This window comes from Crinia signifera, chromosome 7 (assembly GCF_055691185.1).
Source record: "Crinia signifera chromosome 7, ASM5569118v1, whole genome shotgun sequence".
NCBI lineage: Eukaryota > Metazoa > Chordata > Amphibia > Anura > Myobatrachidae > Crinia > Crinia signifera.
In genome coordinates this window covers 43,948,908-44,020,996 of record NC_139223.1, presented here as the reverse complement: position 1 = coordinate 44,020,996, position 72,089 = coordinate 43,948,908, and the positions used below count along the sequence as shown (strand labels likewise).

Sequence of the window (72,089 nt, the reverse complement as noted above, 5' to 3'; positions counted from 1 at the left end):
TCTGAAGATGGGGCCTTTGATTATCCACTCTGTATGGATCCAATTATTTGCGGTTTGGTGACTTGAGTTATGTAGAGGATTTTAGCAGAGTTTCGCTGATTGTTTTCAGCTTTTTTAAGGTGAAACTATGAGTCTCCATGTTTGGGTTTATATAGAAACATAGAATTTGACGGCAGATAAGATTTTGATAACCATTTGGCCCATCTAGTCAGCCCCTTTTTTATCCTTCAGGTAATATCAACCCTTTTTGATCCTTATTTCTTTGTAAGGATATTCATATGCCTATCCCAAGCATGTTTAAATTGTTCTACTGTCTTGGCCTCTACCACCTCTGGTGGGAGGCTATTCCACTTATCCACTACCCGTTCTGTGAAGTAATTTTTTCTAACATTTCCCCTGTTCTATTACTTCTTTTCCTTTGAAGAAAATTTCCCTCCTTTACTATGTTAAAACCCTTGATATATTTGAAGATTTCTATCATGTCCTTTCCCTTCTCTGTTCCAAACTATACATGTTGAGATCTTTTCGTTTTTCCTGGTATGTTTTGTGATGTAGGCCTTGCACCATTTTAGTTGCCCTTCTTTGTACAGTCTCTAATGTATTTATATCCTTCTGAAGATATGGTCTCCAGAAATGGACACAGTATTCCAGATGAGGCCGTACCAATGACCTATAAAGTGGCATTATTACTTCTTTTTTTCTGCTACCGATTCCTCTCCCAATGCCACCAAGCATCTGACTAGCCTTCCTCATTGCTTTGTTACATTGCTTTCCTGCCTTAAAGTCACTTGAAATAGTGACTCCTACTGTAGATCCTTTTCCTCCTCAGTAGTTTCCATTATAGTACCCACTTCATGTTTGTTAATTACATGCACATGCATCAAACAATCTCACTAATAAAATTTATATAAACAAATTGACTCATATTTGTATGGTAAGAGCCAAAAGACAAACCTTTATTGAACTAAATAAATTATTTTAAAAAACGAGGTTTAGAAATACCCAAATTTAGATGAAATACACCTATAAAATCGGAAGTTAAAATTTCCGGCTTATTTCCAGTTTCCGGGTCGATCTATGACGTGTTTCCGGCTATTGGCCCTCATTAACGATGGCCTGTTGCAGAGGGTGCACGGCCATTGCTCACCTCGGAGCCAGTATCGACAAGTTTGTATGCACTTGCCGGTCCCTGATGTCGCCAACATTGGCGACGGATGGCATCGGCAAGTGTGTATGGGGCTTAACTCAGTGCAAGAATATCATTGCCAAACTCTAAAGGGGGGATTAAATCTTGGATTAATGCGGGTAGACGCACTTCTATTACCCATGGAAACCAATTTTTTTCAGCATCCAAAAAAAATTTATATTGGAGGATACTTACCCCTCCGGTGGGTACTCTGTGACTCTCGGTAGTCTCCTATCTATTTTTCCATTGGAGAGATGGCTGATAGAAGATGGGGGGGGGTCACATCCACACATTTTTACACACAGAAGAACAAAGGTATAATAGAGAACCAATAAATGGTAAAAAAAAAAGCAAAACATAGTTTTGCTGTTGCATCGATGGAGGGAAACAATCTGGTTCTCCCCCATCGATGGCAAAATTATTCAACATCGGCCATTAACCATCGATGATTTTGAATCATCGATGGTCGATGGCCATCCCTATTCCTGCCTTTCTGGCAGCGCTGCTGCCTTCATCGCGGGATTCCTGATGGGTAAGTATTAAAAAATGCTGTGTGGGCCCCCTGGGACCCGTGTGCACCATGCACATTGCAACCTTCATAAATACGCCCCTACGCAGTAGAATTATACTTACACTACAGGTGGCCGACGCTGTAGGCAGAAATCACTGGGAGAATGGTGAGATGTCCCAGAGAATAAGGCACGGGTGCTATGTTCCCTGATACGTGCGCATGCCTATTAGACACAAAGCGTGCTGTGGCCGCTGCACAGGCACTGTATATAGATGCGTATTTTATCCATGGTCACCAGTTAGAAGGGAGATCATATTACCAGCCCATTGAAGGAGAGTCCATACAGTCCAGTCCTGCGCAGCTACTCAAACAGCAGTAACACTTGGACCCCCTTAAACTGCTCCGTCCAACACAGACCTGTGCAGCAGACGTCATCTTGTCCAGTCAAGGACTAACTACAGCCATCAAACTAACAGGAATCTCTTGCTAAACAGGACTGTATGCACTACCCAAGGGCTGACTCTACCAAAAGGCAGCTTTAGGCACCCGTGTAGGGCCCTGGGATCTGGGGTGGGGGTGCCCACCAAGTCTGCCTTGCGCAAAATGAAGGCCGTCTATGAGGAAGACTTCCAATGAAGATGGTTGTTGTGGAACTCCTAAGATTAGTACTAGATCTTCAAGCATTTATTATTGTTAAGGTGCCCATACACGCACCGATCCCGGCGTGCGTTCTGTGCATAACTAGCACACATAGCATCGCATCGTATGCCTTGTGCATGCGTTGTGCATGCAATGCGATGCGATAAAAAGCTAGTACCCCCTGACGACCAGAATCTTTTTTGGTGACTCCCCATCCACTTTCTCAATAAGGTGGATGGATTTAGTCAATAAGGTCGACATTGCAGTGGTCAATAATTCAAATGGTCGACATGATTTTTTTCAATTTATGGAGGTTTTTTTAGTTTTGGGGAATAATTGTTCGTTTTTTGGATGCATGACGCCTCCACCTCTATCTACAATGTGGATACTGCTAGGAGAACATCTGAATCAGTGCGGCCGTTGTAAATATATTTGTCTTTCTTGAGCATATACAAAGTCATTTTTGCACTGAAGCACAGCTACAAATGAGCAATTCAGATCCAGGGTGTCTACTTCAAGCCAGTTCAAAGACAGGAAATGTCTGATCCCGATTGATATGGATTTATTCATTGACAGTTAATGATTTACATACAATGTGCTTCTGGCATTCACTGTTTGTCTGTTGAGGCTGTCGTGCTTCTGAACAGTTGCCAACATGAGTAAATCATTGTTAGTGACACGCAGCTGCTGCGCGGTTATAAGCTCTTCATACACAGAGCATCCCAGACAGATATCACTGCCCTGCAATTCCCAGCTTTAACCAAATTTAATAAGCATTGAGCCCAGGGTTGCCTACTTTTTGGCTGCTCCCTCGTGGGAGAGGTCAGCCAGTTCAGTGAGGCAGGGAGGTGGGGCCGCTGATGGGGCGGGAAAGAGGAGGGATCGTGTCCTTGTGGCCACGCCCCCACCATACAATGCCCGTATTTCAGGCATTGCACAGCAGGGGTCAGGGATACAAAGACGCGATCATTTGCTCCCACGGACCGCCCCTGGGGTCGCGGGAGACTGGCCACATTCTAGGAGGATTGCCCACCTTTCCGGGGTGCTGGGAGGGGGACCCGATTTCTGGGACCCTCCCGGTTATTCCGGGAGGGTAGGCAACCCTGATTGAGCCTGAATCAGAGCCGATCACAGCCCGAGTGATTATCGTTCCGCAGTGTGCATGCATGAGACGTCCGTGCGATCACAGCCAGGCTGTTCGCAAGGTGAGTAACAGGCGTTTGGGGGCGACAGGCCAGCATTTTCTGGACATGCTCCAGAAAACACAGGCATTGCTGGGCCCTTGGGAGAAAGGTGCGCAGACATCAGCAGCTTCCTCCTTCTCCCCATAGGCATTGCAGCAAGTCTAGACTATGCGGGAAATCCATTAGATGGTGAGTAATTACCATACCTCCCAACTTCTGTGTTGGGGAAATAGGGACACTCGCACGGCGAAGCCGCCCGAGCACCCGAAAGGGGGGTGCGGCGTATGCAAATGAGGGTGCGGCTTATGCTAATTAGCCGCGACCTCATTTTCATACGAGAATAGACGCTGTGCGCATGCGCACAGCGTCTATTCTATTAGATTGGGGGGTCTCCCAACTGCCACCCCCCGCAGCGGGACAATGCCTGCCGCGGGTGGGACAGCGGGACAGGACCCGAAAATCGGGACTGTCCCGCTGTAATCGTGACAGTTGGGAGGTATGAATTACTATTGGATTTCTCCCTGCAAATGTATTCACAGCCCTGCACAGAGGCAGAGGGAGACCAGAGCAACGTTTACCAGACCGGTGGGCTGCTAACATTCGAAGCCCAGCATTCAGGTCTGAATCAGGCTCATTGTGACAAAGAAGCTGTGTAGTGCAGTGGTTCCCAGAGTGTGTGGCTACGCCCAGACAGTCTTTTATACCTTAGACTCCTGAGTCTGAGCAGTCCCAGACCGCTCACAGGCAAGCAACACACCTACCCTGCTTTCTAAGAAAGTTCCTCCCGGCTGTTCTGGTTGATCAGTTGCATGCTTTCAGCTACAGCAGGCTTCAGGAAATAGGTGCACTGCAGGTAACACGTTTTCTATCCATCAAACAGTGGCCGAACTTGTGGTTTTCCCAGGGGTGGACAAATTTCTACAGCAGGACGCTATGGAAAGCCGTCCACCCTGTTGCTCATCTGCTGGCAGCGGCGTAAGTTCATAAGATACGCCCGGGCACGGTGCCTCACTGCGCTTGGCACACTTACATCTTATCTCCCACCACGCCCTAGTGGATGGTAGGGCATGAAATACCGTCTGTCGGCACATGTTGGCTCAAAAAAAACAGTGAAAACCCCCACGTCAACCTTTTGACTGTCGACCTAGACACTGTCGAACTAATGACCTTTCGACCTAGAATCATGTTGACTTTTTCCCGGGTCGAGCTAGACCCATGTCGACCTAATGGTGTCGACCTAATGACTGTCAACCATCATGCTGTAGACCAAATGAATGCATCCCCCTCAATCTACCTCCCAACATACAGCTAGAAAAAGAAATACTGTCAGCATGCTGACTGGGTAATGGCTGGAGTTATCCACCAATCAGAGTGATTCTCAACTAACCTCCCAATCTGCAGACAGACCAACGAATTGCTGTCAGTATGCTTAATGGTGGATGGCAGATAATGGGTAGGATGTGTGGGAACAGATGGTGGGCAGGGAGTGTGGGGACAGATAATGGGCACAGTGAGGGGGACAGATCCTGGGAAGAGAGGGATATGGGGACAGATAATGGGTAGGGAGTGTGGGAACAGATGGTGGGCAGGGAGTGTGGGGACAGATAATGGGCACAGTGAGGGGGACAGATCCTGGGAAGAGAGGTATATGGGGACAGATATTGGGCAGCTGGAGGAGGAAATATACTGGGCAGAGAAAGGGGAAAAGATGATGGGCAGAGAAAGAGGGGAGAGGGTGGGGCATGGAGAGGGGGGGCAGATGGTGGGCAGGGAGAGGGGGGCAGGTACTGGGCAGGGAGATGGGGAGCAGATATTAGGCAGGGAGGGGCATACATCCTGGTATCAGATGAGCACTCCTGTGCTGTGTTGATGGGGGGAGGGGTTTGCACCGCAGAGAGGAAGATGCAAGGAGTCGGGACTTCCCCTGCTGCTCTCAGTAAAACTCAGTACCGACGGAAGGGAAGTTCTCTCTCCTCTGCTGCCTGTGCCATTGCTCTACACTGACAGCAGTCACAGCAGCAGCCGGAGAGCAATTCACAGCCCCCCACATTTATCCTCCCACAGGTCACTAAGCAGCATGACCCTGCACCCCCATCACCGTGTTGCCGGCTCCCCCCCCCCCCCCCCAGTCCTGACTCCCTGCTGCTCCCAGCTGTACACCGGGACTGCGCTGCAGCAGGACAGAGCTACAGTTAGCGCCAATCAGTGACTCAGTGACCTGTGGTGCCTCCCACCTCCCCCTTCTTCTCACCTTCCTCTGCCCCGCTCCCATGCTCACAGCCCGGCTCCTCTTTCCCTAATATGACTGCTCTCACTGCCCGGGGCATAGCGGTGGCTGCACAAAATCGTCCCACAAGGCCATCGGCCCTTCTGACATTTGCCAGAAGTGCCAAATGGCCAGTCTGGCCCTGCCAGCACCCCATGAATTATACGGCAGACTTGGCTCAACCCAGGAATTATTTGGCAGACTTGGCTCACCCCTGGACTTATATGGCACACTTAGCATCACCCCTGGACTAATACAGCACACTTGGCAGCACCCCATGAATTATACGGCAGACTTGGCTTACTCCAGGAATTATACGGCACAGATGGCGGAACCCCTGGACTGACACAGCACACATGGAATTATACGACATAGGCCCTTATTCAGATCTAAGCGGTAACGGCCGCATGCGGCCGTTCCGCCGATGTTTTCGCTCTGCGCATGTGCAGAGGGCACTCTGCGCATGTGCAGGCGAAATCGCCGCACAATATTTTTTAACGCCGCAAAGGGGGCGTAGAGGGGCGTGAGGGGCTACTAAGCCTCATTACCCTATGCATACGCCCCGCGTTTCATGGGTGTTCCCATGCAAACGCGGGGCGTATGCATGGTAATGAGGCTGTGACGCATGTGTTGGGGGCGGGCATCTGATATCGCCGGATGTCAGCTGCCCGGCCCCATACATGCTTTTACACGGACAAGTGTCCGTGAGGTCTATGGGTGCGGGAGCTGGTGGAGCGTGCGGCCCTGCCTTCGATGGTCGGTGACCATCGAATGCAGGGGGCTGCTCCAAGATGGTGGAGGCGTATCCCCCGCCATTTTCATGCGGACGGACGGCCGTGGCGATCCGTATTGAAGGCGGGGATTCGCCTGCACGGTCGCACCAAGCAGAATAAGGGCCATAGTGACACTCCTGCAGTAAAAACAGTTATTCTTTTAATAAAAAAAATGGCAGCACCCCTGGATTGATGCAGCAGACTTAGCAGCACCCCATAAATTATACTGCACACTTAGCATCACCCCTGGACTGATACAACACACTTAGCAGCACCCCATGAATTATACAGCACTTTTCAGCAACCCATGAATTATATGACACACATACGGGCACCCCTGACCTGATACAGCACACATGAAATTATAAGGCACAGATGGAGGCACCCCTGGACTGATACGGCACACATGGTATTATACGGCAGACATGGCAACATTCCTGCAGTAGAAAAAGAAAAACTTTTATTTTTTTAATAAAAAAAAAAGAGCAGCACCCCTGGAATTATATACGGCAGACTTAGCAACACCCCATGAATTATACGGCACTCTTGGCTCACCCCTGGACTGATACAGCACACTTAACAGTCCTTGCAGTAAAATTTGTAAAAAATTTTTTTAAAAAAATAACACTTTTTTTCTTTTCATTAAAAAAAGGGCAACTCCCCTGGTCTAATACGGGACACATGGGGGCACAGCAGGAATTATATGGCACACATGCAGGCACCGTGGACTGATAAGGAACATATGTGGGCACCCCTGGACAGATACAGCACATATGCGGGCACCCTGGACTTATCCTGATACACTGGCAGCAGACAAAAAAAACCCACAATTTTTTCTGTTTGAAAATGGCGCTGAACGCCGTGAAGTATATATCTTGCGGTCTCGCGAGAATCCGAAAGCGAGAATCCGACAGCGAGAATCCTCTTTTTGGACTCGGAAAATGGCGGGGACTCATCGAACTCCTCGGATCCGGCCTTGGATCAGGTAAGTTCGTGGGGGTTCGAATCTCTAGGATCAGAACCCGCTCATCCATACTTTAGACCAAAGAAAATTATTTTAGGTTTTTCTTTTTTATATTTATTCCTGTGAATGGATGGGGAGGGGTCCCAGTGCATTGCTTTTCCCAGGGTCTACAATTCTGTTAAGACAAAAACTTAAGTTTTTAAGCATACCTCCCAACAGTCCTGAAAACCGCGGGAATGTCCCGGTTTTCGGGAACATTCCTGCATCCCTCCCGCAGCCGGGGGTGTCCCGTGGCAAGGGGGTGGGCTGTTGGGAGTCCCCCCTGTCGGCTGGTGAGCAGCAGGGAATACACGCTGTGCGCACAGCGTGTATTCCCGCAGCCAGGGGGCTGGGGGCATGGCTAGAGGCTCACAGAGCCTCTGGGTCATGCCCCCGTAGCATCAAAACGGGGGCCACGCCCCCCAACATTTTCCGGCGTGCAGTCCTCTGTCCCTCCTCCGGCTCCCAAGAAGTTGGAAGGTATGTTTTAAGATACAATTTCTTCACACAGCCTCTCTCTCCAGCTCAGCACATGTTGCTCAGTGCTGTGTGCTGAGTTGGGGAGAGAGCCAGCTGCAGCCTGTCCTTTCTCTCCCTCTCATTTATTTTTGTCAAGGGGGTCCTCCCGGAGGTCCCGGCCCTGCCCGGTGACCATGCCCCCTCCACTTTACTCATATTACATTTGTATGGGACAATGAAATAATGAAAAACAGATGGAAAAATATAAGCATTCTATATCTAATAAATGCATAACAACTCCAAACACTAAGAGAAAATAAAAGTAGAAATACAGCAAGTATCGCACAGATCCAGAAAGGAGAAACCTGCTACAGGCCATTGCTGTTTCTGGCACAGAGCTGGAGCACGTTTTGGATGAATCACACATTGTGAAGAGAAGAACAGACAGGATTCCAATCCATTCACATAATAATACAACACTTCCAGGCACCACATGAGGAGATGGAGAGTGTGGACACGTCGTCATTCGTAATTCTAACTAAGAGAATTCTAAAGCTGTGTACACACGGGGCAATATGATCGCTGGCAATATATTGCTCAGTGTCCGATTTTCATCAATGACCAGAGATGGTCGCTGATGAAAATGACACTCTGCCGGGAGAAGAGGCAGGGGAAGCCGCTGGTCGGAGGAGCAAGCTTCTCCGACCAGCGACCATTAGGTGGCTGAAAACGAGAGCGCGCACCTGGCGATTTATCGCTCAGCGAGCATATTGCCAGCGATTTTTGCCCGTGTGCACAACTTTAGTTAGAGCTTAGAATTTATTAAAAGTCATTATGGGGTCTATTAATGTAGCAGTGAGAGCCAGTAATCAGGGGATACGGTCACTGGGTCTACAGTATGATGGTCGACAAGCATTAGGTCGACATGCATTTAGATTGACATGCATTAAGGTTGACATGCAGGAAGGTCAATATGACTGAAGGTCGACATGGGTTAGGTCGACAGGGTCATTAGGTCGACATGTGGAAGGTCGACAGTCAAAAGGTCAACATGGGGTTTTTCACATTTATATTTAACCGACACGTGCTTACAGACAGTATTTCATGCCCTACCATCTCCTGGGGCTTGGTGGGAGAATAAAATAGTGTGCCGAGCACAGCAAGGCCCCGGGTCTGAAGCATGGGTAATGCAGCGAGTGATGCCAGGGGACGCGGTGCTATCTTTCAGTGTCCATGTTGACTGTGTAGAAATCCGGGGAAAAAAAAGTGAAAAACCCCATGTTGACGTTTTGACTGTCGACATTCCCCATGTCGACCTAATGCCTGTGTCGACCTAATGACCCTGTTGACCAAGCCCATGTCAACCTAGTCATGTCGACCTTCCTGCATGTCGACCTAATGGTGTTGACATAACGCTTGTCGACCATCCTGCTGTCTACCCAATGATACATACCCGTAATCATTGATGGGATACAGTCACTTCGTCGCCACTATATAGGTCGAAATGCATTGGGTTAACCACTGAAGGTTGAAAGGCCTTAGGTCAACACCTGAAATATGTCAACATGGATAATAAGGTCGACAGGGTTGCAATCTCGACAGTCTAATGGTCGATGTGAGTTTTTCATGTTTTTAGAGCCGACGTGCTGACAGGTAATATTTCATACCCTACCATCCAATACGGCATGGTGGGAGAATAAATTGTGTGCAGCGCTCAGCCTGGCTCCTTGCCCAAAGCACGGCGAGCCATTCGAGAGAACACAGTACACTTTAACAGTGTCCATGTCGACGTGTGGGCAAAACCGTGAAAACTCATGTCGACCTTTTGAGTGTTATCCTTTTGACAGTCGACCATTCGACCATGTCGACCAATAGTTGGTGACTTTTTGATTGCCTACCTGTACACTGTAAATCTAAAGCCTGATATCCTGCATTAAAATGATGCAATATAAATAGTGATACATAACAGCTGACCTACACAAATACACCACTTTGCATGATAGATCCAACCTTAGAAGTAGACAAAAGGGCCTACATACGTGACAGCTAGGGGTGTGACAAGGGGTCGAACTATGTGACAGCTAGGGGTGTGACAAAGGGCCTACCTACGTGACAGCTAGGAGTGTGACAAGGGGTCCAACTATGGGACAGCTAGGGGTGTGACAAAGGGCCTACCTATGGGACAGCTAGGGGTGTGACAAAGGGCCTACCTATGGGACAGCTAGGGGTTGTGACAAAGGGCCTACATACGTGACAGCTAGGGGGGTGACAAGGTGTCGAACTATGTGACAGCTAGGGGGTGCGACAAAGGGCCTACATACGTGACAGCTAGGGGGGTGACAAGGTGTCGAACTATGTGACAGCTAGGGGGGTGCGACAAAGGGCCTACCTATGGGACAGCTAGGGGTGGGACAAAGGGTCTACCTATGGGACAGCTAGGGGTTGTGACAAAGGGCCTACCTACGTGACAGCTAGGGGATGTGACAAAGGGCCTACCTACGTGACAGCTAGGGGTTGTGACAAAGGGCCTACCTACGTGACAGCTAGGGGTTGTGACAAAGGACCTACCTACGTGACAGCTAGGGGTGTGACAAAGGGCCTACCTATGGGACAGCTAGGGGTTGTGACAAAGGGCCTACCTATGGGACAGCTAGGGGATGTGACAAAGGGCATACCTAGGGGACTGCTAGGGGTGTGACAAAGTGCCTACCTACGGGAGAGCTAGGGGTTGTGACAAAGGGCCTACATATGTGACAGCTAGGGGTGTGACAAGGTGTCGAACTATGTGACAGCTAGGGGTGCGACAAAGGGCCTACCTATGGGACAGCTAGGGGTGTGACAAAGGGTCTACCTATGGGACAGCTAGGGGTGTGACAAAGGGTCTACCTACATGACAGCTAGGGGTGGGACAAAGGGCCTACCTATGGGACAGCTAGGGGTTGTGACAATGGGCCTACCTACGTGACAGCTAGGGGTTGTGACAAAGGGCCTACCTACGTGACAGCTAGGGGATGTGACAAAGGGCCTACCTACGTGACAGCTAGGGGTTGTGACAAAGGGCCTACCTACGTGACAGCTAGGGGTTGTGACAAAGGGCCTACCTATGGGACAGCTAGGGGATGTGACAAAGGGCATACCTATGGGACAGCTAGGGGATGTGACAAAGGGCCTACCTATGGGACAGCTAGGGGATGTGACAAAGGGCATACCTAGGGGACAGCTAGGGGTGTGACAAAGGGTCTACCTACGGGACAGCTAGGGGTTGTGACAAAGGGTCTACCTACGGGACAGCTAGGGGATGTGACAAAGGGCATACCTAGGGGACAGCTAGGGGTGTGACAAAGGATCTACCTATGGGACAGCTAGGGGTTGTGACAAAGGGTCTACCTATGGGACAGCTAGGGGTTGTGACAAAGGACCTACCTACGTGACAGCTAGGGGTTGTGACAAAGGGCCTACCTATGGGACAGCTAGGGGTTGTGACAAAGGTCCTACCTATGGGACAGCTAGGGGATGTGACAAAGGGCATACCTAGGGGACAGCTAGGGGTGTGACAAAGGGCCTACCTATAAGACAGCTAGGGGTTGTGACAAAGGGCCTACCTACGTGACAGCTAGGGGTTGTGACAAAGGGCCTACCTATAAGACAGCTAGGGGTGTGACAAAGGGCCTACCTATGGGACAGCTAGGGGTTGTGACAAAGGACCTACCTACGTTACAGCTAGGGGTGTTACAAAGGGCCTACCTATGTGACAGCTAGAGGATGTGACAAAGGGCCTACCTACGTGACAGCTAGGGGTTGTGACAAAATGATAGTCACTTTATTGCACATCCAAACTGTACCTCATTTTGCATAAGAACGAGTGACTACTTTTAAGGGTTTGTTGTTATTTTGATCTGTTTAATTTGAAATATGAACTTGCTTTTGTTACCATGTGTTCAGTGTGTTATTGTTACTGAGAATCAATCTGTGCCAGAGGATTCCACAGACAAATTGCAGCTGAATTCACTTACATGTCACAAAAGCATTTCCGGAGTTAATTCTGGTAGTGACTGGACAATATCTGAAATTTGGAGAAGGCTAACTCCATTAGTATCTATTGTTCTCTCATGTCTACAGTTAGTGTTAGGCTCCACAGTCCAATTAGGCAGCGGGTTCCAGGGTTTAGGCACTAGCTCGGAGGGTTAAGGGTCAGACTGTATGTGTGTGGTGGGGGGAAGGGGGGTTAAGCTGCTGAAAAGGTGGGTTCGGGGAGGCCTCCCTGACCTCTGTCGGGATTCCCTCCTTTAGGAAGCCGATGTTGGTATTCTTACCACTGTCATCCTGACTGCCGGTCATCGGTATGTAGCCTGACCGTCCTCCTCCCTATCTTCAACCACTATTTCTCTGGAGCCAAAAAGCAGAGACCTCCCATCTTTGGACACCCCTGTGTGAATTTGAGACTTTGTAAAAAAAAAAAAAGGAGCAGCACATGTTGAGTAACACCGGGTGTATTAAGAATTTCAAATGTGGTCTGGTGTTGTTCCAGCACCTAGGATATATAGTACATGTGGGACATTATGATGGAAAGCCTACGAGGACAAGGCACAATTCCACCAGGAGTAGCTCAGTGGTTCTGACGTACTTGTCTGCTGGAGCAGGTTGACTGATACTCAGGGGCAGATGTATAAAGCAGTGATAAGGGAGGAGATGTGAGCCAGAGGAGAAGTGGCCCATGGCAGCCAATCAGCACTAAAGTAACATCTATAATTAGCATACTATGAAATTATACAGAGCAGCTGATTGGTCATTGGCCATTCTCCTCCCTGATCACTGCTTCATACATCTACCCCTCAGGGCCAGAGCCGGCCCTAGGCATTGGCAAGCTAGGCAAATGCCTAGGGCGTTTGGAATACCTAGGGGCACCAGCAGCTTCTGCTGATTAAAATATGTAAAGTGCCCGGTCAGGTTCAGATCTTTATCCGGGGTATTGAAGAGGCAACAGTCGGGGAGATTTAAAGAACAGATATAGATTTATTGCTTACTATTTAGCAAACGAAGAATTCACACTCTTGGCCTACCATATGCTGCTCTCACGAGACCCATCGTGCAAATCACTGTAATCAATATTAACACTTCGGCGTACTAGCATTCACATGACAACTATACCCTACCTAGTACACTTTGGCATGAATCAGACTTTTAACATACATTGGACAAAAACTTACACAGTCAACAGTAACATCATCGTTACTCTAGACATCTCCAGGTGAATAACTAACTTGCTCTCATAAATCACTTTATAGTTTACTTATTCTTGCTAAACAGGTATGTTGTACCTACACTATGAGAACCAATAGTACCGGTACCAATGATTGTCCTGAACTTGAGTCTAGGACTCGCCCTGTGCACTGGAATTAATGTACAATTCCCTGGGGAATGGTGTCTCTAATGGACAACCCGGCCTTCCAACGGATCAATAGCCGGAGTCACACGTCAGTCAGGCCTTCCTACGGATAACTAGCCTGGGTCACTGGGTCATAGTCAGGCCTTCCTACGGATAACTAGCCTGGGTCACTGGGTCATAGTCAGGCCTTCCTACGGATAAATAGCCTGGGTGCGCGGTAATGAGGCCTTCCTACGGATAACTAGCCTGGGTCACTCGTCAGTCAGGCCTTCCTACGGATAAATAGCCTGGGTGCGCGGTAATGAGGCCTTCCTACGGATAACTAGCCTGGGTCACTCGTCAGTCAGGCCTTCCTACGGATAAATAGCCTGGGTGCGCGGTAATGAGGCCTTCCTACGGATAACTAGCCTGGGTGGGAGATCCCCTCATAAACTGAACAGGGGCCGGCTTAGCCTGGTCCGTCCTTGACCCGTTGGTGACAGGGGGAACTTAAGGGCCAGGAGGCCCTACCTGTACAGGCACTATTGCTGGTGGACACTGGTCCTCTGCTGTGCATTATTGCATACCTCCCAACTGTCACGATTCCGTCGGGACAGTCCCGATTTTCGGGTCCTGTCCCGACGTCCCACCCGCGGCAGGCATTGTCCTGCTGTGGGGGGTGGCAGTTGGGAGACCCCCCAATCTAGTAGAATAGACGCTGTGCGCATGCGCACAGCGTCTATTCTCGTATGAAAATGAGGTTGCGGCTAATTAGCATAAGCCGCGCCCTCATTTGCATACGCCCCGCCCCCTTTTCGGACGCTGTTATTGTACATTTTAATACATGTACAATAATGTAGTGTTTATCGTAATGGGCCCAATTCAGCCTGGATCACACAGTCGCAAATTAGTTAGAGTGAAATCCGCCTTGCGAATCAATGTGTACAGCTGCATATCCATTCGCAGCCTTGTGAATATGTCCAAAACCCATGGTAACAGGCCACCATTGAATGATTTTTACACTTTCCACAACTCATTGCAGGTACCGTGCAGTCCTGGACTTATTCGGCAGTGTGTTGGAAAAAGGCATATCCGGGCTGCAGCTGAAGTCATACACCCTCCCTTAAACCGCTCAGGCACACCTGCGTTTCCCCGGATACTCCCAGCATTTTCCTAGGCACGCATGTGTTTTTCTTAGCACTCCCACTAAATGGCCGGTTTGCACCCCCAGACGCCTACTTCCTGTCAGTCACCTTGGGAACACCATGTGTGTACAAGCGGCCTAGGGTAGCGGCATACTTGCCTACCCTCCCGGAATGGCCGGGAGGGTCCCAAAAATCTGGTCCCCCTCCCGGCCCCCCGGAAAGGTGGGCAAGTCTCCCGAATTCTAGCCACAGCCCCTTCTCTCCCCCCCCCCCCCCCCCTGCCGTATAAATTTCCGAATTTCGCGGGTCCGCAGGGAGGGGGCGGGGATAACTGATGCAAATCGCGTCATTTCGCATTATTTTAGCCCCACCCACGGACCCGCGAATTAATGAGGCTGTCGGTCGTGGGGGTGGGGCTTAGTGACATCAGCCTCTCCCCACCCCCAAAACGAAGCCTGATCCAGTCTCCCTTCACTCCTTATCCCGGAGAGGTATTTTCAAATGTCGGCAGGTATGGGTAGCGGTGAGGAAAGCACAAGAGTATGTGGTATATTCTCTCCTATACCAGCTGACAAACAGACTTTTTGTGGTTGCAATGGGAACATCCACGTAAACAGGTGTATTTATGTCTCCGTACACATATGCACATTTGTAACTAACTTTGCCTGCATGAATTTGTCCCATTACATTCATTCATCTGCAAGTGGAGATGCGGTTGAGTGTTCCTGTCTGGTTTCATAGACACATGCGATACACCCGCAAACAGGAGTATGCCCAACTCAGCACCAGCCCCTTGTAGTTTGACTCAGTTACTTACATTCCTTACAGCAGAATACAGTACATACAGTAAACTGCTATGAAGTTGAATAAGTTGCTTTTGCAAACATTAAGTGAATGAAGCAGTTTTCTTTCCTCAGTTTTGGCAGCTTGGGGATGTCAGGTCCTGCCTTCACTAAAGCACATGAGCGTAGGCATGTGTGTGGAGCAGCTAGGGTGACCACACAAGCGGTGCTTTGTATGCTAAGCTGCGCACCCTGGAAAGCCAGTGTGAGAGGCCTGTGCTGTCCGGGCAACACTGAGAATCTTTTCCATCACTGCCTTTTTTTCTTGCCGTGCAGAAAATGGAAGAAAACAGTGACAACTCACAGCATGTTGAAGGCGGCCCTGCACGCCACTCAGGGAACCTGACTGTAGTTTTCCATGAATTCCTGAGCTCAATGCCAGACCAGGCTGCAGTGATAGAAACACTGGAGGCCATTCACAGAGGATTTTCTCACAAGTTGTAATGAAGAGAGACATCCTTCGTGAATATCCAAAGACGCTCATTGTGGGACCGTGCTCGCACAAACTGTCAGTGTGAGAAATGGAAATAACTTATTCCCTCAGCAGAGACACTGACAGAACGCACTCCGCCGCGTGGTCTGATGATAGTCAGAGCCGCCATTAATTAAGTGGCAGAAAAGGGGGAACCCACTCAGTCTCTTTTTTTTAATTTTGAGTGTGGCTTATTTTAATGGGGAATTACAACCAAACATATCATTTAGGCTTAATTAGGTACTTTCTATTTCTGAAAGCTCGTATCCATGCAAATAATTTTACAGCTTGGGGCTCAGAGATGGAATCCAACCAAGGGTGCAATCTGAGTAGAGTTTGTATGTTCTCCCATGGTCATGTGGGATTCATCCATGTGGGCCAGATTCTTTATTCTGTGCTTTAGTTTACAGGTACTGGCCTCCGCCTTACTAGGCCTGTGTGTGTGTCTAATTGGGTTGTAAGCTTCACTTGGACAGGAACTTTCCAGAAGACGTATAACATGTTGTCATTATATAAAAATAACTTATATGAGGGCATGAGACTATTTTTATTGGGTATTTATCAATAGTATTTTTTTAAGCATACAAATATTTTATGCATAATACCAATGAAGAAATATCCATTTTTACATGTAATAAATGAGGATGCGAATGGATGGTTCCATTCTCAACCGTGCAGGGAATCTGTGGCGTTGCGGGGTGGGGCATCCATCCCTCTGGGCGGCGTTTAGTCCACACGCAACACTGTGAAATTTACAGCGATGCATCTGGACCAGAATAAGGTCCTTAGGGTAGCCTGTGTCCTATGTCTTGTATGTCCCACAAGACTGGGCCTGATTCAAATCCAGTCACAACGTACAGATGTGCAGTACACAGCTTGTGTGCCGGGCCCAGGGAATTAGAGACTGGCCAGGCACTTTTCAAGGGGTGTGGCCCAATTTTAGAATAGGATAACATTTCTCAATATCCAGATCTCACATGGATGAAGTTAGGCTTCAACATCAGCCACTCCCTCAGACGGCACACGGGACTCCAGCTTGCAGTGCTTTGGACTCCATCCATTGGGACTATCGCATTGTGGACACTTCATCCACGTGAGATCTGGATATTGAGAAATTTTATCCATTTATATCCATGTTTTTTTTTATTTTTTTCCTAATTAATTCTCTAATTGAATACTTTTCAGTATTTTATATATATACTGAGTAGTGGAGCAACACACTCTATTTTCGCGCCCGATTGTTTTGTTGTTATGTTTTTATTTATTTATTTTTTCTTTATCTATATATTTATATATATTTCTTTGAAGTGTCCTATTATTAATAACAATTTTGGTACTTGTTTGCTAGCACGGCGCCCACTAAGCCAATCGCTTAGTGGGCTATTCTGCATAGGAAAATCGCATCCCGTTTATAGTGTTGTACGATGTGTGCGATGCGATGTCCATATTAAGTGCACAGGAGTGCTTATACAATTAAATATCGCAAAGGATCGCATGGCACCAAATGCGATGCGATGTTTCATTGTATAAGCACCCATGCCATGTGATGAGTGCTTACTATGCCATTGCGTCACCCCCAGTATCCACACCACCCCAAAGCGTGGCGAGGGCAGCGATCCCCGCGAGGGTACGCATTACGCGTCCTCCCGACCTTTTCATACCTCCACTATCCACGTCAGCATGGAGTTGATTTTATATAGTGTGGCAAGCGCGGTGAGCCCCGCGAGGAGACGCGGAATACATGTAATGTAATGCACATACCCTCGCGGGGCTCGCTGCGTTTGCCACGCTTCGGGCTCGGTGGCTCGCCACACTATATAAAATCAACTCCACACCGAAGTGGATAGTGGGGGAAAATCTCATTGCATCGCATGTCATGCAAAAAGCGCATGCGATGCGATTTCACTACGTTAGCGTACATAGAAAATCTGGACGCCGTGCTAGGAAACAAGTACTACAATTTTTATTAAAAACACTTTCAACTCTTTACAACTGATTCACCTATCATTAATTTAGAGCGCTGTTTTATGTTGTCTTTTTCTTTGTCGTCTAAAATAAAAACACAAAACTAGATTTTAAAATATTTTATTAAACTGCTTTTTTTCCCCCTTCACCCTGGGGTGTAGGTGAATACCCCTAAACATAAGGAGTAGGCCACAACTTACCTCATTTATGTTAACTTCGGATCACACTGAAAAAAACAGCCAGCTAGCCGTCCAGCTCTGGCAGAGTAAAATTAAACACCGCTATTAGCAGAAATATGGGAAGGGGGCGTTTTATAAACGATAAATGGCCTAAACAGCACATGGGAGATTGATGAGTTAATGTTGAACATTCTTAATATATTTCTCTAGTGTTCTCTTTACTCATCCCTTGGCTGCCCAGTAGGTTTTAGTGCAGCCTTTCCCTGATGCTTCACAGCTGCATTAAAATATGAATTTTGGCTCATGGTAATGTTGATCCTGGCTTTCATTAGATGTTTTTTTGCCTTTCTATTTGAGGGGGATACAATTATTTCTCTCTCTCTCTCTCTCACGTACACATTCCATTTTTTCCATAGGACAATCCAAAAATATCACCTCATTCCAAGCATGAGTTTCCTTTCGGCAGTAATAAGTGTATACGTAGCCAGGGTCGGCGCCACCACTAGGCAGCTTCAGGCATTTGCCTAGGGCGCCGGCCACTGGAGGACGGAAGCTGGAGCAAGTGTCGCCGCCACATTGCCCCCCGCCGAGTAAGTCGGCGGCAGCAGCAGGAGGTGAGCAGACACTCTCCTCTCTTGCCAGTTACTTAACATGTCCCCAATAGTGCCAGTTACATAACATGTCCCCAGAAGTGCCAGTTACATATCATGTCCCCAGAAGTGCCAGTTACATATCATGTCCCCAGAAGTGCCAGTTACATATCATGTCCCCAGAAGTGCCAGTTACATATCATGTCCCCAGAAGTGCCAGTTACATATCATGTCCCCAGAAGTGGCAGTTACATATCATGTCCCCAGAAGTGGCAGTTACACAACATGTCCCCAGAAGTGGCAGTTATACAACATTTCCCCAATAGTGCCAGTTACAGAACATGTCCCCAGTAGAGCCAGTTACAGAACATGTCCCCAGTGGTACAAGTTACAGAGGTCCCCAGTAGTGCCAGTTACATAACATGTCCCCAGTAGTGCCAGTTACATAACATGTCCCCAGTGGTACAAGTTACAGAGGTCTCCAGTAGTGCCAGTTACATAACATGTCCCCAGTAGTGCCAGTTACATAACATGTCCCCAGAAGTGCCAGTTACATATCATGTCCCCAGAAGTGCCAGTTACATATCATGTCCCCAGAAGTGCCAGTTACATATCATGTCCCCAGAAGTGCCAGTTACATATCATGTCCCCAGAAGTGCCAGTTACATATCATGTCCCCAGAAGTGCCAGTTACATTTCATGTCCCCAGAAGTGCCAGTTACATTTCATGTCCCCAGAAGTGCCAGTTACATTTCATGTCCCCAGAAGTGGCAGTTATACAACATGTCCCCAATAGTGCCAGTTACATAACATTTCCCCAGTAGAGCCAGTTACAGAACATGTCCCCAGTAGAGCCAGTTACAGAACATGTCCCCAGTGGTACAAGTTACAGAGGTCCCCAGTAGTGCCAGTTACATAACATGTCCCCAGTAGAGCCAGTTACAGAACATGTCCCCAGTAGCGCCAGTTACATTTCATGTCCCCAGAAGTGCCAGTTACATTTCATGTCCCCAGAAGTGGCAGTTATACAACATGTCCCCAATAGTGCCAGTTACATAACATTTCCCCAGTAGAGCCAGTTACAGAACATGTCCCCAGTAGAGCCAGTTACAGAACATGTCCCCAGTGGTACAAGATACAGAGGTCCCCAGTAGAGCCAGTTACAGAACATGTCCCCAGTAGAGCCAGTTACAGAACATGTCCCCAGTGGTACAAGTTACAGAGGTCCCCAGTAGTGGCATTTACAGAGGTCATCCAGTAGTGCTAGTTACAGATGTTCCAGTAGTAGGGTGCCTTGGGGACCCCATTTCGGGGAACCCTGGCTATACCCAGGCAGTGGCGGAACCAGGGAGGGCACATGACCCCCCACCCTCTGTCTTTTAGAATATTATTTTCACTTCAGTGCATGTAGCTACAACAGCAGGTCAATGGTGATCTACCGATTCTATGTGAGGTGATCCCCACGGCCGTAACCAGCACCAGGCTCAAAGAGCCTGTCCTGGTTGTAAAAAAATCAGGGAAACATTTGTGTAGTTTTCCACTGATTATTTACAACCAGCACCAGGCCCCAGGGCCGGTTCTGGTTCCCAAAATACGGGGGACAAAACGAGTAGGGGTCCCCCATATTTTGAGAACCAGCCCCAGGCCCAACCACCCAGCAGGATAATGCCACAGCCAGGGGGAGACTTTTTATACAAGTCCACCACGGGTCAAAGCATTCATCCCTACCAACCAGTCAGCCTGGGCAGGGGTCCTGGGGGAGTGGGGACCCCCCCAATTAAGGTGTTCTCCCTTCCAGAACTTACCTGCCCAGGATGAAGCCTGGTGCTCTTCCCAATACCCCTGGGCTGTGGGTACCGTGCTGATTGAAGTGTAAAAATACAATAAACCATTGGGTTTTGCTGTGGTACTATGAGTCAGTAACTCAACAAAAGGTCAAAATACATTGGGTTGACCACCAAAGGTTGACACCTTCAAAAGGTTGATATGGATTTATGTCGATAAGGTCGACAAATGCATTAGGACAACAATGGGAAGGTCGACAGTCAAAATGTCAACACAGGTTTTTCAAAAAAATTGTCCCAAATTGACACGGTCGACACGGACAGCGAAAAAGTGCACCGCGTCCCCTCGCTTGGCTCGCCATGCTTCGGGCTCAGTGCCTCGCTTCACTCGGAACACTATTATATTCTCCCTCCACACCCTAGTGAATGGTAGAGCATGAAATACAGCCTGTCGGCACATGTCGGTTCTAAAAAAATGTGAAAAACCTGTGTTAACGTTTTGGCTGTCGACCTTCCCATTATCGACCTAATGCATGTGTTGACCATATGACCCTGTCAACGTAAAGCCATGTCGACCTTTTGAAAGTGTTGACCTAAGGTCCTTTCAACCTTCAGTGCTCGACCCAATGTATGTCGACCTTGCAGTGACCGTACTGTATACGGTTTAGATTTTCAAAAAATACACAAATGAACATAATACAAAGGTGTGGCAGCCATTTTGGGTCAATTGCACGGATCATTGGTTATGGTATTTTAGATCTACAATGTCTAGGTCAACAGTCAAAAAGTCTGACTATATGTGTTCTTTATGTTATCAGGTTCAGCGTCCATCAAATGATTTCTCCCGCTGTGGGCACATGCGAGGCAATGTGTCTTCGTAACACATCGAGGAGAAACGGCGGGGGGGGGGGGCATGTATTTGCCGGGGCAGCGTCACAAGGACACGGTAAGCTGTGAGCTTTGCAGTTTACAGAGTCAACTAGAATCACCTCCAATATTCATTTCCATGTAGAACAGATAAGCAATAGAACGGGACAGACAGCAATATAATCCAGAACATCTGGGCTGTATACCAGGAAGTGATAACATATGAGATTTTATATTTTATTGGTCTATCCCTGAACCATGATCGTCCTCAATGAAGCCACAATAATTAAGTGCTTTCAGAACCTTAAAAGAATCTTCATGTGAAGAGCGTCACACAGAGGAAAGCGGTTTCTCCAAGCGGGTTGTATAGATACCATGTGCAGTTTCAGAGATCAAAGGAAAGACTTAGATAATTGATCATTCACTTATAACATTCCAAAGTCTCATCTGCTCAGCAGACAATAGGAAGCTTATTGCTTGTGTACATAACTCTATGGGCAGCTGGTTTCTAATACAAGTCATTAAGCTCTTGCACACTGACTATTAGAAATCTGGCGCCTCCCCGCCACTAATTTGGAACCTATAGCATTCCAAAAAGGGTGTGTGGCAATGCTTATTAGACCATATGCCACACGCTGTAATGTCTATTACATATTATACCACACACCATAATGACACTTACACATTATGCCCCTTACCATAAAGCCCATTACACATTATGCCACACAAAGTTATGCCAAATACACATTATGCCACACACCTTATTTCGCATTACAGAATATACCACACACCGTAATTTCCCATTACAGAATATACCACACACCGTAATGTCCATTACACATTATGCACACATCATGAAACCCAATACATGTTGAATGAGGTCAGCTTCCAGGTAATCAGGTTGCTGGTGTTCAGAATATCGACACTGGCATCCCCATTAGAACACTGAAACAGGAAATCTGGTATCCTGATTACATCACACTTGTGCAATGTAAAGGCTTTTAGAATAAACAATGATCTGCTCTCAACCATAAGAGAGAGAGACGGAGGATCACGATGTGCACACAATCCGTTGCATGACCCGTCGAGATTGGACATTGGGTCAGTGGCATAACCACACTAAGGCAGCCACCGCTGCCGCTTGAGGGAGCGTGTGGCAGCGTGGTCTGTGTGGGCGCCGGCGGCCAGCACACCCAGCACTTACATGCCTGCTGCTGCCCGCTCCGCTGGCTGAGGGGCAGAGTCAGAATAGGCGGCCGGATGGGCGGGGGCGGCCTGGGACGTTGGAGGGGGAAGCAGCAGTGTCTTCTAATCTGTGCTCTCTGCCTCTCTCCTGCTGCTTCCCCCTTATGCATGTGATGAGGAACCAGCAGCGACTGTGAGAAGGAGCAGATAGACAGCCCCACCACCCACCCACCCTGTCCTGTCCTCTTATTATAATAGAAGTGCGCATTTTTTTGTTTTACAAAAATAAAGCAATATATTTAAAATAAATATTTGTATATATGTGGGAGGGGGGGCGCCACAAACTTTTTGGGGTGGGGGGGGGTGTACGGACAAAATTTATAGTTACGCCACTGCTTTGGGTCTACTGTCATTCTGGTGTATGGGGGCCTTAAGTAATTAGCATTTTTATTTGCATGGTTACACTAAGCACTCACTATACCAGTGATGGCTAACCTTGACACTCCAGCTGTTGTTGTACTAGATATCCCAGCATGCCATGCTACAGTGTTAGCATAGCCAAATAGCAAAACATGCTGGGATGTGTAGTTCAACAATAACTGGAGTGTCAAGGTTAGCCATCACCGCACTACACAATAGATTAGCCAATATTGCAAATCTAGAACCATCGTATAGTGCAGGATTGGGGAACCTTTGGCCCTCCAGCTGTTGTTGAACTACACATCCCAGCATGCCCTGCAACAGTTTTAGCCTGGCCAAATAGCAAAACTGTAGCAGGGCATGCTGGGATAAGTAGTTCAACAACAGCTGGAGGGCCGAAGGTTCCCCATCCCTGGTATAGTGCGTACAGTCAATTAGTCTGATGAATTTTGGGCTCCCATCTTCCCATCTAAAGTGCTGCAAATCAGATGGGATTGATGCGACCTAAGATGTGATGTGCTAACATCATGACTTTAATGATATAGAAGATTTTCGATTTGCAGATCATCGTACGCAGGCACGATGTATCGTTACATCCTATAAGCCTATTGCAAGTGGTTCAAGTTCACCCAGCTTAAGCTGGGTACACATATGTACAATTTCATTTTTCTTGCGACCGTTCGATCGACCGAATACACGTTCGGCCGTCCAAAACATACGACCGTTCTGCGCGTACACATATGTACAATTTTACTTGCGACGTCCGATGTACTCCCGTCCAAACAATCGCAAGAAGAAGTATATGAGAGACCCTGTAACCCTTTGCCTGCTGTTTTAACTAATGTGTGTTTAATGCCTCACTGCCCAACACTTTAGAGGCATCACTTTAAGACATTAATCAATGTTGAAGTTTTAATAGTGTGTTATGGTGCCCTGCAAAGAGCTTCCAGCACACTCTATTAAAACTTCAACATTGATTAATGTCTTAAAGTGATGCCTCTAAAGTGTTGGGCAGTGAGGCATTAAACACACATTAGTTAAAACAGCAGGCAAAGGGTTACAGGGTCTCTCATAATGCAGCATACCACTGTGCTTTGTCAAACTGTCAAGCATATCAATCGAACATGCGTACACACTTCACTTTTGTTCCGATATGGAGCCGTCCTGTCGGATGAAATATTAAGCAGCAAAGAACCTTCGACCGACCGACCGTGGACGGCCAAGAGCGTTTTTGGCCGTTTATCGATCGCACAGCAGCAATTGGGACAGCGTACACACCTATACAATCGAACGGCCGTTTGCCCCCAGATTGGAAGAACGGCCCGACGATTGTATATATGTGTACCTAGCTTAACTTTGTAAAGTACTGTGATAACAACAATATAATCACCTCAATATAGGTGTTTATTAAAGAAAAGAAAACCTACAAAGATAATTACTTAGAAACACTACCAGTAATCCTAGTAAGGACCCCAGTCAAGTCGCCACTGGTGGTTCTAGGTAAAAAATAAAAAATCTCAACGCTGTATGAAAAGCCTCAAAGAATTAGTTTTTATTTTTAGACTGAAAGTAAATGTGGCTTTAATTTGTTTTATGGGTAAACCAAGTGAAGTGTAGCATAGTACAGTGAAATAAGAGCAGACAGGACTTGGCAGCTTCAGAACATTAGGCCATAAAAGCCCAGAAAAAGGATGTTCATCCGCTCACTGTAAGCTCTCGTTACTCTGGTAATAAGGTAATAGCTGTAGGGTTGAGGTTTGGGAAGTCGGTGGTCAGGGTGAGTGATGGAAGTGGTTGAAATGGCCGCAGTGACCACAAGACTCACCAGAGCAGTTGGGCAGTTGAGTGTTTGTATCTCCTCTTTGCCATAAAGAATATTAGCAGAATGATTGTTCCAAATTCCTCAAAGATTAGTGAAACAAACATAGGGCCCAATTCAGACCTGTTTGCAGCCTAGCGAACAGGTAAACGCTGCCAGCCGCCCGGCCCACCCCACTGCAGGAATCCCCTTGCTAGCATGGAAGGGAACGTGTCCCTGGTGAGTGACATCCCCTCGCATGGTCACTCACCATGGAATGATTTTTCTGCCGGTCGCTAATAGAAGTCTACACTGACTATTATTATGCCCGCAGATCGCTGAAAAGTGGTTGGCGGCTGACGTAGTCGTTCCCCTTGTGCAAGGGAACGCCCCACATTTATATGGGAGGCGCCCATAAAACGCTGGGTGTTCTTTTCCTACTGCTCCCTGCCCGCCCCCTTCCCTCCTTGAGAGTGCAGCTCGGCGAGTTCGAAGCTCGCTAAAGCCATTCGCTCCTGGGGCTTGTGCATGGGCATTTCCATGCATGTGCAGATCCCGAGCATCGGGGAAGGGGCCGTGTATTTGGACCCAAAGGAATGGGCCCCATAATCTATTTCTTTTGTTCCGAATTCTAGCAATAGGCCATGGTAGAGATCTCATGTGTGCGCGACGCCTGACAAACAAGACGAGGCTCACTTTGTTTAATAGAGAAAAACAATTGGTGGTTGCCAAAATAAATAAAGACAACATTATAAATGTTTAAAGCGTACTTATAAAATATTAAATAGTCTGACATTTGCGACCAGCTGTTGAGCGAAACAAACATCACCACAGCGGTTCCGTGCATGTCGCTAATAACTCTAGGAGAGCTCTAGATGGGTTGGGATCATTTGGTCGACACCATTAGGTCGACGTGAGAAAAGGTCGACAGGTCATTAGTTTGACAGCTTTCTAGGTCAACAGTCAAAAGGTCGACATGGGGTTTTACAACTGTTTTTTGACCTGAATGTCAACAGAGTCAACATGCACACAGTTTAAAATATGTCACATTGCTCGCTATGCTTGGCACACTATTTTATTCTCCCGCCACGCCCTAGTGGATGGTACGGCATGAAATACCGCCTGTCGGCATATGTCGACTCAAAAAACAGTGAAAAACCCTGTTGACCGTTTGACTTTTAACCTAGACACTGTCAAACTAACGACCTGTCGAACTAACAACCTTTCGACCTTTTCCCATGTTAATCTAATGACTATCGACCATCATGCTGTAGACCAAATGACCGCATCCCCTCTAGATTGTACAAACCTGAGCCAAACATCTGCATCCTGGGGGGGGGAGCTGCTCTGGTCCCAGTTACCAGAACAAATAAGTCGATTAAAAAGGCAATAATTCCCATCCAACCGAAAGCCTCTGCAACATGAAATCATCCATGTAACTCATCATACTGAGAGATTCTCTGCAAGCATATTACGTGACCAAATGTATATGAAAAGTGCCCTCATAGGGACTGATTCAGGATCGCTTACTGCGATACAAATTCGGCCCCGGCCTCGATGGTCAAGGTTTGGGTGTGCGCATTTCTGCACATGTGCAAACCCTGGCAGCAAACGGCCGTTCGCTGCAGGGAGGGAGGGCTGGGGGCGTGGAGGGGGTTTCAGCAGGGGAACACCCAGCGTTTTATGGGTGTACCTTTAAAAATGCTGGGCGTTCCCCTGTAGAAGCAGACGTGAAAATTGCGAACAGCGATGGGAATAAAAGTCAGGGGGGGGGCAGGTGTACCCAGGCCAATACCAATTGATTCAATGTTGATGGCCCAAAAAGTGTCTTTGTTTTTTTTAAATAAAAGCTAGAGAGGGTCATGGGAAGGCAGTAGACCACAAAAGGGCTTCGTTCTGTGCCATGTTCCAGTCTGTGTCTGCGATAAATTGTCCAAATGCTCCATTTTGCTAATACAGGGGAAATTCAATATGTTGGAAATCCTCAATTCACCAATTCGGCCCAAAAATGATCAGCATCGTCAAGTCATGGATTTAGAACGTGCTGAATTTTACCACATTCGAAGATGGATTGGCAGTTCTGATAGCAGATTGACGTAGGGATTTTGTATGGCCCGCATTAATGACATGGCATGACCAGTACACTCAACAAAGGGCAATAGTCATGACCATACCCACCCATACAAAAAAATGACATCATTGTGTAAGACCCAAAACACAACAAAAAAACAAAAGAACATTTCAAACAGCCAAGCCTTTACTCATCAGTCACATCCTCAATGCACCCTATATTAAATAGTTTAAATAATATATTAATTTAGAAAATAACAGTACAAAGCATTTTGAGGAGTACTCATGAAAGGTACAATTGCAATGATGTCCGTCCGTCCGTTCCCGCAAATTGTTTTTTAAAATTTAGAATTTTAAAATAAAAAATAAATCCTTCCTTAAAATTCAGCTGTCTAAATAAATTCATCTCCCGGAGTTGCTTCATCTCGTTGCACATGAAATAGGAAATAAAAGAAGAATATAGAAAATGTGAATCATTCCATTAAATCTTGATAAAAGGCAGCAAAATATTGTAAATTTTTGGTATTTTTTTGTGAAGGTTTTTTTTTCCCTATTTCATACGTTTAATAGATTTTCAGGTTTAGGGTACCCAAAAAGAACAAAATCCGGCTCATATAATTTGTATAGCTTTTGTCTCCATTCTAAGGGAATTTTGGAAAACCAGTCCTCCTCCCAGCTGCTTGCAGTCCTGTTTCTGTAACTAGGGGGAAACTGGAAGAGTGAATCTAAATTTAATTGTCTTAGAAGCAGAGATGAATCCTCATCGAGTGTCTCCAACTTCCCAACAAAATCATAGTCAATCTGGCATGGATGGCAAAGGCGGTAAACCTGGCGCCAGTGTTCATTGAAAGGCCTTTGTTCTTCCGTCCGGGCATCCAAAAGATACTGTATAAATTGAGAAAATGATGGCTTTGCTCCTGAAGATAGAGCTTCACCTGCAGAAGGTGGAACATTGGTTCGGTTAGAATAGCGGGTTAAGATAGGTATAGCAAAACTTCGGTAGAAGTCCTCATTTTCTAGTTCAAACTTGCTTCGGAAGGCAGAGATGAGACGGACAAAAGGATCACGGACAAAGATGAATTTGGTATATTTTTTTAACTTAATCTTCATCATGTGTCTGGAGAATTTTCCATATCTACGCCAGAACTTATTGAACGTTAGATGACTACTGGTATTGTGGACATCCTCCCTCGGAATCTGTAAAGGATCCTGGTATGGGACTCCCTTTCTGTCCAAGAGACTCTCACTTAAGACGATCATAACTCGTTTCCAATTAGTGCAGGCCACTTTCGGCACATAGCAATAAATGATACCATGGCGATCATCAACTATCAGATGATCTAGCTCCTTGTTGGGAATGTCATCAAACTCCCGATGCCTTGTTGGAAAATAAAAGCTAGAATTGTCACAGAACCTGCGTAGGTTCAATTTTCTTTCCTGCTGAATTATCTCCTGGTCTAGAATGCCTTCCTCCAATTTAGTTCTTGTGGACCAGTCATAGCCCCGTACATTTTCCTCCAAACTACTTGATGCTCGCTGGGATACTTTTCCTGCCTTTGTGCTTTGAAAGTCATTCTTTGTCACACCAAAATTAAGAAAACTATCTAAAAATTGGTCTACATCTGAAACGGCACTGTTCTCCGTGATGGGAAGTGACGTTGGATGCTCCCCATTCGAGTGAGGAGGAAGGGATTTGGAAAAGGTCGTATGAAGGTTAAAATTAGCTACACCAACATTGTCCCAATAAACTATGATAAAAAGGATCATAAAAACAGAGCCGAGGACCACCAGCAAACAGAAGAGACGTGACTTGGTCATTATTCTTCTGATTCTGTCTATTTTCTATTCATAGAAACCTCAAACAAGGGTTCCTGATCTCCATTCGGATTCAGCTACAATAAGCCTGAAAAACAAACAGAAACAGCGTTATAGAAAACTACAACAATATTAATAAAAAGTAAAACCATTAATAATCTGAATTTATTCCATAACTTTATGAATCATATTTATCATAATCCACATTTTAATGGGAAAAGTGAGAAACTTTTTTCACAACGTATTTTTCACATAAATTTTGCAGAAATATCTTTCTCTCTCAGGGTATGGTAGGGCATGAAATACCGCCTGTCGGCACACCATTAGGTCGACATGCGGAAAAAACAGTTAAAGACCCCGTGTCCACCTTTTCACTGTCGACCTAATGTGTGTGTCGACCTAATGACCTGTCCACCTAAAGTCATGTCGACCTTGACCCATGTCGACCTAATGGTGTTGACCCAATGCATGCCGTATCCCTATATTATGGGCGGGTATTCAATCCGGGATATCGACTGTGGGAACGTCCCGACAGTCGGAATCCCGGGCCATTTTTTCGCTCAACTGTAACGCGACAGTCGAAATTCAATGTTCCGGCTGTTAAGTGTCGGAAAGTCGTCATGTATTTGACAATCTGCGGCCGTTTCCGACAAAACAGATCCGACTTGTAGCAGCTGGGATTGAATACGGTGCTAAGGCTACAATAAAAGCCCATCCTGTCAAAAAATCTGGAAGTTGGGGAAGATGAAGAGTAAGTAGGGGTCAATCGCACAAGATAGGTAGTGGCAATTAGTTACATGTAATTTTAACGCCCCTACTGTCTTTCATCAATAGATATTTCCTCCCATCAATGTGAGTGGTGTGCTACCACAGACAAAATATTGGCAATATTTAATGGTGAGGAAAGAAAGAGTTTGTCTGACTGCGGTGCACCTAGAAAAATTAGACGCCTCTAAACTATAACTTTTAATGTAATGATGTTTTAAAAGTACAAAATAATACAACACATAACATACAACACAAACAAGTGAATAAGTGCCTGTTTAAGAAAGCACGTGTGGGGATTCCACATACCTCCCAACAGTCCCGATTTTATCGGGACAGTCCCGAGTGTCAGGGCCTGTCCCGCTGTCCCACCCGCGGGCGGCAGTGTCCCACGGTGTGGGGGGGCTGTTGGGAGTCCCCCCTGTCAGCTGCTAAGCAGCGGGGAATAAACGCTGTGCGCATGCGCACAGCGTTTATTCCCGCAGCCAGGGGGCTGGGGGCATGGCTAGAGGCTCACAGAGCCTCTGGGTCATGCCCCCATAGCGGCAAAATGGGGGCGTGGCCTCACGGAATAGTCACGAGCATAGGCCACGCCCAAATTAGGCCAGGCCCCCCCCTCCCCGAAAATTTCAGCGTCCCGACTGCTGAGATGCAAAAGTTGGGAGGTATGATTCCATGTGCCTATTTGTTTACTCCTTCTATAATACCGTATGTGGAGAGGCACATGGAAACGACCACATGGTTCGTCAGGCCTACAAGCCGTGTGGTCGCTTCCATTTGCCTCTCCATATATTATGTATATCTCATGTCAGCCTTGTAATATCAGTCCTTTTAAGGACTCTAATGTTTTCTCAATTGTTGTACCTACACGATGCAGCGGTAACCAGACTGGCCGTACACACGGCAGTCAGATTCACACACCGCATGTAATCCCGCAGCAGCGCGCTGTATCTGCCGCTAACAGCGGAGAGCGAGTTGGCGAACCGGGGCCATACCGCTTACACTGCCTAGAAGGCAGCAATACTGCATGATCTTATTGTACCACACTATCTACCAGCTTCTCATTAATTTTGCGTTATTAGTCCTTACAGGGACTCTAATGTAATATATTTAAACATAGCCATGTGCTAAAGTGGTGGTCATATTCTGAGAAGAAATTCAGGCCAAAAAAAAAGCGAAAAACCCTATGTCGACCTAATGACCATGTTGATCTAACCCATGTCGACCTTCAGTCATATCCACATTCCTGCATGTCCACCTTCAGTCATGTCAACCTAGTGGTGTCGACCTAAGGCTTGTCGACCAAGTTGCTGTCTGACAAATGATCCATACCCATCTCACCTAAGACATAGTTCAGAGAGGGCAAGCTGATGGAACGCCAAGCGTTGCAGAGCTTAATAGTATAAATAAATGATTATTTATTATTACCAGTTTCTTATATAGCGCACACATATGCCGCATCGCTTTACAGAGAATAGTTGAACATTCACATCAGTCCCCGCCCCAGTGGTGCTTACAATCTATATTCCCTACAAGGAACAAAGAAACCCTTCTTGCTTAGAAAAGGCAAAAAATGGTCTACAGACAGAAATATGTCTTTTTGCGCCCCCAGCTTCATTCTGTGAGGCATCCATTCACCTCCTCCCAGCCTCCGCTGCTGTCTGCATAGTACCGAAGACAGCAGCGGAGGCTGTATGCGGCCCCTGCGATCCGGAGGCATGGGCTCCCCTATTGGTGGAAATAGGTCCTGGGTCGGTTGACACGGTTTACCCATTTACACGACCCCTGACTCTTGGGATGCCCAGTGTCCAACCCTGAACATTGGCGGGGTAGGATACCCGCGGAATAGGACCTGGGTTATTTTATTTTACCCCATTTACACCAAGCCCCGGCCCGAGAGGAAATAACCCCGTCAAGGCCCTGGTGTAAAAGGGGTACTGGAGAAAAATTGCATACAGTTTCCAAGAGGAAAAGTGAGAATTAAAAGTGGCTGGATGATTATTGGATGTTTGTCACTGCTACTTTTCTCAGCTTATATTTGTATTGCTGAGAATGAGAATATGACGCATCTCATCATCCAGTAGAAGGAAAAGTAATGGGCATGTAACCCCTGGCATCAAGCAAGTAATCCCTGGCAAGAGATTGTAGGTAAGTGGCATAATAAGTAATGGGCATTAGGGTGTGCTGTATAATATGTAATGGGCATTACTGTGTGCTGTGTGATAGGTAATGGGCATTGCGGTGTGCTGTATAATATGTAATGGGCATTACTGTGTGCTGTATAATATGTAATGGGCATTGCGGTGTGCTGTATAATATGTAATGGGCATTACAGTGAGCGGCATAATATGTCATTGCCATTAATGTGTGCTGTATAATATGTAATGGGCATTACTGTGTTCATAATATGTAATTGGCACTGCAGTGTAAATGTGTCATTTAGGTTTTTTGTTCAAAATCAGATTGATCGCACCATCAGTGAGGAGCTGACTAGAGGGCAGCGGCCGAAATATCTGACTAAAATATTTTGTGTAACAATAAGTGGTGGTCGTGGGGGCTTCCGATTTTGGCAGTTCCACGCACCACAATTTCTGATGGCATCCCTGGAGCCAGCAGCTGCTACGATGCGGCCTGCACTGTATGTCTATGTATCTTGTCACTGTTAGGGTGCAAGGACGCATTGGGACATGGGACGGATCAATCTTGGCCAGTCCCCTGGTTACCTTAGCATCCTGCCCTTAACCCTTGGACCGGCCGACTGCCTGAATGCCCGGCCGTCAAAGGAGGCACAGGACTGGCCGTTAGGGAGGTGGAGGATGCCCGGCTGTCAGGAGGTGGAGGATGCCCTCTCCCTACACCCTATAACTGCTCACCCCTGCACCTTTTCTCCCTTTACTTTGTACCTTCCACATTCACTCCTAAAATCCTGCAACTGGGTTGGGGGGGGCTTTAATTTTTTTCGATATAGGACCCATAAAGGTATAGTTACTCCCCTGTCCATAAGTTTGCAAACACCAGTGGTGGGTCCAGTGGTGCAGTTGCAGCATAGTCCAAGATTAAAATAGGGGATCCGGTACTTATGTAGTATCTGGGCTCCCGATTTTTTGATTGTATGCCTTAAGTTAAGGCATACAATCAGATGCGATGCGATATCGCATCGCATCGCATCGCATGCGACCATCGGATGCGATGACCCGATTTTTCCATAGGAATCAATGTTAAAATGGACTGAGTCCATTTTAACATGGAATTCAATGGGAAAAAGGGGTCCTTTTCATACCCCTACTATCCAAGTGGGCATGGAGTTGGATATAAACCTGTGGTGAGCGTAGCGAGCCACCGAGCCCGAAGCGTGGCGAGCGAAGCGCGCCCCGCGAGGGGCCGGTATCCTGTGTACGCTCGCCACAGGTTTATATCCAACTCCATGCCCACTTGGATAGTAGTGGTATGAAAAGGACCCCTTTTTCCCATTGAATTCCATGTTAAAATGGACTCAGTCCATTTTAACATTGATTCCTATGAAAAAATCGGGTCATCGCATCGCATCGATGGTCGCATGCGATGCGCCCGATCCGACCCGATTTAGAAATCGGCAGCCCAGATACTACATAAGTACCGGGGATCCTTACCAACTGCAAGTGAGCCCTGGCCAGTGATGTTTGGCAACGTTGGCAGTGGTGGAGTGTGTGCCTCCCCTATTTGAATTTTGGACTGTGCTGCATCCCAACCTCTGGAGCCGCGACTGGTTACAGCCATTTCTTGCATTCATCTCCCGGTACTTTGTGTCTGACTGCAAGCACTCTCTCCTCTACAGGCGGCCAGCACAGGTGGACTGAGATGAGAACACAAGTATTGGCTAAGTTGGGAGGGGGCAAAGAGCAACAGCCAATGAATTCCCAAAGAAAGTGATTTTGGTCCATTAGGGAAGAACCTTTGTCTACATTTACATATACAGTACCAGGATTCATTGTGGAGTCTTATGCCAGCTTCCATGTGCTGTTGTACCGGTTCCCAGGCTATTATATCTAGGTCCTAAATATCTTATGTAACAAACCCGTTTACATACAGTTTTGTCGTCAAAGCATCCATTTGCAGCAAGGATGGGGAACCTTCGGCCCTCCAGCTGTTGTTGAACTACACATCCCAGAATGCCCTGCAACAGTTTTACAATGACCAAATAGCAAAACTGTAGCAGGGCATGCTGGGATGTGTAGTTCAACAACAGCTGCAGGACCGAAGGTACCCCATCCCTGATGTACAGTCTGTGAATCGTTTCACTCTCTCAAATAAAATATGTTTTTTAATGTCTCTTTTTGGGCAGGGCAGGGTTTTTTGAAGTAACAAATAAGACTCAATATTTTGAGAATATAACCATATTCAAGGTTTCATCAGAGGCGGGGCTAGGCATTACGTCCAGGCAACAAGTACCATATATACTCGAGTATAAGCCTACTTTTTCAGACCATTTTGTATGCTGAAAAAGCCCCCTCTCGGCTTATACTCGAGTGAGGGTCCCACTTGAGTCAATGAGTTTTCCCAGTTTTTTGTTGTTAAAATTAGGTGCCTCGGCTTATATTCGGGTCGGCTTATACTTGAGTATATACGGTAAATAAAAACCATTAAAGGGAATTTATGACATGGATTGTGGGAAATCTCTGGTTCTCAGCCACTGATGGCAAAACCATCTACCATCGGTTAACCATCAATACAGATCCCTACTAAGGATCACATGCTGACCGTAGAGTACACTTGCGGCCCAAACTCCTATTCCTTGTCACTACACATACTTAATGAAAGACCCTGCGGTTATTATTTTGCAAAGTTTCCCCACTTTCTATGTGTGAACTTTACTGTAAGTACAGATTCGGATTCTGGATTTTTTTATTCTTGGTGACACCCTGATGTGTCCATCACCGGCTATATTATACGTGTCAGTGTTCTGCAGCCAAGTGCATATTGAATGTATTATCACATTTGGCTAAATTGTTGGCATGTGGCGTCAGGAAAAGAAACGAAAAAACAAAACAAAAAAAAAAACAGTGCTTTAAATCTCACTGCAATAATTACGGGAAATCATTAAAATTGGAAAAAGAATTAGCTGCTCGTTATGCTAATTATCCTATTGCTCCATCATAACACTATGCAGACACATGTCTGATTCTGGGATGGACGGGAATACGTGGAGATCCCAGAGATCTTGCTCCATAGACAACTACTGCACACTGTGTTTGCGAATGGAGATCGTGCAGAGACATGGATTCCCCATCCGATTGAGAACTCTTTCGTGAAACGAGTATTTCTTGATGATTATTATTATTATTATAATTTTATTTATAAGGCGCCACAAGTGTTTCGCAGCGCCGTACAAAGGAACAGTACAGGGAGACAAAACTTGGCATAACATTGAATAAATAACAAAAATACAGTACAAATAAATAGCACCACAGTTCAATACACATTACAGCTTGGATATAAGTAGTGAGGACTCAATCAACATACAACTAGAGGCTTGAGGCCAATGATGGAGAGGAGTATGAAGATGGTCACTGAGTGTTGGAGTAAAGGAGAGCTGTGAGTGACATGTGAAGAGAAGTGGGCTTTGACAACAGGAGGGAAGAGGGCCCTACTCGGAGGAGCTTACAATCTAGTAGGAAGGGGAGACAGACAGATTACAAGAGGTGCAAGCGAGGGGGTGGTGGTTAGATAGCAGGATGTAAACAGGCAAGGGGTCGGAGAACCAGCTGGTTTATGCAGTGGAAGGGTATGCTTTGATGAATAGGTGAGTTTTCAGTGCCCGTTTGAAGCTTTGCAAGGTCGGGGAGAGTCTAATGGAGCGAGGGAGTGCGTTCCACTGAAGGGGTGCAGCACGGGCAAAGTCCTGTACTCTAGCATGGGAAGTAGTGATCAGGGTGGAGGAGAGACGACAGTCGTCAGCTGACCGTAGAGGGCGGGAGGGTGTATGAATGGAGATGAGGTTAGAGATATATGGAGCAATGGAATTAGAGATGGCCCTGTATGTGAGTGTGAGGTGTTTGAAGAGGATTCTGTAGGGGAATGGAAGCCAGTGCAGATTTTGTTGAAGGGGAGTAGCAGAATTAGAGCGGCGGGAGAGGAAGATAAGCCTGGCTGCAGCATTGAGGACAGATTGGAGAGGAGCTAGTTGGGATTGAGCGAGGCCGGTGAGAAGTGCATTACAGTAGTCAAGCCGTGAGATGACCAATGAGTGGATGATCAGCTTAGTTGCACTCTGTGAGAGAAAGGGCCTGATGCGAGCAATGTTGCGTAACTGGAACCGGCAAGAATGGGCCAGGGCTTGGATGTGGGGTGCAAAGGAGAGGGAGGAGTCAAGAGTGACACCCAGGCAGCGGAGTTGGGGAACAGGGGAGATGATGGTGTTGTTAACAGTGATAGAGATATTAGTAGGGGGCATAGCTCTGGGTGGGGGAAAGATAATAAGTTCGGTTTTGTCCATATTCAGCTTCAGAAATCGCTCAGACATCCAGGTGGAGATGGCAGAGAGGCAGTTGGAAACTTGAGAGAAAACAGTGGGGGACAGGAGAGGAGAGGTATATTTGGGTGTCATCTGCATAGAGGTGATATTGGAAGCCAAAGGAGTTAATGAGTGCACCCAGAGAGGAGGTGTACAGAGAGAACAGAATGGGGCCAAGGACGGAACCCTGAGGGACCCCGACAGGAAGGATAGAAGGTGGTGAGGTGGAGCCAGAGGCAGAGACTGAGAAGGAACGGTTGGAGAGGTAAGAGGAAAACCAGTTGAAGACTGTGCCAGAGAGGCCAATGTTTTGGAGTGTGTGGAGGAGGAGAGGGTGATCCACAGTGTCAAAGGCAGCAGATAGGTCCAAAAGGATAAGCAGGGAGAAGTGACCCTTGGATTTGGCTGACAGCAGGTCATTGGTGACTTTCACTAGGGCAGTCTCAGTGGAATGAAGTGGGCGAAAGCCAGATTGAAGGGGATCTAGGATGGAGTGTTCAGACAGGTAGCTGGTGAGACGCCTGTAAACCAGCCGTTCTAGTATTTTAGAGGCAAATGGGAGAAGAGAGATAGGGCGGTAGCTTGTGGGAGATAAAGGGTCCAGGTTAGGTTTTTTAAGAATAGGCGAGACCAGAGCGTGTTTGAAGGGTGAGGGAAAGATGCCAGTAGAAAGAGATAGGTTAAAGAGGTGACCATGGGATGGCACTCACCCGATCCATGCCTGGGGAGCATCGTGAGCGCGTAGACTGACTTTAAGTGCGTACCATCATTAAGGAGTCAAGCAGCAGAGGAGATCAGCTAAGATCAAGAAATCTACTTTAATTAAAAACAGACCAAAGACTGTACACGGGCCGTAGGTTGACCCTTTTAGGTTGAAATGCATTGCGTCGACCACTGAAGGTTGAAACCTGTAATCGATCAACATGGTTACGGTCGACAGGGTCAACTGAAGCATTAGGTGGACAATGGGAAGGTCGACAGTGAAATGGTCGACATTAGTTTAAAAAAAAAATTTTTTGGAGCAGACATGTGCAGCCAGGTGGTATTTCATGGCCGGGATACGCTCGCTAGGTCTACAAGCAACCACAAGGCCAAGGTGTGCAGATAACTTAGGACCATGTTATTGTGAAATAAAAGGGATGTGTTATAATAAACCTATATTAGATAGACATTTAATAGGCCGACCCCCATAAAGGTCATCATGCATAGCAGGCCATTTAACCGGTCGTCAGGAATATAAGGTCGACACAAATAAGTTGTCTTTCCCCCTGTAAGCGAACCCATCTATGGTATTACATTGCTGCCCGTTTGCAAGATGATTGACAACCGACCGGTGCTTTGGGGGCGGACCCAACCATTTTCAAGGAACGCAGGCGGAACCAGGAGTTACAGGGGAGGACCTTTGATGTCAGCGCCGGACCCAAAGATTTAAGGATCATCGCAGCCACCGAGTAAGTATTGACCTTCACAGCCGCTGCATATACACAGGGGTAAATCCAGTGGTGGGGAGAGACTCATGTGATCAGGTCTAAATCAGGCCCTATGGGCTCAGCGATCAGGTCTGAATCATGCCCATAGTGGTAAAAACATTCATACATGTAAAAGCGACTGATTAAAAGTACATGTTTAAAAAAGGGGCAGACTAGATGGGCCAAGTGGTTCTTATCTGCCGTCACATTCTATGTTTTTATGTTACACCATAAATTAGTAAAAGCCAAGAAGTATTTTGGTGGAAAATAAAAAGGGGGGGGGGGGGGGAGTTTGTATGATGGGGATGCTACAGTCTGAAGTGGGACTATCGGAGCCAGCATGTTTTCCAGAGCACATGTAACCTATCACATCCAGAAAAGAATGATTTCAATGGACTGAATGAATGTAAGCAGTGCACATCTTGACACAGACACAGACACACACACACACACACACACTTTCCATGTTGTCTACTGTGAATCTTTTTTCAAACTGCAGCAGGGTTAGCCCACTTCTATTTCTTAAATGATTAATGTATTACTGGAACTACCAGATGCATTTAAAAATTGCCCATTACAGTCCATATGGTTTCTAAACAAAGCACACATTCAGGAAGCGCCATTGAAATGAATGGGCTATTGAATTCACTTGGCATTAAAATGAATAGTCAAAATTGCCTAGCAAGGTTAGCGAGAATTGCACCATGTGTACACTGCAGACAATATGTGGCCCTGCGGCGTCGCAATCGCCCAGTCAAATACATTTTGCATTAGGCCAATGTATTTGGCCTATAACCAAATCGGCCTAGTCAAAATTACCCATGGGCTAAGCCAAAATTGCTTTGCCTGCGTGTCCACCCCTTAACTGACATGAGCAAACATCTACAGCTCTCTTATCAGTTATGGATTATTAGGTCAACAGTATGCAGAATGGTGACGCATGGAAAAGGTGGACATGGTCAAGAGGTCAAAACCAGCAAAAGAATGGTAAAGTATGAACAAGTCGGCTTAAAGAAAAAACTCATGTAGACCTTTTGCTTGTGTCAACCTTTTTCATGTGTCGACCAATAGTGGTCGCACTTTTGACCTTCGACCACATGCACACTACAAGGAATCTTGACCCCTACACCACCGACTGAAGGGTTATTTGATGGTTGGGTATGGAAAACACTTTTTTTTAACAATTTGTTTCCATTGTAAATCTATTGAAGAAGCCACAAATTCACCCCCTCGTGCCGGCTGTTATCGTATCGTAATCTGTATATACACAGCACCGTGCTCTCAGGCGACATTACACAAGAGTGACATCTCTCCATCTCTGTCCTGTGCAGCACAAAGAATTGTAACATTTTACAAAGGGCCTTATTCAGGAGTCAACACTATTGTGCGAAAATCGCTATTTGGCAACTTTGCTGCAGCAAATAAATTGCAATTGCATCGCGGGGAGGGACTCAGCATGTGGGAGTAAGCAGGGGGGGAATATACAGGATAGTGAAAGTACAAAACATTCTTAAAATAGAAGAGAGCAAGTAGCAACGTGTTAACAAATCTAAAACAGACCTGCTGGACCGGACTCTAGTACAAATATGCATGTCAATTTGGAGGGAAAAACTAATCTAAGAGGAAATTTTGCAAAAAGCTAAAATAATCTTGTTTACACAAATCTGGAAGTCCTTACACAGGCCCCGGGTCACACACATGGTTGTATTGGGCAATATGGACATTATTAGCCAGTCAGTCATTTCTTGTTAGATGCTGTGTGCATGCGAACAAAGGTATGGGCCATTAAGTCGACCAAATTAATGTCAACCACTGAATGTCAACAGGCCTTGGGTCGACACAGACAAAGTGTTGACAGTCAAAAGGTCGACATGCCTTTTTTATGGGTTTGTACGACAAAGTCGACACAGACAGCGTATCAGTGCATTGCGCCCCTTCAACCTAGTGACCATATCTTGCATACAACAGCTATTCACAGGAGAGAGAGTGACTGGGGGCATGGCCAGCAGCTCATGGAGAGCTGGGTATGCTTCTAAAGTGACGTAAATGTTAGGTGTGGCATTCTCACATGGCCATGCCCCCAAGTTCCTGAATGTTCGGATGAATGGGGATGTGCAGCCTTTATTTCTATTAATAATAATAAAAATGTTATGTGTATAAAGCTTTTCTAACATAGAACTCAAAGCGCTTCACAGAAACCATAAACACAAAAAAGAGGTTTACGTAAAATCATGTATAGATCGCAAAAGTGAGGCAGCCATTTTGGGTCATCAGTTCCATGGAGTAGTCCCCCTACCCATGAAGGATCCAGGTGAGGCAGCCATTTTATGTGCACCACGTAGGATTACACTGGACACAACAGCTGCAATTTGCAGCTAGTTACTTCGACAATGTCTAATTGGACAGTATTACAGAATGTACAAGCACAGTACAACAGATGCCAAGATGTACTCTGTGCACCATCTCCATGAGTTTACTACAGATGCTGGAAGACCGCTGCAACTCCCTGACAGCCCAATGAACTGCTCTCCGTGCCCTGTGTCACAGATCATTACACATCACCACTAACAACGTTCTCCCAGACTTTGCATTACTAATTACTAAAAATGACAACTGGAATGTCCCTGCAGAGTAAGGGCACAGGGCTAAGTAACATTACACCATGTTTATGACAATCTTTTTCCCTATGTTATTAGTCTGTTGTGTAATGCCCAGGCTTCACATCTCAAAATGCAGTTATAAAAGTCCATAGGAGGCACTCCGCAAACACAGACCTTGCTCAGCCATCTCTGTACCCCCAATTTTCTACATACTCCCACTGCAATCGAATTCCTTTGTATTTATCGTCCGAAAGATAGGTTCATTATCTCCCATATCTGTCATTCTGTCCTCTAACAGGATCGCCCAGCTCTGGGAGGAACTTTCCCGGGGACATCTCTGGGAAATTTAACTTGGGAGGCAATTCGCCTTAAAGTATCAAAATGTTCCATTAGTGTCCCAGTTAAGGAGAATTCTTAGAATGTTTGCTCTAGGTGGTATCTTATACCGGAACATCTCCATCAAATGTACCCTGCCACCTAATGTATGCTGTCGACACTGTGGGATCATTTTTCAACACTCTGGGCCTTATTCTAGTTCACGCTTTCTGACAAAATCCTTCTTAGATGGACAAAACCATGCGCACTGCAGGGGGGCAGATATCAAATGTGCAGAGGGAATTAGATTTGCGTGAGTTATTTTGTTTCTGTGCAGGGTAAATACTGGCTGCTTTATTTTCACACTGCAATATAGATCTCACTTTGAAGTAAAACCCCACCCAAATCTAATTCTCTCTGCACAAGTAACATCTGCTGAATACTTGACAAGAGATAGACCGCAATACTGCAAGCACGGAGAATACCAATCATGTTGGGTCACACTGGAATGGAAGGGATTGAACGCGCACTCCGCATGCAAATGACACGCTGTAACATTATACGGTCTCCTTTGAAGAATCGCACCTTTTTATAATTGCGTTGTTAATGTTTTCTATGACAAAATATCAAGATGTGATTTTGAATGTGCGATTTTTTTTTCGACAGGTCAAAATGTGCACATTTTTCTGCAATTCGCATGTTACTACATGCGCGATTTTTGGAAAACGTTCGATTTTGACATTTTTTGGGCCTGAAGATCACACATTAGCAAAATCGACATTTTACTACATTTGGCCCCAGACTTATTATCATGTTGAACAGTCCTATTATCATGTAAATTGCCCAGTCTAAAAAAAAAAAAAGTTGCATCTAGCATGCAGGACAGTGGGGTTTTTGCTACACGCTGTTCCACAATAGATTTTTTTTTTTTTGCATGTTAATTTTTATTTAGAATTAGATCACAAATGAAAGGTCACAACAATGGGAACATTTTCTTTTCGTTTTTGAAAAGCTCAATCTTATACAATCTCATCCATCACATAAGAGAAAGTACTGTAATCACGTAGAAAACAAAAAGGTGACATAATAAATAGCATTACATTTGAATAGAATTCCCAATAAACATTTTAACAATGAACTTGAAACAGAAAATATATCTCAGCAATGTACTGTGAAGAAAACAGAAGGGGGGGGGGGGGGGGGGGGAGAGAAGATAGGGGGAAGGTGGATAGGATCGGATGTGCATAGGGGGAGGGGCCCTAAACTGCACACCCTGGACATATGAGGTGCTACCTGCTGAGACTTGTAGTGCAGCAAGCAGGAGGAGGAGTTTGCAGGTGCACACTAAATATATATGCTAGACCTTTTAATATCTTGCTATATTGCATTTGAGGTTATTAGCATAGTAATGGCCATTAGTATCGGCTTGTCCACCGCGTCCAGGTTACCTCATTAGGACAAGTCCCTAACACTACTCTGGGACAGGTCCAGGGCACAGGGCCCCCCAGGCCAGCCCAGCAGAACTACCCCATGGCATCACATTAGTGTAAAATTAAAGTGATAGTAAAAGGGATAGGGGAAATTATATGTGATAGGACTTACCAAGGTAAGAAGTAATAATAAATGTGAAGGGTGCTACATATATATTAAACAAACTAAAGGGGTGATTGAAAGTATACGATATGATGCCATGGAGCAGCCCAGCAACAGCAGCCCAAAGAGCCCTGAGCCCCAAACACGGTCCCACAGACTAACACTCAGCATATATGTATAGTAGGACTTACCCTCATAGTGCCAAGCTGAGGTGTGCAGTCTTGAATGTTGGGACTCCAACCTAATTAAAATCAATTTGGGACAGGTGGGTGGGGTGCAAGTTTAGGAGGAAGGCGTCTCTAGTTCCTTCCAGTGTGTATGAATACACAATATATAGTACATAGGGGGAGGGGCCCTAAACTGCACACCCTGGACATATGAGGTGCTACCTGCTGAGACTTGTAGTGCAGCAAGCAGGAGGAGGAGTTTGCAGGTGCACACTAAATATATATGCTAGACCTTTTAATATCTTGCTATATTGCATTTGAGGTTATTAGCATAGTAATGGCCATTAGTATCGGCTTGTCCACCGCGTCCAGGTTACCTCATTAGGACAAGTCCCTAACACTACTCTGGGACAGGTCCAGGGCACAGGGCCCCCCAGGCCAGCCCAGCAGAACTACCCCATGGCATCACATTAGTGTAAAATTAAAGTGATAGTAAAAGGGATAGGGGAAATTATATGTGATAGGACTTACCAAGGTAAGAAGTAATAATAAATGTGAATGCTATATATGTAGCACCCTTCACATTTATTATTACTTCTTACCTTGGTAAGTCCTATCACATATAATTTCCCCTATCCCTTTTACTATCACTTTAATTTTACACTAATGTGATGCCATGGGGTAGTTCTGCTGGGCTGGCCTGGGGGGCCCTGTGCCCTGGACCTGTCCCAGAGTAGTGTTAGGGACTTGTCCTAATGAGGTAACCTGGACGCGGTGGACAAGCCGATACTAATGGCCATTACTATGCTAATAACCTCAAATGCAATATAGCAAGATATTAAAAGGTCTAGCATATATATTTAGTGTGCACCTGCAAACTCCTCCTCCTGCTTGCTGCACTACAAGTCTCAGCAGGTAGCACCTCATATGTCCAGGGTGTGCAGTTTAGGGCCCCTCCCCCTATGTACTATATATTGTGTATTCATACACACTGGAAGGAACTAGAGACGCCTTCCTCCTAAACTTGCACCCCACCCACCTGTCCCAAATTGATTTTAATTAGGTTGGAGTCCCAACATTCAAGACTGCACACCTCAGCTTGGCACTATGAGGGTAAGTCCTACTATACATATATGCTGAGTGTTAGTCTGTGGGACCGTGTTTGGGGCTCAGGGCTCTTTGGGCTGCTGTTGCTGGGCTGCTCCATGGCATCATATCGTATACTTTCAATCACCCCTTTAGTTTGTTTAATATATATGTAGCACCCTTCACATTTATTATTACTTCTTACCTTGGTAAGTCCTATCACATATAATTTCCCCTATCCCTTTTACTATCACTTTAATTTTACACTAATGTGATGCCATGGGGTAGTTCTGCTGGGCTGGCCTGGGGGGCCCTGTGCCCTGGACCTGTCCCAGAGTAGTGTTAGGGACTTGTCCTAATGAGGTAACCTGGACGCGGTGGACAAGCCGATACTAATGGCCATTACTATGCTAATAACCTCAAATGCAATATAGCAAGATATTAAAAGGTCTAGCATATATATTTAGTGTGCACCTGCAAACTCCTCCTCCTGCTTGCTAGGATCGGATGTGGGAACCAAGAGGAACTTCCAGCGGGGATTGCACTGTTTTCTATGTGTGTGCTTGGGCTCAGGACGGAGGCTGAGGCTTGTTAGCAATACTTTTGTATTTGACTGTTTCACAGAATTCTAGCCACGGGAACCAAATCATGGAGTATGTTTGGAATTTGTCAGGGGAGAAACAATAGGTTATTTTTATCAATTTTATGTATTTTCCGGTCCAACCATTGAAGTGGAAAATAGGTTTCAATTGCTTACGTCCACTATTAATACGGGTAGACGGGTGATTTACCAGCACCTGATAGTCTGGCACCTCTTAACCCAGACCATTTTAATCAGGTGCCAGGAGGCAGAGGCGTAACTAGAACTCGATGGGCCCCATAGCAACATTTTGAAAGGGCCCCCCTCCCATCTTTTGTCACTACAATGCCCTTTATGGACAGGAGAGAGAAGAGAGTGAGAAAGAAAGAGGGTGTCGGGAAGAGAAAGAGAGGAGCCAGTTAGAGAGGGAGAGAGAAAGAGAGAGAGAGCGGAAAGTGTTAGGGAGAGAGGGAGGACCGAGCATGAAAGACACTACTTGATAACAGCACAGGACGGGGGTGGAGGCATTAATGCATAGACGGAGGAACAGGAGGGCAGGATGGGGCATAGACCAACAGACAAAAGAATGGGGGGGGGGGCATAGACATACAGAAGGTAGTGGGCATAAATAGGAGGCATATAGATGGACAGATGTGAGGGGCACAAATTGACAGTAGGAGCATAGATAGACGGATGGACAGGCAAGGGCATAGATGGATGGAGTGGGTTTATATGGACAGAAAGAGGCGGGATGCAATGGGGGCATAGATAGAAGGGTAGGGCATAGATGGGAGGGGCAAACATGGACATATGGGGAGGGGCAAAGACAGACAGAAGGACATAGATGCCCCCCGCACTTTGACCCCTTTTACAATATACACATTATGCCAAATACAAACAGCACCTCCCTCCACCTTCCCCCTATTAAATGATTGTTAATCGAATTACATTTGTTGTAACGCACATTTGTTGCTGGCAGTCCAGGCTGGTGCAGGCTGAGCCAGACACGATCGTAGGAGCCGGTGAGGGTCTGAGGCAGTGACCTCTTCTCCAGCCATGGTTCCCGATCACCGGCCAGAGGAGGAGCATTGATGAGGCACCTGGGGAGGAGGAGTCCGATACAATGCTGCCGCTGCTGCACCGCTAGAGCGGCAGCTACTGCCAGTACGCAGCAGCAGAAAATAGAGATGGTAAGCACTGCCCGGCCCGCGCAAACAACCCACCTCAGCCACCTCCCTCCTTTCGCTTCCTCCCGTCAGATAACTACTGGAACTGAACCCTGGGCTCCTTCTGCCTCTCTCTGGGTAACGGCACGACCCGGTCCCTGCCGGGACCCAAACTGCCGGGACCCCAGTTATAAAATGAAGAAAATAAATATTTTTTTAGAGGGTGCAGGGGGATTGCCTTGGGGCCCCTTAAACGGCCGGGCCCCATAGCAGCTGCATCCCCTGCACCCACTATAGTTACGCCACTGCGAGGAGGTTAGGATTCGGTGGGAGTTACGGTGCCCATACACTTATGCGATCGCAATGTGATGTCCCATAGCATCCGATGGCATCTTATGGTGCATAAAGTGCCCTCTTCCAGCACCTGCTGTCGCATGAGGGAGGGAGGCGGAGTAGCGTAGCGCTGTAAAGGAGCGCTGACGGGCGGCGGGGGTAGCTGTGGCGGCAGAATTTGAAAAAAAAAAAGTTTAAATCACTGGGCGGCTCTCTCATTGGCTCTCTCATAGGGCCACATAGTGTTCGAAACTTTTTTCTTTTTAAATTCTGCCACTGACCCCTGCCGCTGACAGCGCTCCTTTATTGCGCTATGCTACACTGACGGATGCCGCCAGCACTCCCTCCTGCCCTCTTTCCCCGAACCTGACACCTGCCGTAAGTGCTCCCTCCGCTCACCGACTGACGACTGCATTTGAGTTCCTGCAATTCGATAGATATTCTGTGCAGCACATACTATTTATTAACGTTACATTCGACTAGCGTGCCCGCGCATCGCGTCACATCGGACATAAAATGTGCATACAATCATTCGATTTATCGAACAGATGTGGTCGAAATCGAATGATTGTATGCAATCTCTCATAAGTGCATAGGTTACATTAGGTTTAGAATGGGAGAATTTAGACAGGGTAGCGAGAGGGTTAGTGTGGGGGGCTGCTGGAAATAAGGACGCCGGATTATCGGTGGTGTACATGTACAACTACAATACATATACTATTAACCCTGTAAATTTGACCTCTACATGCTATTCTCAGAAACTGTTCCTATTTACTATGTGTACAGAATCTCTCATCATGTCGTAATTTTTTAGGTTTCTGTAATTAAATGGCAGAAAAACACCCAACACACTACATAAATGTACGTTCTATGCAACAACTGTAAACACTGCGGGATGTGCACTTCATTCATATCAGCTGCCAGCTGAAGCACAATAACTGCCTGAATTATGGTTTTGCCTCGTGTTAATCAGCCCTTACATGATAAAGACAAGGCAAATAGAGATTACACAGAAATTAGCCGAGATAAGCACAGATCCCGTGCAAACATCAGATCCCGTGCAAACATCTTTAAAATCAATATATAAAAGGCATTTTTTCTTCTTTTATTTTGTGGCTAGAGTGTGTAAAACAAAAGAGAAATGCATTTCAAGGTGGAAGTGAACTTTAAAATGTTTGCAATGTTGTGCAAGAAGATGTACTAGGCAGAAAGTCAGAGTAGTTACCGGGGCGTATTTCCGGCAATGTTCCTCTCAACACAAAAACTGACAAAATAATTATTTTTTTTAAACTGCTATTTGAGTAAACCTCTTTTCCACGACCTAAAAAATCCAAGGTTTTTGCACATGAATGCGGATTTTTTTCAGTACAAGCCGCATTGACCCGGGACATAAGCAGGGTATTTATCGAAAAAATTATTTTCTAAACAACCACATATGTGTGGTGGCCATACTGTGTTAACTCGCTGCGGTCCTGTAATAATTTTAATTGTCTGACAAGGTCCCGGGGCAAAATAGTTTGAGAATCCCAGTAGTAGACGTTTGATCCACTTCAGGTGTGTACATACAGGGTTCAATATCGCTGAGTCACCATATCGCCAGTGTGTTTTTTGTGTTGTGGGAAATAAATCGCTAGGAGGGCAGTCCCGCAGCCAGCCCTTAATGGTCGCTGGTTGCAGGAGCATCCTCCTGCGATTATGGCTAAAAATTGCTGGTCGCATGTGCACAATGCACCGTACACCAGTGATTTCTAGTCAAAATGAGAGTCAGAATAACAAAAAGAGGTGACGGCTGTGCGCTTAGTTATACCCCGCGTGTGTGAATTGATTATACTTTGACCATTGAAGCTGCAGTGGCAATGTGGGTACTCATCCACACGAAAAAAGTAACCAAAGAATAAAAATAGACACTGCGCTGGAATAGCAAAAAAACGATTAATAATAGAGTTCAAAGATAAAATATCGTGATACAAAACATGTACATATAGACTGTCAAAAAGATACTCCACCACAGAGTCTCCGTATTGGTACAGACAAAATTAATAAAATTAGTATTATCACTGAATATCGTGACTGGGATCCCAGGAAATGAAACTAATTATGATAAGTTTCTACTAACAGCAGAGGCAGTCCATGCAATAGCTCCAATATTAGGCAAGCAGAGATGTTAGTGTTCATGCTAGCACCCGCCATCTTTGAAAACCCATGCAGTTCCTCTTGTGGGGTGTCGCTGTCTGCTGTAGTGCTTCTAGCACAGTGTGGTCTGTATATCAGCACTGATATGCAAAGCAGACCTGTGCTAGAAACACCACAGCAGACAGCGACACCCCAGGCAGGGAAGAGGAACTGCACGAGTTTTCAAAGATGGCAGGTGCTTGGAGATACGGTCATTAGGTCTACACCAACTAGGTCAACAAGCATTGGGTCGACACCACTAGGTCAACAGGCAGCAAGGTCGACATGGGCTAGGTCAACAGTCAAAAGGTCGACATGGGGTTTTTCACTCTTCTTTGAGCCAACATGTGCCGACAGGCAGTATTTCATGCCCTACCATCCACTAGGGTGTGGTAGTAGACTAAAATAGTGTGCCCAAAGCATGGCGAGTGATGCGGTGCACTTCAAACTGTGTCCATGTCGACTCTGTCGACATTCAGGTAAAAAAAACAGTGTCAACCTAATGCGTGTGTCGACCTAGTTGGTGTAGACCTATCAACCCATACCCGGGTGCTAGAATGAACACTAGATATAAGCTATTAATAGCAAGATAGACCCATTGGGCTATAATAATTGTAGCCTTAAGGTCCATACACACTGAGCAACTTTGAGCTGACAGTCGCTCAAAACAGCAGGTTTGAGCTGCTTTCAGCTGAAAGCCGCCCAGTGTGTATGGCCCGGCGATGAGCGGTGAGCGCTGCTGCAACATCGCCAGGAAAGCCGCTCATCTGTTGGTAATACCAGCAGATGAGCAGCTTTCAGGACGGCTTTGCATAGCACTCCGCTATGTAACACTGTTTTCCCCCCTCCGTATGCACTGAGCGGCTTTCCCCGCAGCAATGATAGCGATCATCGCTGTCCATACACACTGGGCTCAATCGCCTTTAAGCAGATGTAAAACATCTAGATGTATATTATAGTTACCATAGGAGTGCCTACAATTATCATAGCCTAATGTGCTTGATTGATCCCAATCACGATATTAAGTGTCTGTACCAATACGGAGACTCTGTTGTGGAGTATCTTTTTGGCAGTCTATATGTAGATGTTTTGTATCATATTTTATCTTTGAACTCTATTATTAAACCTTTAATTGCTATTCCAGCGCAGTGTCTATTTTTATTCTTTATTAGAGACAGAGGGCCAGATGCACTAAGCTTCAAAAGTGATAAAATGGAGAGTGATAAACAGCCAGCCAATCAGCTCCTACCTGCCATGTCACAGTCTGTGTTTAAATAATGTCAGGTAGGAGCTGATTTTCACAAATCGCTGAAAACTATACACAGAGCAATATACTACTGAGAGATATTAAGACAGTAAGCTCCGTACACACAGAGGAATATATTGTTCAGTGTCTTGAAGAGACTTTCTGATGGGGGAAACAGCTGATCACAGGAATATGCTCCTCCATAGACTACAGATCACCACAAAAGAATCAGCAAAAGCTCCTAAATGTTTCAAGGACATTGACTGACATTGCTACATTGACCTTTGTAAACCAAATTATAATATTTGTATGAAGCTCACCTTATCACCTGTTTACTAAAGATGTGTGTGACATGAGGGGGTTCCAGTGTACCAGGGACAATGACAGATGCCCCACAACCATAAAATGCAGAGGATTTTGCAAAATAAGAGGATATTGCGACAGAAAACAGCTGACTGATATCCCTATTCCGAGTCCCAGAGTGCCTGCCTCCCCCCCACGATGTCATGTGACGTCATCCACCTGCTCCCCGGTACACTGCGTCCTGTCTGCATTTGCATGGGAACACCCAGTAATTTCATATTTTTGCCTTCAGAGAGAGTAAATTGCTGCAGCTGAACCACCTCGATCTGTAAATTTCACGTGTTACCGCTCGTCTAGCAGCACAGACTAACGCCAACCCTATACTTGGTGCAAAAGATCAGCAAAACAGATGTCACCGTCGCTGGACTTAAGTGGCCTAAACACGCAGCGAGACGGGGAGATGAGGTTTCTGAGCGATGCTAGATCGCTCAGCACACAGCAATGCACAGCAATGTGCTGCTGAGCGATTAACTTGATTTATCCAGCATGCTGGATATTAATCGATATGACATCGCTTAGAAAATCCCCGGGGATCGCTACATGTGTAGGCCCCGTACGGAGGAGATTAAACTGAATAATCATTCATTTTTCAAACACGGTCAAATTGCCACTGCAATCACGTATATACGCTTGTAACAACAGCAGAACTCGCAGCCCCATTGTGGCCAGATCTTACCCTGGATCTGCAGATTTTGTACTCGGGGCCTACAATTAAAGTCTGCAAATCCGACCAAACCATGCGACACACAACCATACTTTCTCACGGGGGTTAGAACATCACTTACTGGATCCCGGCTCAATTTTTCACCAGGTAAAAAAAAACGGCAAAGAATCGCCTATCTTTCAATCACAGGCGTTTTTGGACAAAAACAGTTGCAATCTGCCAAAACCACGTGAATTTGTGCCAAATTCCCCGATCCACGTGGTTTTTGCCGATGGTGCATTTTTTTGCCCAGAAAACTGCAGCAATTGAATAGGGCAAGTCAAATTAGCCCTAAAAACAGTCGAAAATTGCAGAGTTTTTTTGCCTGGTGGAAACTTGGGCCGGCATTGGATACTTCCCTCTTAGCTGAATGGACTAAAGTTTTACTAAATTCGGAAAAAAAAATTTTTAGTTTTTTTTTTATCGCATTTCCAAATGCACCAAAGCCCCTCTGCCGTGGCTCTGTCACAGAGGGTCACGTCAGCTTTTGGCCTTCTCTTCGTGGAGCTGTCCCAGAATGCCTAGCAGCTGGCACTGTCACCCTGCACATGCGAAGTGGGACTCCAGGGTCGCAGACCCAGAAGTCCATCTCTTATGAGAAGAACTGTCCTTTGCGTTAATAATCGCATATGTTAGTGCATTTGGAATTATTAAGAATGCAAGGCCTGGCAATGTGTGGCGGGATGTAGCGGCGGACTTTGGTGCATCCCGCTCTATGTGTCCACATGCGAGTGGGTACACGCTATATGATTTGTGATAACGATATAATTAAGTCTGTACCCACTACATTGTTAACAAAGCGTGTTCCCACGGGTCATTAACAATAACCCCTATTGACTAATCATGCACTCAAATCTGATGATATAGTCAGTGACTACATGTGTGGCAGGGGTCCCGATGACGTCACTGAATGATGTTGCGATAACGATATCAGTGATGCCACATATCATATACCTTAAGTCTTCATTTACTACCAGGTAATGGTTAGGACAGTATTCTGTACATGACAGCCTAATCCCTCTAAGGTAGAGGTAAATGAGCCTTATTAAAATGCCATCAAAACAAAGATTCCAGTTTTATAGTACTACAATACCGGTTCTGCTTGGTCAATGTCTGAGAGTGGGCGCATCTGTGTTTACAAGTGAGGGTTAAACAAAACTCCACATTGTCTATTTGTAAACGCCTTACATATCAGCAGGCAAAGCATATACAAAAAAAAATATATATATATATATATATATATAATCTCTGCTGCAGCTTAATGGCTGCTAAGTTATCTGTTGATCAGGGCAATAACTTGTGATGAGGAACAGACTTTCATAAAAATATGGCAGTGTGTGTGACCAGATCCAGCCCTTTCACATGAGTACATTTAAACTTGACAAATGTACACAAAAATGGGGTTGGTTCATTATGTCGACAATAAAAAGGTAGAAAGTGCCTAGGTCGACATGGAAAAATGGTCAACATGAAAGTGGTGACACATAAAAATGTAGACATGAGGGTTTAAAAAAGAAAAAAAACCTTTCTGGGGTGTCAGTTTATAATTTGTAGCACATGGACCCCCAATTATTGTATGGAAGTGGTTCCCAAACTGTGTGCCTGGACACCCTAGGATGCCGCAAGGGAACGGCCATGAAGTGCTGGGTAGGTGGTATAGGAACAAATCAAATTATTTATGGTCAAAGTGATAGGTAACCCCGATGCTAGCTGCTGCCAGTCATATAAAATATGGACAATCAGTGGCACAACTGTGTGCCACCACATACTTGACCCTAAGGAAGACAGGTAGGCACAATACACTTATTTGAATTTTTTTTTTTTTTTACTTTTTAGCATAGGGATGCCAAAAAAAATTGTGCCCCATGTTCCCATGACTACAGCAAAGTAAAAAAAAAAAAATCAAAACAAAAATCGATAAAAATGTGTAAAACCATATTTTGGAACATCGAGTTTTTTACCATTTCTACAAATAGTAGTCAGTATATTTTATTGTTGTCCAGATACCATCAAAAATACCCCCGGCTGATGTGCCAAACCGGATCTCTATGCAGATTTCCCCTTCTCAATGGATTAGTTCCCATGGCAGGTCCCCCATCCCTTGTTTCCCATTAGTATCACAGAGAACATAGAGGGGAATTGCTGTCAGTGTGGCAGTAGTAGTACTGTACTCCTTCAGTAACCCATCCCAACTGAGGATGCCGAACTGGTGCATCCTCAGTAACCAGTACCTACTACAATATCGATTATTTGGCCACAATGATCACATATAAGAGGCTGCTTCTGGGTTCCAGCTGTTCTATTTAACCCTTTAAGTGCTGGCCGGGCCGTCTGTTTTGCCATGCAGGCGCCTATGCAGGTCTATGCACCAGCAAAACAGACGGATGCCGAGGCCCCGCTATTCGCGATGATACGGCAGGCAGCGGTGATGTACGGTACCTTAGTAGCAGTAGGTGATGTTCCTTCCTATCGCGACATAAGCTCCATGCTGACTTACTGCTGCTCCGCTCCGACATGAGGCCGGAGGATGAAGCCACACAGCCAACTCTGCCCTAACAGAAACCCCATCCTCTCTGAGGCTGAGCAGAGCCGGAGAGGAGACCGCAGCACCGCCCCGGTCAGGGACCGGAGGGGCGGAGCTAGCCACATCATGTTTCATCATGCCGAGGCAAGTGGTCGCCATCTTTCTTGTGGTCAGTGTGGGTCTGCTGCAGTAAAGCAGTAACTACAGTGAGTATTAAGCTTTCTTCGGAAACTGTTACATGCTGTGATGGCAAAACGTTATGTGCTCTTCATGAGAGGTTGTGTTACCATTTTGCAGTTCTTGTCACTTGACTCTTGCAATTTTGCAAATTTGTTTATCTTAAAGACATGTCACCATGAAGTTATTTATTTTAAAATTTTATAATTATTATTATTTTAAATAGGGTTTCTTTCTACAATAAAGTCTCTATCCAACATATCCCGGTGAGGTGCCGAATACTATGCTAATATTTGCAGTTCAGCAATTTATTATTGCTGTTGCATCTGCATAAAAACTCTGGTAAACTCTTACAGTGCACGGGTGAACCTACCTGTACAATGGCAGTCGCAGTTGCATTTGGGATGTCTGGCATTCAGTGGCGTAACTAAAGGGCCGCAGCCCCCGCGGTCGCGGGGAGGCGCCGGGGGTCTGCGGGCGCTGTTGTTTCTTCGCCAGCTCCCCACTGCTTGTGGGTGCAGCGGGGAGCTGGCAGGGGGGTCCGTGCTGCGCGGGGGTACCTGTGGTCAGGGACTCCGGAGAGCCTGGAGGTCCCTGCGGCGCTGATTATGAGTTGCCGGGGTCCCTGCAGCGAAGTGGAAATACTGCGCTACCGCCGTGCGGCGGCGCGGGAAGCACTTCTAACTTTGAAAACATTGGCTGCGGCCGCACACTGATTGGCTGAGATTCAGCCAATCAGCATGCGCCCAGTGTTTTCAGAGTCAGAAGTGCTTCCCGCGCCGCCGCACGGCGGTAGCGCAGTATTTCCACTTCGCTGCAGGGACCCCGGTAACTCATAATCAGCGCCGCAGGGGCCTCCAGGCTCTCCCGAGTCCCTGACCACAGGTACCCCCGCACCGCACGGACCCCCCTGCCAGCTCCCCGGGGGGCGGGTCTTGTCTTTTAACGGGGGGGGGGCGACGATATTGTCCCAGCAAAATTTTATGTTACGCCACTGATGGCATTAGAGATGAAGACTGCAGATTTTGGCAGATGCCAATAGGTAAGAAATCGCAACTGCGCATACATAGCATTTACCTCTGAATCAGGGTCACAGGCACTTTGCTTACGTTTTGCACAGCAGGTTTTGTTTTGCTGACAGCTCTTATACACATAGAAGGTTGTTCTAATCTGTTCGCTCCCCCGCACAGGATGAGATGTTTGGTGTCCGCACATGCGCATCTATGTGCATGTGTAGACACCTAGGGTGAAATGTAATAGGATGAGAGATTCAGAAAGTCAGAGATTTTGGGAGAAATCTCCAGGTTTTTTTAAAGCGGCAATCATTTACACTGCAAAACCAGTTTGATTTTGCAGTGTAAATGATTGCCGCTTTAAAAAAACTGCAGATTTCTTCCAAAATCTCTGACTTTCTGAATATCTCATCCTATTAAATCTCACCCCTAGTGCGAGCAGGGATGGCAAACTGCCTGTTCGTTGTCTCGTTCACACCTACCAGTGCAAGCGTGGGGTGGCGACAATGGGCTGCACCCATGGGAACGCCCAGTGGGCAGGCATCTGATGTCAGCTGCCTACCCGCTTCCATAGAGGTGTCTTAAGGTGTGTACACACGGAAGATGCTGCTGTGAGATGTGAGTCCCGATGCGATCAGACCGTATCGGGACTCGTATCTCACGGCATGCCAGAGGGGCACAATTTACACTATATAGTGCAGATCTGCACTATATAGTCTTGCCTGCCCTCTCTATCTGGCTGCTGATTTGCGCCCACACGGGAGCACGCATTGGGCTCGGAAGCCCTAAAAAAGCGTGCGATTTGCATGCGATGTGGCTTCCGATGTTCCCTATATCGGGAACATTGGAAGCCAAATCTAACCATGTGTACACACTATTAGGTCTGCGAGCGCTGTAGAAATCATTCAATGGTTGGCACCATCAAATGATTTCCGGGCGTGCGACGTTTAGTGGACTCGCAAGGCTGCGAAATTATCAGCCTTGCAAGTCAACCAGAATAATGTTAATAGTTAGCCTGATTCAGACCCGCTCGCTAAGCAGCATTCTTTCATTGCTTTGTGAGTGGGTAAACGCTACCCTCAGGGCGAGCGACCCGACATTTAAAAAAAAATATATATATATTTTATTTTATTATATCAAATATAACACATAACGGTACTTGTGTACTTTCACGGCTCCCATCGCATGCCATCGCATGCCATATGTACAGTAGTGGCATGTGATGGGATGTGATTTTTGCAGTTTTAAGCATTTTTAAAAATCGCATGCGATCGCATGCAATTTTTAACAGAAATGCATCCAAATGCATTGAAATTAGTATCAAACATGTTCAATGGCCCCCAAATGTCATTTTTCAGGCTGTACCACCCCCACTATCAACGCGAACCCGAAGCGTGGCGAGCGCCGGCGGTACGTGTCCTACAACCTTTTCATACCCCCACTATCCACGTCGGCGTGGAGTTGAGAATAGAAAGTGTGGCGAGCGCAGCGAGCCACCGAGCCCGAAGCGTGGCGAGCGCAGCTTCGGGCTCGGTGGCACGCTTCGGGCTCGGTGCAGCGAGCCACCGAGCCCGAAGCATGGCGAGCGCAGCTTCAGGCTCGGTGGCACGCTTCGGGCTCGCTACGCTCGCCACACTTTCTATTCTCGACTCCACGCCAACGTGGATAGTGGGGGTATGAAAAGGTCGTAGGACGCGTACCGCCGGTGCTCGCGGGCTCGCTGTGCTCGCTCGGGTTTGCTTGATAGTGGGGGTGGTACAGCCTCAAAAATGACATTTGGGGGCCATTGAACATGTTTGATACTAATTTCAATGCATTTGGATGCATTTCTGTTAAAAATCGCATGCGATCGCATGCAATGCGATGCGATCGCATGCAATGTTTTTTGCTATGCGATGGACATCGTGGGAGCCGTGATTGTACACAAGTACCCACATAACAAACCCAAGGGTATACAAAGTCCCCTTGCAGGAAAATACAAAACAAACAATCCACATAAAAAAGACATGACAGTACTCACAAATACAATGCCAAGATCACATATCATCTTAATAATATCTCTTATATAAAAAAAGAAAACCATTGAGCCTTTATCCCAGGGAATTTTGCACCATTCACTTATCTCTTCTTATATCATTACTTCGAGGCATTCAACACTCCCAAGAAAAGATCCCAATCTCTCCAAAGTTTTACTATCTAGAGCAGGGGTGAGGAACCTCAGGCCCAGGGGCTGTATGCGGCCCCCGTAGCTGGTCTGAGTGGCCCTTCCACCCACCCGGCGGCTTTGCCCGGAGTCAAGTACAGGGGAATTCTTGCGAGAGGTCGTAGTTCTCACGAGATTCCTCTTAATCAACAGCAGCCGGAGACTATCAGTCCTATTCAGCGGCAGCCACCGGTGCGTGGGACGGCCGCATCAGGACAATTTATAAGATACATTTTTACATATGGCCCCCGAAGGATTTTTTTCCCCATACAAATGGCACAAAAAAGGTTCCCCACCCCTGATCTAGAGTTGGGCAGTGGTGGATAGTGTAGTGGATAGTGGGGTTATGAACAGGTCAAAAATCGCTTTGGATCGCATCGATATATCGGCTGATATCGCATCCGATATATCAGCCGATATCACATCTGATATATCGGGCACCGTGAAACTACACAAGTATCCAAATTTGTTATACTCTTAGCCAGAGCATCCAATGTCAAGTGCCATATCGGGACTCCCAGCAATCCTTTTTGATCTAGAAATTTATACCACGCTTTCATGACCACCTCTATTGTTTCCTAATTTGGGGGGGGGAGCCATATTATATCGCCAAGTGGAATACCTCCAGTTGAATTATCCTCAACTACTAACCCCACTTCATCTCTGTTAGGTCCCCTCCAATGTCTTGAAAAAAAAAGGAGAGAGGAGTGACTCCACTGGTTCTGATGAAGTCGCCGAGGGTAACCAAAGGCGGGGAAACGCGTCAACCACGAGATTTATTGACTGCACCATCCGGTCTTTTATATACCTCTTTGTCGCCAGAAGCACTCCAGATATAGCTGCACTGTATTGGATCAGCACCAGCAGCTGGGAGAGGACGGGGGCACCTAACAAGTGTAGGTATCTTTTATAAACAAAAACAAGTCTGGCCAGACATGAACTTATATATGAAGTCTTATCCAAGCGGACGGTACTAATACTGACTTTTTAACAACTAACATCAAAGGTTACTAACAAAAAGGACTATTAACACGATAGACCCCAGTGTTACTAATCCACCTATACTAATAATATTAGGACCTTTTATGTTAAATGTTGTGTGTCTGTGTCTAGTCCTATTTGCACCGTCCAATTATATTTTATTATTGTAGTCACTGGCCAGTGAATAATATTTAAATAAATCAACATAATTAATGTTTACATTTGTCTAGCGCAGTTTTCATTCCTTTTTTTCTTTTTGTTTTACGTAACACAAAGGGTTAAGCAGCCCTTTTAAACTGCAGCTGGAATTTTCACTTTTATCTTCTGAACCGAACGCCTCATTTCAGTTTTTTTTTCTCTTTGCCCTCCAATGTCTTATTTAATCAATCAAGGAAGCTGATTGGTATAATTCTAAATTGGGAAAATCTAACCCACCTCTAGTTTTAGGGAGCATCAAGTATTTTTTCGCTATTCTGTCCTTGTTATTGCCCCATATATATCTATTTAATACAGAGTTAAATCTGTTTAACCAGAATTTAGGGAGCAATCTTGGAATTGCCCGGAAGAGATACAAGATTTCTGGCAATATGAACATTTTAATTACTGCAACGTTGCACATCATGGTTGCTTCCTTCTTCATCCACTCAGTAACTTTCATATTTAGATGATGTAGCAGGGGGCCATAGTTGAAAGCTATCAAGTTCTTCTCATTTACTACAAGCTGGATCCCTAGGTATTGCAATGCATTCTCCTTCCATCTAAATTTAAACTCCGCTTTTAAACGCATCAATTCTGGAATATCAATATTTATCAGCAGAGCTTCGGACTTACTTATATTTAGCTTATAATAAAACACTTCTGAATATTTACCTAAAATATACAACACTTCTGACAGAGTATCTTTTGGTTCCGTCAAGAAGAGGAGTAGATAGTAAGATCTTGTGCTCAATTTTATTCACTATCGGGCCTCCCACCGCTACTGTTTGTCTTATAGGTTCCACCAATGGTTCTATCGCTAACATGTACATAATTGGAGATAGAGGGCACCCTTGTCTCATTCCATTTGAAATGGAAAATTTAGCTGAAACAAAACCATTACAAGACACATGCGCCGAATGTGCTGTATAAGCCAGACTTTTCAAGGACTCTTTCCATAAAGCTCCAGCGAAGCCGATCGAAGGCTTTTTCTCCGTCCAGCGACAGAACCAAAAGCGGGAGCCAGTGGCGTAGCTATAGCACCGCAGCCCCCACGGTCGCGGAGGGGGCGCTGTGCATATGGGGGCGCCGGGGGGGCTGCGGTGCTATAGTAATCCCCCCGCCCCCCATCGGCTTACCTGTCCGCGCGTCCTGGCTCCCCTCCTGGCTTCAATCAATGCTATGGAGACTGACCACGAAAAAATGGCCGCCCCATAAAGCAGACTGTTCTCTGAAACTGTCTGCGGTATGGGGGCGGCCATTTTATCGTGGTCCGTCTGCATAGAATTAATTGAAGCCAGGAGGGGAGGCCGGGACACGCGGACAGGTAAGCATGCGGCGATGGGGGGAGGGGGCACGGGGGGCACGGGCAGCCGGGGGGGAGGGCCCCCCCCATTAACGGCGGGGGGGGGGGGCGCCCCAAACAAAGCTACGCCCCTGGCGGGAGCTCCTTTTGAGCTACCTGTTCTATTATATGTATGGCTCTACAAATATTATCCTTGCCTTGTCTGTTCTTTATAAATCCAGCCTGGTCCACCTTAATTAAATCTCTCAAGACTCAAGGGCCATAGGACAGTATTAGTCAAAAAGACCAGCACAAAAATGACATAGTTAATTGCTCATGACTGCGGAAAAGAACCATACACATTGGCCCCCACAGGAGAAAAAAACATTTATCGGGTGATTGGATGAGAGAGCCTTCTGGGGCAGATGTGATGAGTAACGGGACAGGTGTGGTGGGTGATAGGGTGAGAGAATCTGCAGGGACATATGTGGTGTGAGATAGGGTGAGTATGCAGAAGAGGTGTGATGGGTGACAGGGTGAGCTACTGCAGGGCAAATGTGGTGGGTGACAGTTATGGTCTCCGGAGGAGATATGGTGGGTGACAGGGTGAGTGTCTGCAGGGTAGATATGAGTGACACGACGAACCTCTGCGGGGCAGATGTAGAGGATGACAGGGTAAGTATCTGCATGGAAGATGTGGGTGTTAGGGTGAGTATCTGTGGGTGACAGGGTGAGTATCTGCAGAGCAGATGTGGTGAGTGATAGGGCTAGCCTCTGTGGGGCAGATGTGGCTGGTGACAGGACGGGCCTCTGCGGGGCAGATGTAGAGGGTGACAGGATGAATATCTGCAGAAAAGATGTGGGTGTTCGTGTAAGTATCTGTGGGGCAGATGTGGGTGATAGGGCTAGCATCTGTGGGGCAGATGTGGCTGGTGACAGGACGGGCCTCTGCGGGGCAGGTGTAGAGGGTGACAGGATGAGTATCTGCAGAAAAGATGTGGGTGTTAGTGTATCTGTGGGGCAGATGTGGGTGATACGGCTAGCATCTGTGGGGCAGATTTGGCTGGTGACAGGACGGGCCTCTGTGGGGCAGATGTTGCAGGTGACAGGAGTGTCCATGGGAATGGGTAACAGGGTGAGAGATTCTGCAGGGACAGGGATTCGGGGAGCATCCTGCCTACCTGAGGCAACTGAGCCAGCCATTTGGTGATGCCCCTAAATCACCAAAATTGTAATTGCCCAGCGAGCAGAGGGCACTGCATGCCGATCCTGCAACACTGGTGGTGGATATGGGCTGACATGAATTTGCTGCACGAGAATCATCTGCCACCAGCAGCAGCCTCATACAGGTGTCAATCGCACAGCTTCAATAAAACAAAATGTAGCAAAAATTAATTCTTTGAAACTATGGGGAAGGGGGGGGGGGGGGGAGCATGTGTCTGAGTGCCCCACCCCCTGGATCCGCTTATGTTATCCTTGTCTAGCTAATGGATAGCCTGTAATTCCAACATATATGGCTTAGCTCCCTCCGGTTGGAACTCAAACACGGCCATATCCTGGTAGAACCAGGTAGTGCTCCAGTTGTAAAGGAAAGGAACATGCACATCTTGTAGTATTGTATGTATTTTTCCATATGTAACTTGCGACAGTGTATGACTATTGGGCAGGGAGGGAGGATAGAGTGGGTATTCTGACTTGCTATAGGGGGTGTTATTTCAGCCACAGTACATTGAGGATGTGGTTGTGTTAATGCAAATGCAGCCAAAATAGGCAACAAAGAGATTTGCCTGGAGGGTGCTGTCTTTACACACTACTGAAAGTTGTGAACTGTTGATAATGGAAGTATGTCAGCTTCTGATTGGACAACAATGATCAAACCATATTCATTAATGCAAAAATAAGGAGACTGATGCAACTGTGCTTTCAACTTCAAACTTCTGTATTAGTCTAGGGCAGCTGGAGTTCATAATCAGCCCTGCGCATGGGGGGTTATTTTGCAATTTTTGGAGCTCTGCAGGGCTAACAGAATCATACTTGCCTACTTTTGAAAACTAGTTTTAGGGAGATTATAGTTGGTAGTAAAATGTTGTGCAGCGCCCCATTGAGGAGGCATGTCATGTTCCATATATGGAGAGACCTAGACACATGGGGCGAGATTTATTGTGTTAACCGTTTTTCCGAAAATGCGATTTTCTCTCAAATCGCCCTTTATCGCCGTTTTTTAAAATCGCATTTTTTTCAAAAAAGCGAATATTTAATGAGGTGTGTATTCCGGCATGAAAAGTGCGAGTAAGTGCGATGTAGGGCGATTTTCGGGATGAAAAGTGTGATTTTTTAGTCATCAAAAGGTGCAATTTTTTTGTCAAATGTGCGATTTTGTGATTGAAAAAAAAAAAAATGGCGTGAGGTCCCCCCTCCTGTACATAACCAGCCCCGGGCTCATTGAGCCGGACCTGGTTCCAAAAATACGGGGGACAAAAAGCGTAGGGGTCCCCCGTATTTCTGAAACCAGCCCCGGACTCTTGGACCGGTCCTGGTTCCAAAAATACGGGGGACAATAAATCTGGGGGTCTCCCGTATTTTGAAACCAGCACCGGGCTCCAACAGCCCGCAGTGTCATGCCACAGCCGGGGTACACTTTTTACACAAGGTCCCCCGGCCGCACCATGAGCACCGTGGCTGGTCAGCCTTGGACGGGGTACCTGGAGGAGTGGGGACCCCCCCAATAAAGGGCCCCCCCAGGCTTCACCGGCGTCCCTGGCCATTGGACGCCGGCCTGATAGGGTTAAATTCTCATTCCTAACATTGCTTAATACAGGAGAACTGCAAGTGCCAGCAGACCTCCCCCGCAGGCTGGGACTTGGAGAACCACAAGTCCCAGCATGCGGGGCATTAATGGGCCCGCTGGGACCTGTAGTCCACCTGTAAAAAGAATGTTAAAATAAAGCACACACAGAAAAGTATAACTTTAATACACCCACATCCACAAACACCTCACTTTTACACCGCTATACATACCGATCCAGGATCCAGCGCTGGTCTCTCTGCAGCAGAGCCGGACAGCCCGCATTGACAGCGGGCTGAACCGGCTTCCTCCGATGCAGCGAACAGCTTCTGTCGCGCTGTCCCAGCGCGACACAGGCTGAGAGTGTGATTGGGCGATGCGTCTCCATGGAGACGCATAGCTCAGTCCTGATTGGCGGAACTATGCGTCTCCATGGAGACACATAAGCCGGAGACGCTCTCAGCCTGTGTCGCGCTGGGACAGCGCGACAGAAGCTGTTCGCTGCATCGGAGGAAGCCGGTTCAGCCCGCTGTCAATGCGGGCTGTCCGGCTCTGCTGCAGAGAGACCAGCGCTGGATCCTGGATCGGTATGTATAGCGGTGTAAAAGTGAGGTGTTTGTGGATGTGGGTGTATTAAAGTTATACTTTTCTGTGTGTGTGCTTTATTTTAACATTCTTTTTACAGGTGGACTACAGGTCCCAGCGGGCCCATTAATGCCCCGCATGCTGGGACTTGTGGTTCTCCAAGTCCCAGCCTGCGGGGGAGGTCTGCTGGCACTTGCAGTTCTCCTGTATTAAGCAATGTTAGGAATGAGAATTTAACCCTATCAGGCCGGTGTCCAATGGCCAGGGACGCCGGTGACAGCCCCGGGCTTCAGCCCTGGACCGGTGAAGCCTGGGGGGGGGACCCCTTTATTGGGGGGGTCCCCACTCCTCCAGGTACCCCGTCCAAGGCTGACCAGCCACGGTGCTCATGGTGCGGCCGGGGGACCTTGTGTAAAAAGTGTCCCCCGGCTGTGGCATGACACTGCGGGCTGTTGGAGCCCGGTGCTGGTTTCAAAATACGGGGGACCCCCAGATTTTTTGTCCCCCGTATTTTTGTAACCAGGACCGGTCCAAGAGTCGGGGGCTGGTTTCAGAAATACGGGGGACCCCTACGCTTTTTGTCCCCCGTATTTTTGGAACCAGGTCCGGCTCAATGAGCCCGGGGCTGGTTATGTACAGGAGGGGGGACCTCACGCAATTTTTTTTTTTACTTTTACACATATTTTAACAAAGAACCATACACAGATCACAATGATCTGTGCATGGTCCTGACAAAATCGCCATGTTTCTGACCAAACCGCCAGTCAGGATCAGGTCTGGTTTTTTTTGGAACTTTAGACCATTTTTGGTGGCGATTTCCAAATGCGCATCTCATTAAAAATGTGATTTGTATCTTTTTCAATGGGGAAAACATCTGGATGCGAATTCCGGAGTTAAAAAATACCGCACCTTTAGAAAGTGCGATTTCGCGGCAAAAAGTGCGATTTATGTCGCAAATCGCCACCCATTAAAAAATCGATTTGGGAAAAAAATGAAAAAACGGCCGTTTTTGCGATAAAAATCGCCAAAAACCCACCATCGATCTCTAATAAATGTCACCCATGGTTGTGTACTATATAAAGAGGAATCTTTTCAATGTAGATGAGCCTCAAAGCAGTTAGTAACAACTACTATACTCGCTAAAGAAAAGTCACTGATTGATACGTGTCAGGGATTGTTCATCTTTTGTGCCTTACATGTGGTTCCATATAAATGGCAACAAGACATGCATGTAGCCATAGGGATCATTGTGTTTTATCACAATGCTGGGAAAAGGTGCTGATGATTCAATGTAAATGTATCTCTCTCTCATTCCTTTTTTTCCCAAAAATGTAACGGCTACATAATGTGGGCTAGGTTAAATGAGGGTGATTGCTAGACTAATGAGGGAGAGAGGGAGATTGCTGGGAGTCTCCTGCAGAATGCAAAAGGGTAGGCAACTATGAACTGAATTAGGCCCAAAGAGAGACAATTGGTAGGATTAAACCCACACTGATACAGCAGCAAGTGGTTACAGATCACATCAATAAGGTACTTGAGAATTTTTTTTTTTTTTAAAGAAAACACCGACCGATAAAAACCAGACACTTTATCACTTCACTGAGCTTAATAAATCTGCCCCTCTGTCTCTCACTGATATTCTCTCTCTCCCCATCTCCTGCTGACGCTCTCTCACTCCTACTCTCCCCCCTCCCTTTCTCTCTGCTTTTCTCTCTCTCTTCCCCTCATTTTCCATAAAGCCCTCTCCCCCATTCTCTCTCCCCAACAACCGCTGTCTCTTACTCTATCACTCTTTCTTCTGCACCCCCTTCCCCACAATGGGCATTGTAGTGACAATTAGGTGGGCCCTTCCAAGATTTTGCTATGGGGCCCACATCCTTCTAGTTACGCTCCTGCATATATGTATTGTATGGAGAACATATAAGCATGGGCTATAGTTAAATAAATAATGGCAGCCCCAACTTGTGCTCCATGAGAAGCTTACGTTGCAATTTCACAATCCTTGCATTTTTGCTTTTTCGTAGGAGCCAATCTTCTGAACAAGGCAATTTCACTGTCGCCAAGGGCACTTAGGAAGAAGAGCACTAAAACTTTCATTATCTCTATTATGTATTTTGGAGACAAGCGCTGTCAATCTTATAAAGCAGTAACACTTTCTATAGAGAATAATAGGCTCTCCTTGATAATCCTCAATGTCGCATTATCACTTCATATCCTCTTGCTATGACTTTACCACCTCTCAACAGTAAATTTACTATCAGAATGCTCAGGGGGTAAGATCCGCAGTGCTGGCCCAGATTACTCATATTGGCTTTCTTCATGTGTTCATAATATTGCAGGATTAATACTTCTATCCAGTGGCAGCTGCTGCCAATGGGATGGAAGTAGGGTTGCGTTCGTTTGGACAGCAGTTAAGGGCCTATGGGCCACATTCACTAAGCTTCAAAAGTGATAAAATAGAGTGATGAACAGCCAGCCAATCAGCTCCTACCTGCCATGTCACAGACTGTGTTTAAAAAATGTCAGACAGAAGCTGATTGGCTGGTTGTTTATCATGCGAAGCAGCATTCTTTCACTGCTTAGCTAACGGATAAAAGCTGGTTTGCAAACCCCCACTCCCGCACAAATGTCCGCTCCTGCATGCAAATGGATGTTTATTCTTACACATTCATTCTCATGCAATTGAACAGGTGAAAAATCAGTTGATGGTCGCTGCCATCGAATGATTTTTTTTTACCCGTTCACAAATAAAAGTCAATCTAGACTGACTATTATTTGCCACGGAGATGGCTGAATTCGGGGCGGGAGCTGACGTCATGTGACAATACCTGTATACCTGTAAAGAAACCTTTATAAGAAGAGTACACTTTTATTTGGTGTGAGTAGGGTACGCTACCCTTCCATACAGTAGAAACACTCCCATATGGTGGTAGTGATATGTGTTTACAAGTTATATGAACGTACTACACCAAATCTGGTATCTTTCTCTTTTTCATGTACTCTAAACACAGAGATACAAAAAGAAGAAGGTATCAGTTGGAAAAGAGTCAAGAGGAACATAAAAACACCTCATATTTGTGTATTCACCTTTTAGTGAGTAACAGCTCACTTGCTCTTTTAAAAGAACCATTCAAAAGAACTGGACCATCTCTAATCCGATTGCGCCGTACCAAATTCGATTTCAGCAGACACGCCATGCTGCTGATCCCTGGGCACCTGCAGCCAACAAATATGTTAGATACATCCAAGCACGTATATTCATATGTGCTAGCTGACTCCGCCTTTCACAACACCCGCCACTGGTCAAGTCACAAATTGCTTTTGCACCCTATTACAATAATAATAATAAACTAGGCTGGAGTCTCAGAGGGTACCTGGCCGAACCTAAGTTATCTCACTGGAGCTTTGAACTGCTGTATTTCAAAAGCTTGCTTTGCTGATGGCAAACAATGGTCCTGTCCATATGTCAAAATAATTGGTGCAATCTGTCTCGTAATCCTTCTGTATCTGATCCTATTATAAGATGTGGTCTTGGCCCCTTTTCCATGTATATTTCAATGTAGCCGGTCTCATTTTTTCCACTAAGCATACAAAATTAATGATGATAACAATAATATAATGGGAAGCAGGTTGGATTGTTCTCTGTTGGATAAAGTAAACGGCTGTAGGCGTATCAACAGCAGAAACAAATAGGTTTATATTTTAAATGAAACCGTCAAGTATTTCAAATAACTTTAGTTAATTATTCATCTGTCTTAAAACCGATGATCTCATTTGTTGTATCATGGCTTTAGTTTTTGAACTCTTTGTGTTTGCTTTGGAAAATGTTATCATCCACTGGTTAAACGAAAGTCCCAGAACAAATAGCTGCTACACTAGAATCTCAGTGTTATTAAGGGAGGGATGTACCAAGGCTTTGCAGAAAATCCCAAGTTACTGCATTGATATTAATCACATATGTACTAATATATGTTATTAGTATTGCAGAGGACAGCTCTCCCGATAAGAGCTGTCCTTGTGATGAGTATATTTCCATATATCATCTCCAGGTGTCCTGTGAGGAGTACTGCGAGCAGAGGCGTAAAGTAACAAGTAGTAATGGTTTTGAACTAACTGTTATACATAGTAAGAATCTCCATACTTTCAGCAAAATGTCTGCCTCCGGTGAGACAGGTCAAAGGTTCTAATCCTGGGGATGACTGCTAAGCTGTGCATTTGTTTCAAATAAAAGCATGATTTATATAAATATTTTATAGATTGTTTTATATATATATATATATATATATATATATATATATATATATATATATATATATATATAGGGTACTCACCTTATACCATCCAACGATGTCTGACTAAAGCCAGAGCAAGGTTCGAGGCCACTGACACAAAGCGTGTATTCGATCAGGATCGTATGATCTACACATCCACCTTTAACACCGACTCCCACCGTCTCGAAAAGGTGGTCAGAAAACATTGGCCTGTGATCACGTCTGATGCCAAATTCCAGAACATCAGCAAAAAACCTCCTATGCTGTCGTATCGTAGGGGTCCTAACTTAAAACAGCTTCTCATGAGACCAACCCTACAACCAGCTAAGGGAGCATCAAGCTGGCTTACTCCTGGCCGCAAGGGCTGTTTTCGATGTGCGGACTGCACGACCTGCAGGTCAATGTCCTCTGGTTCGACATTCTCCCACCCGCATAGTGGCAAGTCGATACAGATACGTCACAGGCTGACTTGTACATCTGACCATGTTATCTACACATTGACCTGCCCGTGTGGTCAAATGTACGTCGGAATGACGACACGTAGTTTTAAAGAGCGCATGGCGAATCATCGCCACTCAATTCTACAAGCGCTTGATACAAATAAAAGTGATAAGCCGGTGGCCCTACACTTTCTCCGTATGGGACATTCTATCTCAAGTCTCAAATGTATGGTCATCGACCACATACCTCCACTCCCGAGAGGAGGCGATCGGGAACGAAAAATAGGATTTTGGGTACCTACCGGTAAATCCTTTTCTCGTAGTCCATATGGGATACTGGGTTGTATACTATGGGGGTAGAGATCCTCCGCAGGAGAGACAGGCACATTAAAGCTTTTAGTGTGGGTGCACTGGCTCCTCCTCTCTACCCTCCCTCCACTAGTCAGTTAATGAAAAACTGTGCCGAAGGAGAGCTATGTGAGGAGGTATGTGAACAATAATTGTGGTGAGATTCTCACAGCACACCCAAACCAAAATAATAAAATAAAATAACAAAAGTAGGTGAACCATAACAATACTTCTGGGATCACCAATAAACCTTGGAGAAGGTCCATATATATATATATAATAACAAGGCAACAAGCCTGAACAGTGTAAGGAACAGAACCATTACAGCAGAAAGCCGCACAGAGGCGGGCTCCCAGTATCCCATATGGACTACGAGAAAAGGATTTACCGGTAGGTACCCAAAATCCTATTTTCTCTACCGTCCAATGGGACACTGGGTTGTATACTATGGGGAGGTCCCAAAGCTACCAGAATGGGCGGGAACGTGCGGAGTCTGCTGTAAAACCGCTTGTCCGAACTGGGAATCCTCCCCGGCCAGGGTGTCAAATCTGTAAAACTTGACAAAAGTGTTACTCCCCGACCAAGTTGCGGCCCTGCACAGCTGCATGGCCGAGACACCTCGGGCAGCCGCCCAAGAGGTCCCAACAGATCTGGTGGAATGGGCCTTTAATGCTTGGGGAAGGGCCAAAACAGCTGATGCATAGGACTGTTGCATTGTGCAACGAATCCAACGGGCTATGGTCCTGGTAGACGCAGGAGAACCCTTCTTTTGCGCATCATACAAAACAAACAGGCTATCCGACTTGCGAAGTCTAGCCGTGCGTTTTACATACGCCTTAAGAGTATGCACCACATCCAAGGAAAGTGGAATATCAGGATGTACCGCGCTGGAAGGAACCACAATGGGTTGGTTCAAGTGGAAGGCGGACACAACCTTTGGCAGGAACTGCGGCCTGGTCCTGAGTTCAGCCCTATCTTCGTGGAACACTAGGTAAGGACTCTGACAGGACAATGCCCCAAGCTCAGACACACGCCTGGCTGAGGCAAGGGCCAAAAGGACAACAGTCTTCCAAGTAAGGTGTTTTAATTCCACCTGTTCCAAGGGAACAAACCAGGCAGACTTGAGAAAGGTGAGGACCACATCCAAGTCCCAAGGCGCGGTAGGTGGCACAAAGGGAGGCTGAATCCTCAGCACCCCCTGCAGGAAGGTGTGGACCTCCGGCAACAGAGCCAGTTTCTTCTGAAAGAATACTGACAGAGACGAGATCTGTACTTTCCAGGATCCCAACCGAAGGCCCAAATCCAAACCTGCTTGAAGGAATCTTAACAAATTGTTAAGACGAAATACCTCTGGCGGCAAGGCATATCTTTCACACCAGGCTATATACTTGTTCCAGATTCCATGGCAGTGAGAAGCCGTGACTGGTTTCCTGGCACGCGTCATGGTTGTGATAACAGAGGGATGCAGGCCCTTAAGGCCTAATATCTGCCGCTCAACCTCCAGGCCGTTAAACGCAGCCGCGGTAAGTCCTGGAAGACAAACGGTCCCTGAAGGAGAAGATCTTCTCTTTGAGGAAGACGCCACGGGTCCTCTACCAGCATGGCCTGAATGTCCCCGTACCAGGCCCTTCGAGGCCAGTCTGGAGCCACTAGAATGGCTTCTACTTTCTGGTGCCAAACCCTTTTTAGCACCCTTGCCAGCAAGGGTAGCGGTGGGAACAGGTACACCAACTGGAAGTCCCATGTCCAAGTCAGGGCATCCACTGCTGCCGCTCCTGGGTCCCTGGTCCGGGCACAGTACCTGTCCAGCCTGTGGGTCAACCGAGAGGCCATCAGGTCGATCTGAGGGAGCCCCCAAAGATCTACGAGGTCCTGGAACACCTGAGGGTGGAGTCCCCACTCTCCGGGGTGTAGATCGTGACGACTGAGGAAGTCCGCCTCCCAGTTGTCGACTCCCGGAATAAATATTGCCGACAGGGCCTTTATATGGCGTTCTGCCCAGGAGAATATCCTGTTGGTTTCTCTCATACAGGGAATGCTCCCTGTCCCTCCTTGGCGGTTGATGTAAGCAACCGTAGTTGCATTGTCTGACTGGACCTGTACCGCCCTGCCCTGCAGCATAGGCTCCGCCTGTAGGAGGGCATATTGAACAGCCCTCAGTTCCAGGTTGTTTATGTGCAACCTGGCTTCCATCGGAGACCAACGGCCTTGCAGGCGAACTCCCTGTATCACGGCTCCCCAACCCCTGAGGCTGGCGTCCGTGGTGATCAGGACCCAGTCCTGTATCTGGAAGCAGCGACCCGCCAATAGGTTCTGCGAATATAGCCACCCCTGAAGGGAGATTCGGGTCTGTGCAGACAGGCAGATCCTTCTGTGCATCTGCTGAGGGGATCCCGACCACTTCGTGAGGATGTCCAGCTGAAAAATCCTGGAGTGGAACCTGGCATACTGGATGACTTCGAAGGAAGCAACCATCTTGCCCAAGAGTCTCAGGCACAGGTGCACTGAGGCCCAAGGACTTGATAGAACCTCTCTTACCAAGTCCTGCAAGGCTGAAGCCTTCTCGGGCGGCAGGAACACCTTCTGCTCCTCCGTGTCCAGAGTCATTCCCAGGAATACCATCTTCCGGCTCGGGATCAACGAGGATTTTGGTATATTTAAAATCCAGCCGTGTTCCCTCAGCACCTGCATCGTCAGAGCTAACGCACTTCTCAGGGCTTCCTCCGAATCTGCCTTGATCAACAGGTCGTCCAGGTAGGGTATGACATTTACCCTCCAGAGCCTGAGAAGGAACATCATCTCTGCCATGAGCTTGGTAAAGACGCGCGGGGCAGTTGACAGCCCGAAAGGTAGCGCCTGGAACTGGTAATGGCTGTTTCCCACAGAAAATCTTAGGAAGACTTGATGGGGAGGCCAAATTGGGACGTGTAGATAGGCGTCCTTGACGTCCACAGAAGCCAGAAACTCCCCTCTTTCCAGGGAGGCAATCACCGACCTGAGGGACTCCATTTTTAATCTGAACACCTGCAGAGAGGGGTTCAGAGACTTTAAATTTAAAAAGGGGCTTACTGAACCATCTGGTTTGGGGACAAGGAACAGATTTGAGTAATAACCCTGACCTTGTTCCTGTCTTGGTACAGGTATTATTACCTTGGACAAGAGGAGCTTTTGAATGGCCCCCTGAAGGAGCGCCTGATCCTCCAATGAGGCTGGAAGGGCCGACTTGAAGTATCTTCGAGGAGGGGGCCTGGCAAACTCCAGCCTGTAGCCTGCTGAAATAAGATTCCTGGCCCAGGAGTCTAGGCAGGAGGCGTCCCACTCCTTGCTGAAGTGCGACAGACGGTCCCCCACCTCGAGATAGTCTCGTGGTGGGTGTACCCCGTCATGCTGCTGGCTTGGAGGCAGCAGGGGCGGTGGAACGGTCCTGATGGCCTGAGGGGTTGTGCTTTCTGAACCTCCCTCTTGTGCCTCTGCTAGCGTTAGAGGCGCCTCTGGCCTTGGGGCGGAACTTGGACCGCGAAAGGACTGCTGGGAGGGTCCAGTGAAAGGGCGTTTTGCTGCCGTGGGGGCTGATGGGAGGAAGGTGGATTTCCCTGCTGTAGTCTAAGAAATCCAATCATCCAGCTCACTACCAAAGAGCCTTTCCCCGGTGAAGGGTATGCTTTCCACACTCTTCTTGGAATCCAACATCAGCCACCCACTGGCGCAACCACCGAGCCGCCTAGCCGACACAGCCATAGCAGAATTCCGCGCATTTATAGCGCCCAATTCCTTTTGCGCTTCGCACATTACCCGTGCGGTATCCTGAATGTGGCGCAGGTTTTCCCCAATCTGAGCCACGGACATGTCCCTCAACAAACCCTCTTGGATCTGCGTGGACCAAGTATAAATGGCCTTAGCCATCCAGCAACTTGCCAGTACCGGGCGTTGTGAAGCCCCGCTGGCCGAAAACATAGACTTTAGCGTTGCCTCAAGTCTCCTATCTGCACCATCCTTGAGTGTGGACACCCCAGGGACTGGTAACAGCACCTTCTTGGAAAGGCGTGAGACAGAGGAATCCATCGCTGGCGGTTCCTCCCATTTCTTCCTACCAGCAGGATCAAAAGGATATGCATTAGTGAAGCGCTTTGAAAGCTGGAATCTCTTTTCGGGGTTCTGCCAAGCACTCTTAAAAGTACTTTCTAACTCAGCCTGTTCTGGGAAGTACACTGGCTGTTTTCTCTGGGTCATGAAGAAGGAGTCTTCCTCAGAGGATTCCTCCATAGGAAGCTCTAACACCTCCCTAATGGCCTTAATCAAAGGCTCAGAGCCATGAGCCAAAGACTGCTCCTGAACAATCTCTTAGTCATTCTGCTCCTCTCCCTCATCAAGGATGTCATCATCATCATCGTCAGAATCAGGGGCCATTGCAGTAGCAGGCCGCTTAGGAGGCTGAGCAGGGGGAGGGGTGAGGGTATCAACCCTGGCAAACAACATGGCTAACTCCCTTTGTACCCTCTGCGTCTGCTGTGTATTTGCAGAGAGCTGGGAAGCAGCAGAGTCCATCAGCGTTTTTATGCTGCTGGCCCAGGCAGGCTCTTGACTATCAGCCTGAGACCCATCCACAAGTTGTGGGGGCACCCCACTGACCTGAGAGGTCACTCCACTGGGTTGTGGAAGCATACACGGCTCACAGGTGACCTGTGACTGTGAAGCTGGTATAAACTTTGTGCTGCACACCATGCATGTTATGCTTTTTCACCATGATGAAGCAACAGGACACCCCCAGCAGCGTACCCACGCACACACATCAACACTCAAACTGATGTACTGTAATCTATCACAGTATAAGTGTAATGCAGCCTTGTTTAAAGACTATGTATGTGGACAAGAGGTTAACTAGCCAGTGGGGAGACTCAGAGCAATATTGAAGGGACCAGTACACCCAAAACCTTAACTCACGGATTGTAGTGAGCTGGTAGCACAAAACACACAGTGATATATATCAACACAGTGTAATAACAGAGCTAAGCAACGCTGCTGCGCTGTTAAACTTGCTGTCTCTGCTGCAAGGTAATGGCGACCTCTGGAAGCGTGAAGAAGCAGGAAGCAGAGACAGAGCGTGCCCAGCAGAGCCTGGTCCCGCTCTGAGTGAAGCCCCGCCCCCTTTGCACGGAGCTGGCGCTTCCAGTATATTTATACTGGCATATGCATCGTTTTTCACATAAAATGCATAGTTTTCCACATAAAATGTTATAAAAACCTGCTGGGCATCCCTGGTGGTCCAGCGGCATTACCCTATGCCAGTCTGATGAGGGGGTTTCGCGCTGTCCCTGCGAGAGGACCGCCGCTACTCCCGCCGCCATCTTGCCGCACAGAGCAGTTGGGGTGTCCCCTTGTGGGACCCCCAACCTGTACTCACCACAGACGTCTTCGGACCAGTCAGGGGGTGTGCGGCAGCTGGGGGGCCTGCTCGCTACAGCGCAATGCTGTGCGGTGACAGGCCCCAACTCAGGACAGATTGTCCTGCAGCAGGGTCGTCTCTGACCTTAAGAGGTCGTGCCTGACCCTTCCCCTGACACCCTCGAAGTAGGACAGCTGCCTGGTCAAAGCAGCGCCCCAAAATAATAAACTAAATAAAACTTTGAAGAAAAACTCTGGAGCATCCAGAAGCACTGCCTCTCCTGAGGCACATTTTTCTAAACTGACTAGTGGAGGGAGGGTAGAGAGGAGGAGC

The 72,089-nt window shown here is 46.7% G+C and overlaps 1 protein-coding gene across 1 annotated transcript; it reads right to left on the bottom strand.

Moving 5' to 3' along the window:
* Positions 1–26,868: 26,868 nt before the first annotated feature.
* CHST12 (carbohydrate sulfotransferase 12) lies at positions 26,869–52,204 on the bottom strand. Its single transcript, XM_083152956.1, has 2 exons — positions 52,006–52,204; positions 26,869–28,606 (listed from the first exon to the last, which is right to left on the bottom strand). The coding sequence occupies exon 2, from the start codon at positions 28,519–28,521 to the stop codon at positions 27,259–27,261; it is 1,263 nt and encodes a 420-aa protein (XP_083009082.1). The 5' UTR covers positions 28,522–28,606; positions 52,006–52,204; the 3' UTR covers positions 26,869–27,258.
* Between the last annotated feature and the right edge of the window lie 19,885 nt (positions 52,205–72,089).

Coding starts and splice junctions, on each gene's coding strand:
- CHST12 (XM_083152956.1), bottom strand. CDS start 28,521: ATGACCAAGTCACGTCTCTTCTGTTTGCTGGTGGTCCTCGGCTCTGTT.